The sequence below is a fragment of the Salarias fasciatus genome (assembly GCF_902148845.1).
Source record: "Salarias fasciatus chromosome 23 unlocalized genomic scaffold, fSalaFa1.1 super_scaffold_20, whole genome shotgun sequence".
Lineage (NCBI taxonomy): Eukaryota > Metazoa > Chordata > Actinopteri > Blenniiformes > Blenniidae > Salarias > Salarias fasciatus.
In genome coordinates this window covers 17584443-17656531 of record NW_021941230.1, presented here as the reverse complement: position 1 = coordinate 17656531, position 72089 = coordinate 17584443, and the positions used below count along the sequence as shown (strand labels likewise).

At 47.0% G+C, this 72089-nt stretch overlaps 3 long non-coding RNA genes across 3 annotated transcripts; all 3 read left to right on the top strand.

The window, feature by feature from the left end:
• The first annotated feature begins 33243 nt into the window (after window positions 1-33243).
• Window positions 33244-34956, top strand: LOC115383742 (uncharacterized). Its single transcript, XR_003930735.1, has 3 exons — window positions 33244-33307; window positions 34494-34784; window positions 34907-34956. It is a non-coding gene; the product is annotated as an uncharacterized LOC115383742 (long non-coding RNA).
• Window positions 34957-35075: 119 nt separating this feature from the next.
• LOC115383740 (uncharacterized) lies at window positions 35076-36704 on the top strand. The gene is made up of 3 exons (XR_003930733.1): window positions 35076-35242; window positions 35565-35647; window positions 35733-36704. It is a non-coding gene; the product is annotated as an uncharacterized LOC115383740 (long non-coding RNA).
• Window positions 36705-37024: 320 nt separating this feature from the next.
• On the top strand, window positions 37025-38267 carry LOC115383751 (uncharacterized). Its single transcript, XR_003930744.1, has 3 exons — window positions 37025-37353; window positions 37436-37499; window positions 37816-38267. It is a non-coding gene; the product is annotated as an uncharacterized LOC115383751 (long non-coding RNA).
• The last annotated feature ends 33822 nt before the right edge of the window (window positions 38268-72089 follow it).

The following is a 72089-nucleotide window of genomic DNA, read 5'->3' as shown; positions in this document are numbered from 1 at the left end:
AGTTTATTTTTGGCACTAAGGAAGTCATTTTGTGTGAAAATGTTCACCGTGTGACGTGAACATGGGAAACAGAGCGTTTTCACGGTGGGAGGGGCTGCCTCTCTGAGCAGCAGAAACACCAGGAAAGCTCAAACACGCAGGCACGAAGGAAAAAAACGCTTTGGGGTGTTTTTGGTGAGAACAGAACTATATAACAAGGTTAAAACATACGAAAAGTGAATTTTGCGTGATACAGCTCCTTTAAAGCAGACGTACAGGCTGTAATAATGAATGTGTTTTGTGTAAAGTCCTCGCCCTGAGGCACCCCCCCCCCCATATAAGAGAGCGCCCCCGACAGCCGCAGTACAGTCCACACTGCTGCTCGTCCCGGTGAAGTAAGACACTCGTCGTTGGTTCATTTTCAATCAGTGATTCTGTGATCGATGTCGTGGTCTTCTGAAGAACGCCGTGACGCCACTGATCCTGATGCTCCTCACCGGGCTGGACTCACTGCGTCTTTTCATCCTGGCTCGGCAAACGTGACACCGATTAATCCCAGAAAACCCCGACGAGGCTGACTCAAGCCGCACATTTTCATTTATCCTGGATGTTTTTATCCTACTTTTGTGCAATAGCCCCCTGGTTGATGTTCTGTTCTGTGTTCAGCAGGGTTTGAAGGGTTACGTTAAAAATGTAATCCGGTACAGTTACAAGTTACCTGTATAAAATGTAGTCAGTAACTTCCTCTAACTACTGAAACAGTGGAGACAAAGTTATGTAGCAGAGTAGTTTACATCAGTTTCAGACCAGTAAACAGAAATAAAGACAAGGACAAACAGTGTGTCATCCACTCAGTGTTCTGACAACTCTCACTCTCCACAAACACAGAATACTCTGAGTAATGTGATTACCTGCTGAGCTCTGTGCTCAGCCTCAGCTGCTCCCAGCAGCGGTTGTTGCTGTGGTCAGTGTGGACAAGCGTCCAGGAAGCAGTCCCTGAAGGAGGAGCTGTGCTCCATACAGGTGAACTGTCCAGGAGCTGGATCAGCTGGAAGCAGCTGCTCTTCAGACATTCACTGCTGGGCTGCTTTGGTTTCCTGCGCCCCCTGGTGGCCACGAGGAAGAACAGTCAGTTCTAATGCAGTCCGGACCAAGAGTCCACTCTTCATCAGTGTTGGACAAGTTAGGGTTTTTTTTTTCTTTAATATTTTGAACAATCAAGCTCCACATCCTCATCAAACAGTGTGTACATTGTACAACAACACCCCCCCCAAAACAACAACCAGCACATTTTCAACTTGTACACAGAGCACAGCACAGTCCTGCATTGTGAAGTAGGATATCAAATGGGCAAGTTACTTTGAAAAAGTCAGTAGTTATAGTTACTAGTTACTCCTTCAACAAAGTAACTGAGTTATAAGATTTTGAAAATAAATAATTACTTGGTAAAATAACTTTTGCACTACCTTAGAAAACAAATGTTTCATTCAGTGTTGTTCTTGGCAGCCTATTTAGATTTAGTTTTAGTCTCAGTCTTTTGGACGAAATGCTGATTAGTTTTAGTCACATTTTAGTCTTTTCTACACTTCATAGTTTTAGTCCAGTTTTAGTCGACGAAAACCAAACAGGTTTTAGTCCAGTTTTAGTCATAAAAAAGCCTTAAAAGGAAAAAGACAAAGGAAATTGTAAACAAAATAAACATAATCAAATATACTGAAATGGCACAAAACCAGCAGAACACATTGATGCCTTTGAATATCAAATAATAAACTGGACTAGTTTGACACTTTGCAAACTCAATGCAGTGCTTACATGAGCTCTGCAGACAGAATGAGAGGACTAATAGGATTTTGCTGATACTTTCAAGCTATTTTTATAATGTCCGTACTGATATAAAGGCTGAGATCTTTTATTAAAACTGGTCTGTTAAGTTTCTATGTTACTGATTTGAAGTGGTGGAGTAACTGCCTGTTGTTATTTGGAGGAACGATAAAACCAATATTAAGATGGTTATCAGGAAAATACGAGCATTAAAACAACTGAAATAAAGTAAATTAATATCTTGGGTACACTTGATGGTATGAAACACTTGGAAGTCTCCAAAACTGAAATGACAAACATAACTTGAGTTTGATAAACTTTGTAAGAATTCCTTACCTGAATTTTCTCCATACAAATATTAAACAAAAGTCAAAATGCATTTCTTCAAAATAAGACAACACCTGATTTTTTTTTTTTTTAAGAAAAAGTTAAAGGAGTCATATTATGCAAAATTCTCTTTAAAAAGGAGTCTTTACAGTCATGTTGCCTCCCAGAGCCTCTGTATGATCCCCCAGAAGAGAAACATTCAGTCACCTCCCTCAGTTGTGGCTCCACTTTGAAGAAAATATACACTCAAACAGGCGGTTCTGAAATCTTCCTCTTTCTGACGTCAGGAAGAGGAGCGCCACTGCTGAACCGTCTGCTGAACATCCACCATAAACAGCTCAACGTGTAGAATGCTGCGGGACTCAGAGGCTCTGATTTTCACCCGACAGATAACTCGCGTGCACAATTAAAGGGGCGTGGCTTGGTCGCTCATGAAAGCAGAGGGAGGGCGGAGCCTCCAGACGTTGGATTAAAAAAAAAACTCTCTCGTTCAAAACTCCAGACACGAGCTTTAATAATGAACAGGAGACACATGAATACTGTCAGTGAAGCAAAACTGACCAACAAAGTACACTGAGGAAAGCTTATGCTCATTGGGATTTTCAGTCAATATAGGTCAAATGAACAGGGAGATAATGAGCTCAAATACTGCATTTCTCTTTTTGTTTTTTACAATATTTAAAGCTAAAACAAAGATGTGTCTGAAAGAGACACGAGAGTAATGTGATTCACAAGAGATTTGAAGTTAATAGGTCCAATAACCTGGGAGCTATTGGGTAAAAACTCCCTATTTATCAGAAAAATATTAATAAAATTTATTAATTATTTTTTTTGAGCAAACAAAGAGCTGTGTCTGAACCGCACAATACAGTAATGTGATTCACAGGTGATTTGGGGTCAATAGGTCCAATAACCTGGGAGCTATTGACAAAAAAACTCTTCTTTTCATAAAAATATTAATAAAATGTATTAATAACTTTCCCCAAGAAAACAAAGAGCTGTGTCTGAACCAGAATCTACAGTAATGGGATTCACAGGTGATTTTGAGTCAATAGGCAAAATAACCTGGGAGCTATTGAGGAAAAACTTCTTTTTCATAAAACTATTAATAAAATTTATTAATTACTTTTTTTGAGCAAACAAAGAGCTGTGTCTGAACCAGAATCTACAGTAATGTGATTCACAGATGACTTGGGGCCAATAGAGCCAATAACCTGGGATCTATTGAGGAAAAACTCACTTTTTTTCATAAAAATATTAATACAAATTATTAATCACATTCCCTGAGAAAACAAGGAGCTGTGCCTGAACCACACACTACAGTAGTGTGATTCACAAGTGAGTTGGTGTCAGTAGGTCAAATAACCTGGGAGCTACTGAGAAAAAACTCATTTTTTCATTAAAATGTTAATAAAAAATTATTAATAACATTCAACAAGAAAACAAAGAGCTGTGTCGGAACAACACACTGTAGTAATGTAATTCACAAGTGATTTGGAGTCGATAGGTCCAATAACCTGGGAGCTATTGAGCTAAAATATCATATTTTCTTAAAAATATTAATAAAAATTATTTAAGATATTAAAAGCTGAAACAAAGACATGTCTGAAAGAGACAGTGTAGTGCGGTGATTCACAAGTGATTTGGTGTCAATAGGTCAAATAACCTGGGAGCTATTGAGAAAAAAACTGTCTCTTTTTCATAAAAATATTAATAAAAATTATTAATCACATTCCCCAAGAAAACAAGGAGCAGTGCCTGAACCACACACTACAGTAGTGTGATTCACAAGTAAACACATTCACAAGAAAAATGGTCTATTTTTAATAGAAATATGATTAAAAATTACTGAAAATATTAAAAGCTGAAACAAAGAGGTGTGTCTGAACCAGACTAGGTCTGAAACGATTCATCGAATAAATCGAATAATTCAATTATAAAAAAGCTTCAAAATAAACTCTGCTGCTTCGAGGATTCCTTTATTAATTGTGTACAGTGAAACTACCGTGAAACCGCCAGCGTGTAGCGCCCGGAACTAAAGCGCAGCATGTTTCCGCAGGAGAGTGTGAGCCTAGGGTTGCCAACTCCCAGAGATTGAAATAAGGAACGCCTCTCGCGGGCAGCTGAAAAAAAACAAGGTTTTTTGGGGGTGAAAAACGCACATATAACAGCATTTTGCCACAGTTATACCTATTACAGACTATAAAAACACATTAGGCTACTGCATTACACCTACAGTGGCAAGACTGCAATAACTCATGATCAGCTTGATCTGTTTGTATTTGAGGCCTACAGTGAGACAGTTATCATTCAAGTGTCATTATCATGATGGACAGCAGCTCTCAGCCACTGACCGGACGGTAGAGCAGCTCAGCAGCTCCTTCAGAGGAGACTGAGACCCTCAGAGCAGGAAGGAGCTGCCAGGCCTCTCATCCCCACCGCTGTCAGGCTGTACAGTTCTACTGTGCAGAATATAACCTAATCCTGGACATTATAATATCCTGCACCCGCCCTTTCAGAAATTCAGCGACACTTTATCATCCATTCACTCTGTTAAAACATATTGTATGTATTATATCATACTGCATCATATATTGCATATTGTATTGTATAGGGCTATATTGTGTGTGTGTGTGTGTGTATATATATATATATATATATATATATATATATATATATATATATATATATATATATATATATATCCTGTTACATTTTTAAGGTTCAGGTTGTACATACAGTTAAATCTTCATTGTCTTTAGCTTCTATTGTCCATCCTAGTATGATTTGCACTATAACTTGTTAATTATTGCACCGTGCATTACTTTTGCACCCTGCTGTGGGTTCTATGAGCCTATACATCTGTACATTTCTCCACTGTGAGATTAATAAAGTCTTCTATTCCTATTCTATTCTATATTTGTTGCTAAATGTGCAAAATAACAAACAGCTGCTGTCTCTTCTGGATTTTAACATGTTCTTTTTTTTATTTTTATGTTTTATTTTCAACTAAAAAAGTGCAAAATCAAAACTGAAAAACCTTCTAAACAAAAAAACCAACCGGTTCCGTTTCTAAACTGAAAACACTCCACAGTCTGCAGCAGCAGACACAAATCAATGAACTAAACATGATATATGGAAACGGCACAAACTTACGTGTCTCTGGAAGCCATGCTGCGCTGCTTTAATGTTTTGATTTCCTTCCTCCCATGCGCTCTGTGACCAAACTGACTACTGGCCAATGAGCTGCCGTAGCCTCCGAGGAACGGTCTTTTTTTGACCAATGAGATAAGAGTGATTCTGTGTTGTCGAGCCATCTCTGTCAGCTCATTGGTCACAGAACGTCAGAGAGCCGGTGAACAATTTACCGTAAGTTTTCAAAAAAAAGCGCAAGTTCCATTGCTCACGTTTTGACTCTCACAAAAATACGGAACAAAGTGCGTTCCTTTTCAGCTCATTACGGAACGCACATTTTTACATCCAAATACGGAACGATTCCGTTTTTCAAGGAACGGTTGGCAACTCTATGTGAGCCGCACGGACATGTTGGAGCGAGCAGGTGGAGCACAGCGGTGGAACGACGCAAGGAATGGAGCTGCGTCAAGATACAACTGAAAACAAATGGGAACGCGCGTTCCACCAGCGACGAGACGCGGCGCGTTGTCGCGACACGTCAGATATGGAAAGCCAAAGGAGTCACAATTCGCCACTAATCCAACGCGTCTGATCCTTAAGACGCCATAAAAAACGCCCGATTTTAAATAAAACGCTGTCAAATACGCGTTTTAAACAAGCAGAACGCACGTTTTTTACGGCGTTTTATAAGATGTTAATGAGCTCCGCCCTCTGAAAAACAGCCAATAAGTTTAATCTTTCTGAAGCCAATCAGCAGAAATATATGTATGTATGTATGTATATGTATATACACATATATATATCCGATTAATTGACCAAATGAATCGATAGATGAATCGATTACTAAAATAATCGGTAGCTGCAGCCCTAAACCAGACACTGTAGTAATGTGATTCACAAGTGATGTGAGATCAATAGGTCAAATAATATGGGAGCTATTGAGCCCAAATACTGTATTTTTCATAAAAATATTAAAAATGACGATGTTGAACGCTATCAAAGATATAATATTTTAACTCCACAGCTGCCCGGTTATTCAACCTATTAACTCCAAATCAGTTGTGAATCACATTACGACACTGATTTACACTGGTTCACACACACCTCTTTGTTGGCTCTGTTAATGGCTCGAATATTTTTTTGTTAATATTCTTTGGAAAAATAGTTTTTTTCTTAATAGCTGCCAGGTTATTTGACCTATTGATCTCAAATAGCTTGTGAATGGCATTACTACACTGACTGGTTCAGACACACCTCTTTGTTTACTCTGTTATTGTTCCTAATCATTTTTATCAATATTTTTGTGAAAAATACAATATTTAAGCTCAATAGCTCCCAGATTATTTGACCTATTGACTCCAAATTTCTTAAGAATCACATTGCTGTAGTTTCTCTTTCAGACACACCTCTTTGTTTTAGCTTTTAACATCGCCAAAAATCTTTATGAGTATTTTTATGAAAAACAGTTTTTTTCTCAATAGCTCCCAGGTTATTGGACCTATCGACTCCAGATCACTTGTGAATTACATTACTACAGTGTGTTGTTCCGACACAGCTCTTTGTTTTCTTGTTGAATGTTATTAATAATTTTTTATTAATATTTTAATGAAAAAATGAGTTTTTTCTCAGTAGCTCCCAGGTTATTTGACCTACTGACACCAACTCACTTGTGAATCACACTACTGTAGTGTGTGGTTCAGGCACAGCTCCTTGTTTTCTCAGGGAATGTGATTAATAATTTGTATTAATTTTTTTATGAAAAAAAGAGTTTTTCCTCAATAGCTCCCAGGTTATTTTGCCTATTGACTCAAAATCACCTGTGAATCCCATTACTGTAGATTCTGGTTCAGACACAGCTCTTTGTTTGCTCAAAGAAAGTTATTATTTCATTTTATTAATATTTTTCTGATAAATAGGGAGTTTTTACCCAATAGCTCCCAGGTTATTGGACCTATTAACTTCAAATCTCTTGTGAATCACATTACTCTAGTGTCTCTTTCAGACACATCTTTGTTTTAGCTTTAAATATTGTAAAAAAAAAAAAAAAAGAGAGAGAAATGCAGTATTTGAGCTCATTATCTCCCTGTTCATTTGACCTATATTGACTGAAAATCCCAATCAGCATAAGCTTTCCTCAGTGTACTTTGTTGGTCAGTTTTGCTTCACTGACAGTATTCATGTGTCTCCTGTTCATTGTTAAGGTGAGTTGTGCTTTTACCGTAATGCAGAGAATATGTGCGCACCGCTTACTGACGTGTCGGCTCACTTGACTGTGTTTGTCAGAGCGCCGGCTCACTTGACCACAGTCTCATTTCGGCTGTATTTTCTCCTCCATCGTCAGTGTTTTCATAAAGTCAGCTCCTCCTCCGTCTTCAGGTGGGTCAGCTGACCAGCTGACAGTTTTTGCTAACTTAGCCACAGTTAGCTCGATGGGAGCGTAGCGGAGCTCCTCTCCCCAGCAGAGAGGCACTTTGAGTCGGCCGCGGCTGTGACGGCGCCCGGGCGTCTGACTTCCAGGAGCCGAGTTGGGGCCGATTGGGTAAACGGCTCCACGGAAGCTGGTCCCGAAGCCGGCAGAGACGCACGGCTCGCGGGCGGCCGCTGGGCCGCTCCTCTCCTCGCCGGGACGCTGCGAAGCTCCGGAGCCCAGCGGAGGCGACCTGCGCCCGGGGAGCAAAGTCAACACACACCGGCAGCGCCGTCCGGTGAAGAGGGCTGCTCCTCGGAGAGGCTCTCTGCTCTCGATATCACACCAACAACACATGATATAAACAGAAAAAAAAAAAACACACCTCATTTCGCTTCTGAAAGGCCGCTCTGCTCGTCCAGCCACACTGATCTGTGATTTATAGACTTCCAGCAAGGATGAGTTCATGGTTTATGTTTTGATCTCAAATGAGAGCTTTTCTTTATCCAGTAGTTCCTTTTGTTTGGGTTTGTTAATAAAATGTTAAGCTATTCTATAGTTCTAGTTTTCAGTGCAGATGCTTTAAAACTGGTTTAAAAATAATATAACATATCGTGATTATAATCGAGATTGAATGATATGGAAAAAAAAATCGTGATAATTTTTTTTGCCATATCGCCCAGCCCTGCTCCCCGGTGTCCCAGAAAACCTCTCATCCCCCCTGCTGAGCTTCCTGGTCCACGGCTGCAGCCCCGATCGAAGTGGACCTGGGTCCAGGTCTCATCTCTCTCCCACAGATCACAGCCTCCCGCTGGAGCACAAGCCCAAATTATTATGAAAAAATAAGAGAAAAAAGGAAAAGTAAAACTGCACCCCCCCCCCCGAAAAAAAAAAAAAAACCCGAGTGTGCACAGTCACGCGACATTTCGACTTTAAAAGGTTTTCCTCAGGCACAATGCAGCTACAACGAAATATAAAACCTAGTTTTTAACTTCCCAGCACTGATTGGTTCTCTGACAAGGATCCTGTCGTCTCAGTCCAGCACGGAGCAGAATGAAGGACCAGTGAGGATCTCCCATCAGCACGAGGACGAATAATGACGGACAATGCTCGGGTCATACTCGGATTCGAAAAAAATGCATTATCCGTAACGAGTACTCGTTTAAAACGAGTATTCGGCTCACCCCTAGGAATAACAGCATATAGGAAAAAGTTTATGTCCGTGAGGTCGTGTATTGTGTTTTATTTGGAAACTTCCGGTGTAACTTCCTGTAAGGTGCGTTCTTAACTTACGAGGTGGGCGTGGCCAGATGCGTTCAAGTTCATCACGGAAAATAGGCTGTCAAAAACAGGCTGTTCTGAAGAAGGCTCCTCAGAGCCACTTTTTAGACCCTCAAACTCTGAACAGAGGACGAATTTGGGGCAAACAAACTTATATACTATGTTTTTGGGCGTCCGTGACCTGTATGAAGTGACTGAAAAATAGCATAATATGACTCCTTTAAGATTTATTTGGTACTTGGGAGGGAAAAAAAAAATCTTCACTAATCAATGGTGGACTCCTATTGCAGTTTAAGAACAAGCAGTCAAACAGTTGGAGTAGATCCTCCGTCTCCCACTAACAATCATTCTGTTTTATTTTCTGCTGGATTCTGATACAGGTACATCCATATCACTGCATCTTTTCCTCCCGCCAAGCCCTGGCGAATGAGTTGCTGCCATGCTCTAGAGTGCGCCGTGCACGCAGTGCAGGCGTGGCAAAACAGGAAGCAGCTCATGAATTGCTGATATTTTCAGAGTAAAGCAGCTGATCTGCGTGAACAAGCTGGGAGAATTGCATTTGTTTTAATTTATTTTGAAAGTGAAAATACTGACATTTCCGTCTAGTCTCATCTCGTTAATGAAAACAACAGATACGTCTCGTCACATTTCCGTCTTTTAAAGAGATATTTTTAGCTCGTCACGTCTCGTTTTAGTCATGGAAAAAAGGGGCGTTGACGAAATATTTTCGTTGTCGTCATCGTTAACGAAAACAACACTGGTTTCATTTCATTTCATTGATTTATTTCAACAGGAAAAGATTAAAACAAAATCTGGCCTGACTCAGCAAATGCTGGTTTTCAGCAGGTTCCTGCTCTGCAGCAACACAAAATACAAACAGACAGACACACAACAGCACAGCAAACAGTCAGACATACAGATGGGGGAGTCACACTGGAGAGGGCCTGTGGCCCCCGTCACTAGTGGTCACAGCGATGACCGTCTGCCAAGTGCTTTATTAGAGTTTTTTTAAATAGTCCAGGTGTTTGAATGGTTCTTATATTCAGCGGAATCCCATTCCAGGCCCTGGTGAGCTCAGACGAAAAGGATCTTTGCCCATAATTGTTCCTGTAACATGGTGTAGGCAGGAGGTTGTTCGCAGCAGATCTCGTCGAACGCCCGGATCCTGGGGTTAGTCAGTAGGTAAGTTTAAAGATGCATTAAGGAGTTTGCATGTTTCACGCAAAACAGCGGCCCCTTCAGGCCTTGGGTGTAACTGCAGCTTAGTGAAACGCTGGTGCCTGTGGCGTGCGTCCATGTACGTGCACGGAAGAGGGGAATAAAACTGCATTAGCAGCCTTGGCACACAGAAGAGGTGATCGATTTGCAACAATGGCTTCAACTGAAGTGAGTAAAGTTATATTTGTAACTGTTGGTCAGCCTCCTTCCTCGCTCTGTTAGCAGCGCTGCAGTAACCTTTAAGGTTCTTCTGCCTGGTGGGTCTGGTGGAGCTGTGGCAGTGCGAGAAGCTGGTCTTCTCTTACTTTCTGGAAGCTCCATCCTCATCCTGCTCAGTTGTTGCTGCTAAGCATCTGGTGGAGGAATGGCGGACAAAACGAAAGCTAAGGAGGTCAGGCCAGCGGGAGGCGCATTACGTCACATCCTCTTAAATTCTCCCCAAGAAATACTGGAGCCGGACCGGCACTGCAACTATTCAAGTGACAAGTTAGCGCTGTTAGCGGTACTTAAAATGAATATATCAGGGACATTCTGCACATCATTGAATATTTGTTACACATTCATGGTGGAAAATAAGTACTTTTAATATTTTAAACTCCTTAATGCACGTTTAAATGTGTCAAAGAATGTGGACCCCCTCTTACTGGAACTTTAAGGTGCATGTTCAGTGATTTACTGCAAAACTAAATATATGACCAGAAAGTCTGGCAAGACTGGGATTTTAGGTTATTCCTTGATGGCCTGAAGAGGGATCATATAGTCCCTGCTTAGGAATGCAGTCGCCGATTGTAAATGCGCCACTCAACAGCCACCTTTAGCACTTCTTTTCACTTGTAAATACAGCCGATACTGACCAGCTTGTTGGTTCATGCATAGCGCTCATGGGGAGGGGGACGCTTGAATAGAGCCAGGACGTACTTAGGGCTTCCCTCCTGAGTATAGCAGAGAAGATTATTTTATAAACACAATGACTTCGTTAGTCATCACAAATTGGGATGTAACTCCAAGGGATTGACGGGGACCCAGTTGAGACTGAGGTTTGCCACAAACTCCAATGTTTGGAGTTCCTTTGTTGCAAACTGCATTTCGGCGTACAAGCCAAGCAGACACAGCAACATAGAAGAACAGCATGTGACCTGAAGACTAAATGTTTGCTAAGTCTTGGACGAGGTTTGGGTTTCATTCTTGTTGAACCCTATACTGCTGAAGGAGAGTCAACACATGAAGCAAGACAAAGAATCAAAAACTCGCCTTCAAAGCTTCCTCTGCTTCATCAGTATCCAGATTTTTCTTGCCATTCAAGCGTGCACAGTTGAGCACGCAAAGGAAACAGAGGAGAATTGGTTCATGGGTATCCCCAAACTAAAGGCTTTCATTGCAATCGCCATCTGGCGAGGGGTGAGAAAAGTTCCATCATTGTCTGACAACTGGTCACAGCTGTATGGAAACAAATGGATCATGGCAACAATGTCAGGAGACCGCTTCAAAAACATCATGCGTCACCTATGCTTTGACAGCAAGAGCACCCGGGCTGAGCAACTGCAGACAGACAAGTTTCAAAAATTTCTGAATTGTGGGAATCATTTTGAAAGAACTGCGTCACATTCTTCAGACCTGGTCGTCACATCACAATCGATGAACAGCTCTACCCATCAAAGACACGTTGCCCTTTTCTGCAATACATTGCAACAAAACTGGATAAGTTTGGCATCAAGTTTTGGGTGGCTTGTGACCTGAAATCAAATTACATCTGCAACGTCTTTCCTTATGTGGGCAAAGAACCCGGTCATCTCAAAGAAGAGAGACTTTCTGAGAGTGTGGTGATGAAGTTGATGGAACCATTTCTGGACCAGGGCAGAACTGTCACAACGGACAATTTTTTTTTACAACACTCTCACTTGCAAAAAGGTTGCGCAGCCGGAAAATAACCATTCTTGGGACACTCAATAAGATTTGCAGAGAAATTCCCCCTTCTGCTCGAGTGATAAACAGCAATGACTTCTGCACCCAGGTGTTTTCCACAACTGACGCCACCCTGATAGTGTATGCAGCCAGCCTGAAGAAGACGGTCCACGTGTTGAGCAGTATGCACAGTGTGATTCATACTGAGAACAGCCGCAAAAGAAAGCCAAGCACCATCACCCAGTACAATGCCACCAAATGCGGTGTCGATGCCATGGAACAAATGGTGCGGGCAGACAGTGCACTGGCAGGAATACGGAGATGGCCAGTCACTGTGTTCTATAACATGGTTGACATGGCAGCCCTGAACGAGCGACTGGTCAGTGTAAATGGTTTAGCTGCACGCAGGGGCTACGAATATACAACACAATGGGGTTATTTGTAAAACAATGAAGGCAGCTAGCAGGCTGAGAGGAGTGGGAGGCTAGCACAAAATGATCACAACGAGCGACTGGTCAGACCATATTCCATGGTGTGGAGATCGGATGAGCCTTCAGCTCAGATCAAATCATACACCGTCAGCCTTTCTGGTGGAATAAATGAACACTTGACCGAAAAAGTTACAAACAGGAAGAACTCCATTAATCTGGTGGTGTGCTGAACTGTCAGACTGTTTTGCCAAATGATCTTAGAGGTTTGAAAAGGTCATTTCTGTTTGTAGAAATGAACCAAACCAGAGGAGACTAACAGTTACTCCCATCACTGCTCGCTATATAGCTATAGTGTCTTCCAGTGTGCGAACTGTACCGTGGCTGTCGGGGGCTGACTTCTGTGTGTGTGTGTGTGTGTGTGTGTGTGTGTGTGTGTGTGTGTGTATGTGTGTGTGTGTGTGTGTGTGTGTGTGTGTGTGGGGGGGGGGGGGGGGGGGGGTAGTTGGTGGTGGTGCATGTGCCTCGGAGCAAGAGCGTCTGCTTAAAGTGACGCTTAAGGCATAGCGCCCCCAAGCTTCAATGGTAAGGGCAAGTACTGCATGCAGGTCAGCATTTTTGTTGGAGTGAAATAGTGATGAGCAAATCATACATTAAAAATGGCCTAATTCTGCATATGATCTATGATTATGATCATACAAAAATAATAAGAAAATAAGGGAAATATACAGAGAAAACAGCATTTTGCCAATATTTATGGGCCCCCCCAAAATTTAAAAAATCATGTTTTCAGGGGGGCTCATGTCTCATCAAGGGGGGGCTGAGACCCCCCCGAAGTTCACACCCTGGTGTCTTCTCTTCATATCTCTATGGTAGTGTCATGGTTTGTGCTGTAAAGTCTGGACAGCTCATATGTCTGGAATATTCACTCTGATTTTCAAATGTAATCCTGATCAGTAATCCATGTTTTGATCAGATATACCTGTAATTTCATTAATAAATGTAGATCTCAAAATAATCAGCAAAGCCCTATCCAGAAGAATAGAAAAGGTAACCCCGCTCATAATACATCCTGACCAAACAGGGTTCATTAAAGGTAGACACTCATCCAATAACATGCGCAGATTAATTAATATAATAGATTACGCTACAATACACAATCTGGAATCCATAATTATCTCTTTAGATGCTGAAAAAGCTTTTGATCGAGTAAATTGGAAATTTCTATTTGGAATATTAACCAAATTTGGGTTTGGAACGTCTTTCATAGATTGGATTAAAATCTTATATAACAACCCAGCTGCATGTGTGAAGACTAACGAGCAGACTTCTCCAAGCTTCTGTCTGCAGCGAGGAACCAGACAGGGCTGTCCACTCTCTCCCTCACTGTTTGCCATCTTTATCGAGCCTCTGGCAGCTGCTATAAGACAAAATAAAGACATCAGAGGGATCCTGGCTAACAATAAGATAGAACATAAAATAAGTCTTTATGCAGATGATGTATTGCTTTTCCTGCAGAACTCTCCATCTTCTATCTCCCAGACAATCACACTTATTGACAAATTTTCACTAATATCTGACTATTCTATCAACTGGTCTAAGACTACAGCCATGCCTATAAACTGTGATTTACAAAGTATACCCAATGCTACAATCCAGTCTGGAAACATTAGATATTTAGGCATAAACATTTCTCCAAGGATATCAGAACTTTTAAAACTAAATTACGTTCCGTTACTGAAATCAACAGAGGATGACCTCTTACGGTGGAGACGCTTACCTATATCTCTTATGGGGAGGGTTGCCACCATTAAAATGATGACTTTACCTAAGGTTAACTATTTATTTTCAATGATACCAACCAAACCATCGTCTGGCTGGTTCAAATCACTGGACTCATACATATCTAAATTTCTCTGGAAAAATAAACCATCACGTATCAGTTTAAAGACGCTACAACAGACTAAAGACAGAGGTGGACGAGACTTGCCTAACTTCAGTAATTACTTTATAGCCAGCAAGCTGCAATATATCTCCAAATGGCTTAAACTGAACAATTTAGATGAGCCATGGCTGGATGTAGAGCAAGCATTATGTGAGGATCTAGTTATCTCTGACCTGCCATTCATCAGTCCCACCATCAAATCCCATCGGTGTTTTAAAAGTGTCAACATCAGCTCCTCTTTAATGGCTTGGTGGGACTTTCTAAAGCTAACCAAATCTTCTCTGATCCCGTGTAAACTCACACCCATCTGGAACAACCCGGACATCGTGCAAAACAAAAAGATGATCAACTTCACTCAGTGGAGAAATAAAGGAATCAGCCAGCTTGAACATATCATTGAAAATGGCAACTTTCTATCATTCAATACTCTCATCTCACAATATGGAATCAGCAGCACAGCATTTTTAGAATATCATCAACTTAAATCTATCATAGGCAAAAAGTATACCTTTAATCAACTGCAGGGACAGCTACCTCTCGGGGTCGAAGAATTCTTAAACCTCAGTTCCCCAAAGTTGCTATCAAAGATATATAAAATATTATCAAAGGTAGAAGACGAAATCTTCCTTCCGACCTTAAAATGGGAGGCTGACTTATCTAACAACTTTGACCAAAATGCGTGGTCACAAATATGTTTAAATACTTTCAAAATGACAAAGAATTCAAATATACAACTAATACAATTCAAAATTCTGCATAGAATTCATTACACAGGACGAAGGATGTTCCAGATGGGTCTATCACAATCTGATATCTGTTCACATTGCAATGATAACATGACTGACAGCTACCTCCATGCCTTGTGGTCCTGCACACCAGTGCAGAGGTTCTGGCTTCAGGTGTGTGAAGACCTGTCAACATGGTTCACATGCAATATCCCTGCAACTCCCACACTGTGCCTTTTAGGGGATCTGGGTGAAATTAACATGTCGATAAACTCTGTCTACATGGTTCTCACCATCTTGTGCATCGCAAAGAAAACTATCCTTGTAAATTGGAAATCCAGAAATAATCTGAGTAACGGGCAGTTTAAGAATCTTCTATTAGATCATATCAGCTTGGTGACGATGTCTGTCTGTTCAGAGGATCAATCAGCTGAATCTGGTTCCCTCTGGTCCCCTGTGATCAGCTCCATCACTTAATGTAAGGGGAAGATGAGGGCCTCTCCTCTCTGGGGGTTGGTTGTTGGTGGGGGGGCCTGATGGCTGCAGGTGGTTGGCACTGTCTTGGGGTCGGGATCTGGGCAGCTTCGCTGGGGGCTGTCTTCGTGTTTGGTTTGGATTGGGGGTGGGGGGGCCGCCGGTTGTTGGGGCTGTCTGGCGGCGGTGGGGCGGGGGCCCCGGGGGGCCGGGGTCGGCGGGTGCCGGTTCATGTCCGGGCGGCCGGGGTGTCCTGGGGCAGGTGTGGCTGGGGGCCCTGGGCCCTGGTGCCTGGGGGCTCTCTCCTTCCGTGAGGGTAGGGGGGTCGACCTGGCTGGGGGGGCCGGTCGGCTCGGGCGTGCTGCCGCGGCCTGGGTCGGTGCACGCCCTAGTGTCTGGTTGCTGCCCCGGAATCCAGGGCATCGGGGTGGGTGGTTGTGGTGGTGGGGGACAGGGGGGTGGGGTGGATGGGTGGGGGGTGGCGGGGGAGGTGGGTGGGTGGTGGGGGACAGGGTGGGGTGGATGGGGGTGTAGATAGGGGGGTGGTGGGCTGTGGGGGTTAGGGGGTTGGGGAAGGTGCGTGTACGTGTATGTGTATATGTGTGTGGGTGTGTATGTGTGAGTATGTATATATGTTTTTGTATGTGTGGGTATTTATGTAGGTGTATGTGAGTGTGTGGGTGTGTATCTGGATATGTTTGTGTATGACTATGTATGTATGTGTGTGTGGGTATGTATATGTGAGCGGGGTATGTATGTGTGTGAGGGTGTGTATCTGTAAGTATGTATGTATGTCTGTACGTGTGTGTATATGTGTGGGCGACTGGAGCTATGTATGAGAGAGTGCGGTGTCCTGTGGGGGGTGGCCCCGGTGGGCCTGGGGTCGGTGGGCCCTGGGTCTGGGTCCTTCTGCTGCCCCCTGTCTGTCCTCACCTTCACTCCTCCTGATGCATGATGGGTGTGTGCTTCTTGGGTCGGTGGCTCTCTGGCCATGGACGCTGTCCGCCCTGGTCCTGGGGGGGGGGGGAGTGGCACTCCTGGCCCTGTCCTTCATCGGGGGGCTCCTGGGTGACGGGGGTGCTGCGGCATCCCCGGACCCCCCTCTCCCCCCGCTCTCATGCACACACACGTAGGGCTTTGGGAGGCGGGCTTATCAAGTTGGGTGTGGTGGAGGGGGCCATCTAAGTGGCCCCAATCACTGCACCCTTCAGTGGCTCGCCTCTCAGTCTTAATTGCACTTAGTCATCTAACACGACCAAATACATACAAACACACACATCGGGGGGTCTTGGCGCGCTGTGTCGGGGGTGGGGCTGTTCAGGTGGATGAGACTGCTCGTTTGGCCTCACTCGCGGCACGGTGTGGTTACTGACCCTCAAATTTTAATCGCAAACAACATATACTCCATCAACACTCAAGAGACGGAGGGGGGGGAGGGAGGGCAATGGGGTCTTCTGCGCCCCCGTTTCCAGATTCCTTCTGGTGGGGGGTGGGGCGGGGGGGCTGTTGTTTTCCCCACAGGCCGGGGGTTTGGAGCGGCTGTGGTTTGGGGGGCTGCTGGCTCAGGGGGGTGCATACCTGTCTGCGGCGGGGGGGTGGGGGGGTGGGGGCGGCAGTTGTGGGTGGCGGGGGGTCCTGGATGTGGGGTTCGGTGTTCCCTTGCCTTCCGGGGGTGTCTCCCACAGGATGTGACAGTTGGATGACACGGGAATGTGAGTGTGTTTGGGGTAGGATGGACTGTGTGTGTGTGTGTGTGTGTGTGTGTGTGTGTGTGTGTGTGTGTGTGTGTGTATGTGTGTGTGTGTGTGTGCGTGTGTGTGTGTATGTGCGTGTGCCTGCGCGTGCTTGTTAGCGTGTGCGTGAGAGGGTGTGAGTGTGTTGGAATGTGAGTGTGTGTGTGTGTGCGTTTGGTTTAGGGATGAGTGGTTGTGTGTGTGCGTGTGTGCATGTGTTTGTGTCAGTATGAGTGAGTGGGTATGAGTGTTGGGTTGGGGCGGGGGGGGGTGAGGCGGGAGAGGACAGGGGGTGGGAGGGGTGGGCCGGGCGGGGGACGGGCGGGGGGGTGGGTTCCGGGTGGAGGTCGTGGGGTGGGGGGTGGGGTGGGGTGGGGTGGGGTGGGGTGGGGGGGGGGGGGGGGGGGGGGTGGGGGGGGGGTGATGCCCTGGATCTCGGGGTGCGTGGCCGGAGCGCTGGGGGGTGTACTGGCCCGGGGTGGGTAGCCGCCCGTGTGGGCTGGTTCTCCCGGGTGGGTCATAGCCCTTCGCCTGGGTGGGGGGTTGGCTCCTGGGCTCTTGGGCCTTGGGCTCTCGGCCCTGCCCGCCCCGGGCGCCCGGGGTGGACCGGCTCCTGCCGGTCGTGGCTCCGCGGGGCCCGGGCCCCGGGACTGCCGGGGTCCCCGGCCGGGGCTTTCCTCTGCCCCATTTCTGGACTGGAGCGGGGGCGTCTGCCTGGGGGGGCGGCTTGGATCCGGGCTCTGTGATGTCCGCCGGCTGTCTGGGCTCTGAGGGCCTCTCTGGCCTGCTTCTGGCCTTCTCAGAGGTCAGAGGTCATATATGCATGATCACTATCACCATCACTGTCACCATCATATTCACATGATCACGTTGATCTTTAATCACTCTTCACATACTGGGTTACCTTGTCTTCTTGTGGTGGTTAGACTAATGGTGATCTGTAGCAGACCTCTCTTGATGCACGCCCCGAGTTTACTGCTAGTTACGACTAGCTATAATCAAAAAAAAAAAAAAAAAAAAAAAATACGGTTTGTGGTGTCCTTGCATTTCCCTCCTCCCCTACACCTCCTTTTATTTTTGTGGCCTGGTCTGTTCACTAATATGGTTTGGAAAAAAATGGGGGGGAAAAAAAAAAAAAAAAAAAAATGTATGTATGGTTCTGTAATTTTCTGTGTTGGTTGTCGGCTCTGTTTTGGTGTTGTCTAGATTGGGGGTTTGGGATTGTTCTAGGTTGCGTGTGGTGCGTCGACAACACTGTTTTGTATTGTGACTTTGTACATAGGTTGTGCCCCCCCTCCCCCCCCTTCCGTTCTCCCTCTCTTTATCTTTCTCTCTTTCTGTCCCTGCTCTCTGAGCGTTTCCGTCCCGGTCCTGTCCGGTAGCCATGCCGGATGCCAGCTTTAAATAAAGGCAGCAGCAGGAGGAGACTCAGTCTCATCCTGCTGCTAATATTAAAATCTGTTCGGATAGTAAAAGGCTACAATCATACAATATTGCACGCCCCAGCTACCGAACAGGACAAGGGCAAAAAAAAAAAAAAAAAAAAAAAAAAAAAAAAAAAGATATACCTGTAATGAGATTACAAATGTTTTATGTACAGTAAAGGATTACAGTTAAACTGCTTTTGTATCCTATTAACATAACTGTGTCACATGTACTGCGTTCCTCCCCAACCCTGGTGTCCAGACTCGGTGCGGCTGCTGAATGGATCCAGTCGCTGTTCAGGCAGACTGCAGGTGAAGACTAACCCGTCTGACCAGACCTGGTCCTCAGTGTGTGAAGCAGACCTGGACCTGCAGGATGCACAGGTGGTGTGTCGGGAGCTGGGCTGCGGGGCTCCTTCAGTCCTGCAGGGGGCGCTCTATGGAGACGTGCAGACTCCCAGGTGGAGCCCAGAGTTCCAGTGTGGAGGCCATGAGTCTGCTCTGCTGGACTGTAGAAGCTCAGGCTCAGCTAGAAGCAGCTGCTCACCTGGTAAAGCTGCTGGACTCACCTGCTCAGGTAGAAGAGGAGCTGCAGCTTCCACTGCTCTTCTCTTCACTCTCACTCCATTCTCTCTCTCTTCTCTCTCTGCTCTGGGTTCAGGGGGTGATGAGTTCAGGTTGGTGGGAGGAGCCAGTCGCTGTACAGGAAGTCTGGAGCTGAAACATCTTGGTGAACAGAGACCTGTGATGGACGATGACTTCACCAACCTGAAGACAGCAGCTCTCATCTGTGAACATCTGAACTGTGGCTCTGTTGTTTCTAGACAACCAACTGATGTGTCACTTCAGTCTATGTGGAGAATCAACTCAAGATGTTTTCAATCTGGATCTGATCTGTGGAACTGTGTGTCATCATGGAGATCCTCTTACACCCTGAATCTCACCTGCTCAGGTATGTTTTGCTGACTTTAAAAAATGAATCTTTCCTTCCTGGTTTAACAGCAGATTAATTTCCTGCTGCTTCTCTGCTGCTTCAGTTTGTTCCTCAAACCAGAGATCAGCTGATTGGTCTCCAACAAAATCATGTTGTCAGAAAAAAACCTCAAATCCACAAAGATCTGAGGATGAAAATACCTCGACTGCTGTAGCTGCACTGAGTTCTACGGTTTGCTCCGAGGTTCTATCATGTTGTCTTGAGTTTCTACTCTTTCCTCTGTGTTTTAACTCGGGATGCACATTTTATATCTTTTCTATGACCGATAACCGACGCCCTTTAACCAGTTAATAATCGTTAACCCATCAGATTTAAGGCCCGTCCATGCTTCACATGTCTGCGTGGGTGTGCGTTGCGCATTCGTCTGCATGGACCGATCTGCGGACGTCCGCGAAGCCAGAATTTGTGACCGCGTTGCGCGCAGGTCGCGCATCGCCAGAGCGCCACGGCAAACAAAACATGACGGTAAGAATGACGGCAGCCGGAGCTCCAGCATGATCGCTCCACACACCGGAGTGAAAATCTCGTGGAAGAAGACAGCAGACTGCCTGGAGGGAGGAGAAGGTCTGCCAACAGAATCGCTCTGGCGCCGCCCCGCGATTCAGAAAAAAAGAAAAAAAAAAGGTTAAATAAACTTTAATATTAAATAACATACTGACAATGTATGTGCTTAATTTTCTCTAAATAATCTGTAATAAAGGAGCAGATAAACAGTCTGTAGAGCCGGAAAAGCTTCTCAAGGATGTGTGGAACAGTGTGCCTGCGGAACGCGCACAGAAAGAGCGTGGCATCGGTGGAGCGTCGAGGTTCCAAAGCGACTCGAAGCATGGACGACCTTTAAACGCCCTGTTGAGTGGTTCCATGCTGCCATTCCGACATTCCGACACACCACCATTTAGACAGATCACCATTCCGAAATACCGCTATTCCGACACGCAAACGTCCCTCCATTCCGACACGGAAATGTGCGCTCCGAGTGACCCCTCATGCACACTGGATGCGGTCCGGCTACGGAACGGCTCCGGTCCGGCCCCGGCCCGGTACACCGGAGCACTGTGATTCACACCGCCTGCGGTGTCTCCGCAGTCAAGCCAGAGGAGGTTGCCAGATCTGTCGTTATCCCCCGTAGACAATTTGAAACCCGTTTTACTCAATAGAAAGCAGCCAAACCGCCGTCTCGGATGAAAATGCACGTTAAAACCGTATTTGTATGATAAAAAACACGTCATAAACACATAATCATTTCATCAACCTGTCCAACGTGTTCAAAAAAGACACTTGATTTGGAACAAACCCGCCCAATCTGGCAACACGGAGCTGCTCCGGTCACAGAGCTGTTTTGAGTCATTTTGGAGTCATTTGGCTTCTCAGCAGTGACGAAATGCAAAACCGTTCATTCTTCTAATGCATATAATGACTACATGATGTTGTTTGTTCTGTATTCTACCAGAAGAAGTAAAAAAATAGAATATAAAGGCAAAAACACGACACAGATTCTATTTTGAAGTGACTTATTTTGGAACACGTATCGCGTTTCCTTCCGGGCACCCGACTTGCTTCCGTCTGAATTGATGCGGTAGGGCTCCGGCATGCGGAGAAATAGAATCTTTGCGGAAAGAGACTAGAGCTCCGCAGAGGCTCTGCAGCTGGACCGGAGCCGGACTGCAGCCGGACCGTGGCCGGTGTGCATCACAGCATTGATTTTAATAACTACGGATTAGCTGCGGTGTCCGGATCGGAGCCGTTCCGCAGCCGGACTGCATCCAGTATGCATCGGGGGAGAGTGACTGACTCGGCGCTGTGGGGTGCTTAACTGCAGATTTACAATAACAGCAAATTCTCATCTAAAATGTAAAAAAAATAGCTACAAGATTTAGATATAATTAACAGTACTTTAGGCTTCAATCATCTCCTCTTGCTTTTTCAATTATGTCGAGAGTGAGCGTGCTGGTGATTTTTTTGTGTGTTCTGATTAATTTCCAAAATAAAGTTTTAGCTTCTGAAATCCGATTTTCAAACAGTTCTGGTGGAGCTTAATATTTATCTGGATGATGATTCATACCGAACCATTTCACTGTGAATCTGGACGACCCGCGGCGTCTGGAGATAAAAAATAATATTCAATGTAACGCCGGTTTTGTGCCACATGCGTCAATGCACACAAAAATACACACCCTCCCCGACTGTACAACATGAAGGCACCTGGAATTAATCAGTGAATTAAGGAGTCATCTGCAGCGCCGTCATTGATATCTGTAATATAACGCCAGCTGCATGAAGATGCACGGCTCTGTGGAGAGCTCCACTGCAGCTGGGGCTTAAAAAATAATAACCGATAGTATTAACCGGTCAAAGTTCCTGTTATCGGTTAACGGTTAACCATGTGCATCCCTAGTTTTAACTGTTTCCTTCGAGCTTCTACTGTTTCTTTGAGGTTCAACTGTTTCTTCTGAGGCTTTACTGATTCTTCTGAACCCCATTGTTTCCCTGGGCTTCTGCTGTTTTGGATGAGGTTCGACCGTTTCTCCTGATGTTCTGATATGTGTTCAGCAGGGTTTGGAGGGTTACGTTAAAAATGTAATCCGGTACAGTTACAAGTTACCTGTATAAAATGTAGTCAGTAACTTCCTCTAACTACTGAAACAGTGAAGACAAAGTTATGTAGCAGAGTAGTTTACATTAGTTTTAGACCAGTAACCAGAAATAAAGACAAGGACAAACACAGTGTGTCATCCACTCAGTGTTCTGACAACTCTCACTCTCCACAAACACAGAATACTCTGAGTAATGTGATTACCTGCTGAGCTCTGTGCTCAGCCTCAGCTGCTCCCAGCAGCGGTTGTTGCTGTGGTCAGTGTGGACAAGCGTCCAGGAAGCAGTCCCTGAAGGAGGAGCTGTGCTCCATACAGGTGAACTGTCCAGGAGCTGGATCAGCTGGAAGCAGCTGCTCTTCAGACATTCACTGCTGGGCTGCTTTGGTTTCCTGCGCCCCCTGGTGGCCACGAGGAAGAACAGTCAGTTCTAATGCAGTCCGGACCAAGAGTCCACTCTTCATCAGTGTTGGACGGGTTACTTTTTAAAAGTACTTATAGTTACTCGGGCTGTCAAATGATTAACATTTTTAATCAGATTAATCACAGTTTACAAATTAATTAATCATGATTAATCACAAATAATCGCAATTTCCAACTATGTCTGAAATACACCCTTTTCTCCTGTATTGTATTAACAAAAAAACGACAGGACATGATTATATATATTTAACACGTGATGTGTTTCATATTCAAGGCTCCAAATAAAATAAATATTCAAAAAACTAAAACATGCACACCATAACATGATGTCTCTGTGTGTGCAATGCTCCCTCTGCAGTCCCTCTACAGTTGGCTTTTGGCAGGAGCTACATTTTCAGGTCTGTAACAAATATAGTACCACAAGAAAAGTAAAACTAAGAAATACTACACTTTTTTCTTGCACAATTAAACAGGACATTCTTAGCCAGGGTTCCTTTTTGTGTGGAAAACAGAAAACTGCTTCAATATTTTTTTAATCAAACAAGTAGCATCCATGGGGCCAGCCAGCTTATCTCTCTCTATATTGCTTTCTTCTTCTGTTTTGACAAATTAATTGACGCCAGGCCTCCTTTGCCTCCTGTCTGCTGCCCGTCCAGGCTTCACATGTCTGCGTGGGTGTGGGCTGCGCGTTGGTCCTTATGACGTAAAAATCATCTTGAATTCCTGTCCGCTAGCCAGGGTCCGCGCGGACCATTCCGCGGACGTCCGCACAGCAGCCAGGTTGTAGTAAAGCGCGAGCTCATCGGTGGTGCGCGGACACTCCAAAGCAGACGCAGAAACGCGTACATGTGAAGCATGGGCGAGCTGCAGGCTGAGGTGAGGCTTCTTCTTCTTCTTCGGTTGCTGGCAGCTTGCAGGCAGCTTGCATTCCATGTGGGTGCACTACCGCCACCCGCTGGTAGAGGTGAGGCTTGTCATGATGCGCATGCGTTAAACTGCGTTAAAAATTTTAATCAGATTATTTACATAAATTAATTAACGCAATTAACGCGTTATTTTTGACAGCCCTAATAGTTACTAGTAACTCCTTCAAGAAAGTAACTAAGTTATAATATTTTTAATTACAAGGCAAAATCACTCTTGTGTTACTTTTGCAAGATAAAATCGTTGAAATACTTCAAAGAATCTGGATCCCTCTGAAAGGAACTTTAAGATGCATGTTCAGTTATTTATTATAAATCTCAACATCTGGTTCATGAAATAAATGGACACTTGACAGACTAAACTACAAGCAGGAAGAACTCCATTAATCTAAATGATTTAAATGTTATTTTGAAATGTTGAAAATGTTTGAAATGTTTTTTTTGTTGTTGTTGTTGTGGAGGCAAAAACTTGGGTCTGGGAGGAGTTCGGGGAGGCATGGAGGAGGACTATCGGTTGGCCTCGAAGAAATTCTGGCAAACCGTCCGGCGCCTCAGGAGGGGAAAGCAGGTCTCCGCCAACACTGTTTACAGTGGAGGAGGAGCTGCTGACCTCAGCTGGAGACATTGTTGGACGGTGGAAGGAATACTTGGAGGACCTCCTCAATCCCGTCGTCACGTCTTCCGTGGAGGAAGCAGAGGCTGAGGTCCCAGAGGTGGACTGAGGTCCCAGAGGTGGACTCGTCCATCACCCAAGCTGAAGTCACTGAGGTGGTCGGTAAGCTCCTCGGTGGCAAGGCACCGGGGGTGGACGAGATTCGCCCTGAATATCTTAAGTCTCTGGATGTGCAGGGACTGTCTTGGTTGACACGTCTCTGCAACATCGCGTGGCGGTCGGGGACGGTGCCTCTGGATTGGCAGACCGGGGTGGTGGTCCCCCTGTTTAACACTAGGTTTACCAAGCAGGGGCCGGTTTGGCCCAACCCATCCCAGAACCCAGAGAGGGGCCACAGTGGCTCAGTGCTTTTGAATACACAAGTCGTTGTCCTCCAGCCAGCCACCTTTCATTTGTAAATGTAGCCGCTACGCAATGCATCATGCAGGAATGAGGCCCAAACAGAGGGAGAAGTGTAGCACACACACCAATCTTCAGCTGATGCTTCTAAAACTCTCTTCATGTGATAGTTTATATCACTTTGACACAAATGACCATTTTCAGAAGAGAAAACTTTGTTGTGGATGTAAGGTATCATTTTGCACGAGAATTGGGGAGTTTACACATTTTATTAGTGTGTGTATTTCATAGTTAAAAAAATAAGATATATTTTACAGTGCATCTGTGGGTGCTGTGTATGAAAACAATATTTGTCATAACATAGTATGTACAGTGCCTTGAAAAAGTCTTCACCTCTTTTGAATTCTTTGCCCTTTTTCTTAAATTTCATACTTTGAACATTAAGTTATAAAATTGGCATATTTTGTGAGGAACCAACATCAAATGGGACAGAACTGTGCAGTGAAATGAAATTTGTACAACATTTAAACTTGTTTTTAGAAATAAAAACCTGAAAAGTAGGATGTGCGATATTATTCACCCCCTTTTCTCATAGTGGCTTCAGAAGTTGTCTGATTGTTTCCTCAATGATCAAATGTTGAGCTAATGACTAAACAGAGTCTGAGTGCAATAGACCTTTTTCACAAAAACCGGAAATACGCATCCTGTGGGTGACTTTTCTTCCGGTCCAGCGCCAAGTCCATTCATTTTCTCCGAGATGGGTCGCGTTTTCAGTGCTTGTCTCAAACATTTCCCCAGTATTTCCTTCGCTGATGTGGAAAGGATGGTGGAAGAGAAATCGGTGACAAAAAAAGTCAAAGATGAAGAAAGGATACAAGTTTTTCCACGAAAACTTCATAGAAAAACACGAAGGTAAGTAGAGAGTTAGCATGTTAGCCCAAGTGCTACTGAACCCTGGCGACTGTATTTAGGCATACTTTTTCATGTGTAGATCCTGATAACCGTATCCGAACATTTAAGTTTCATTTGCAGCATGATGACAACCGTTGGTTCTTTCTGGCTGTTTCAGTGAACGTCTTTCAGATGTGATATTAGACGAATGCTATCGTTGATTAGCCCAACAGCTAACAGCGTTAGCTCTCTGCTAACGTGTTTTTGTGCGTGTCTTATCATCATCGTAGTATCAAATGCATTAAAAAGCCAGCTGACAGTGAGGGCAAGGTGCTGCCGGTCGTAGAGGAAAAGCCAGGGGCCTCATGAACCAGAGGTTTGACCACAGAGAGCAGAACTTCCTGCCGCTGCAGCTTCTGCTGCAGCTCTCTGCTGACGGGCCGTCCATCCCAGCCTTATCTTATACAGCAGCCTCGACTCCGCTCTTTTTCTTTGTCATTTTATTTCAATTCATTCCATAGGTTATAAGTCTCTACTGCTGTTATCTGCTTTTATAATAGATCTGTGGCCAGAAGAGAGCATCCCCACTCAACCAAACCAGCTGTGTGTGGTGTGTTTCTATTGTACTGAATAAAGTCGTGTCTGTGTGTGTGAAAATATATTGTAAAAGTTAGTTATTTTGGGGGATAAAAAAGGGTGGTGGTGGTGCACTACAGAGCCCCCTTGCCATCAGCTGTTACCATCTCTGACCACTGACAGTGACGTATTTCCGTGATGTCTTGTTCATCATTCTTCTCCATTTCTGTACAGATGACGCTTGCTGTTGACAGTGGGCGTCTGATGGCGTTTTCCTGTAGCTGTGCAGCAGGAAGAGGGTTTTTCAACCACACTGTGGCCCTGCTTCATCAGACAGCGCATTACACACAGTCTGGCCTGCAGACTGTCCTCCATCTCTGGCCTGCATGAGCTGCAGCAGTGGCACAGAGCGAGGACTCAGGTGGTGTTTAATAAGGTCGTTTATTTACTCTGTTTTCATGAAGTGCTTGTGTTTACCGTATGTTGTCTTTTTTGTTTGTGTCCTGAAATTATTAAAAAAAAAACACACACAGACTGTGTATTACTACAATTCTTTGCAAAAATGAACATATTTCACCATTGGTTTCAGGGAATTCATCCAGAACCTGTGAGTGATGTGGTGTGAAAGCCAACAGCAGCTGGTGAGAGCGGTCTTCAGTCCACACCGTACCAGGCATATGCAGGTAATAATATTCAACATTTCACTTTTGTGACAGCTAAATGCTAATGCCTTTGTGTAATGATGGCCAGATGCAACTACTGTAACTACATTTTCCCAAAATATAAGCACAAATAAGTAGTGGCTTTATGTATTTTTTTTAAGACCGTTTCCCGACCCTGACTTGATGGCGGATGGACCTAAGCTGCATGAGGAACAACCCCAGCCCCTCAGTGCTCCTGTGTTGGATGGCTTGTCTGAAATAGAGCAGGTTCCATGGCCCTGTCCCACGTGGATGCCCCATGTCTTACCTTTGTCCACCTGAAACATCCACTGATCTTGTCCAGCACCACTTGGCTCTTGCATTCCCAGTTCTTCCTCCTCCTCGGTCTCAGGATTCCCTCTCTAACTTATACTTCTGTTGTCTGTTATAAATATTTGCTGCACTGCTGTAACATGATTTTGATATTTATTATTTTACAGTTTAGCATAGTGATCCAACATTGTACATTCTTGTAAATGCACACATGGTGATTAATTACACAGCTCATTTGATATTTCATTCGTTAAATAAATTGTTCAGAACATAGCCTTGGCCTGTATTGTACTGTATGTGTTTAAATCAAATGAATGCTTATTGATAAAATATCTTAAGCCTCAGTTGAATTAATTGTGCTTCTTGCAGTGTGTATGATTTCACTTTTTCAGATGTGGTTGCACGGCTAAATTCAAATCCTCTCCCCACAAAGGAACAGTAACAAAACAATGTGTTACATTGAAATCAATCAAACTTTATTTATACATCAATTCGACTGAAGACGGCAGGGAAACACTCTGCAGTTTGGCTTCCAGGTCTCTGATGTAATCTGCCACCTCATCCGGAACACCTGTGGTGATTCAGAAGAAAGATTAACTCTGGTCTTTATACAATTTATTAAAATAATAGACCCTGTTGACACACACACACACACACACACACACACAGAGACACACACAGACAGACACAAACACACACTTTATTAAAATAATAGACCCTGTTGACAGACACACAAACACTTATATAAGAAAAATAAAATGTGTATGTAATCCGTTGTTTACAACAGACGGAGTTTTTTACCTGCAGGAGGCGGGTCGCAGAGTCATGGTCCAGTTTAGCCTCCATCGCTGCAGTTTCTCTCTGTTTGCTCTCCGGTTCCTGGACAGACGCTCCACAAACTGCCGTGTGGAGCAGCGGCCGACACGGACTCCTGGTAGGAAGCGGTGTGAACTCATTCCAGCTGAAGAGACTTGGAACAGCATCAGTTTTACGGCGGCTAACACTGAGCTCCTGGACGTAGCCGCCGGAGTGACATGTCAGCTGCAGAAGTGCTGCTCCCCTCGATAAGAACAAATCTGGGCCCCTCCCCGCCTAATCGCCTGAATCCACTTCTGTCTGACCTCTCCGTTCTTTGGAAACGAGTAAAAATGAAGATAAGGCTGCTTCAGCCCATTAGAAAAGCAACCAGGTACTCGACAGCATCCTTTGTTTTTAACTTGTGGCAGGGCTACCGGAAGCAAAGTCACCCACAGATTTTCACTCTGATTTTCAAATGTAATCCTGATCAGTAATCCATGATTTATCAGATATCCCTGTAATGAGATTACAAATGTTTTATGTACGGTAAAGGATTACAGTTAAACTGCTTTTGTATCCTATTAACATAACTGTGTCACATGTTCTGCGTTCCTCCCCAACCCTGGTGTTCAGACGGGGTGCGGCTGCTGAATGGATCCAGTCGCTGTTCAGGCAGACTGCAGGTGAAGACTAACCCGTCTGACCAGACCTGGTCCTCAGTGTGTGAAGCAGACCTGGACCTGCAGGATGCACAGGTGGTGTGTCGGGAGCTGGGCTGCGGGGCTCCTTCAGTCCTGCAGGGGGCGCTCTATGGAGACGTGCAGACTCCCAGGTGGAGCCCAGAGTTCCAGTGTGGAGGCCATGAGTCTGCTCTGCTGGACTGTAGAAGCTCAGGCTCAGCTAGAAGCAGCTGCTCACCTGGTAAAGCTGCTGGACTCACCTGCTCAGGTAGAAGAGGAGCTGCAGCTTCCACTGCTCTTCTCTTCACTCTCACTCCATCTTCTCTCTCTTCTCTCTCTGCTCTGGGTTCAGAGGTCGATGAGTTCAGGTTGGTGGGAGGAGCCAGTCGCTGTGCAGGAAGTCTGGAGCTGAAAGTTCTTGGTGAACAGAGACCGGTGGGGAACGATGACTTCACCAGAAAGGCAGCACCTCTCATCTGTGAACATCTGAACTGTGGCTCTGTTGTTTCTGTACAAACAACTTTTGTGTCACTTCAATCTATGTGGGGAATCAACTCAGGATGTTTTCAATCTGGATCTGATCTGTGGAACTGTGTGGAATCATTGGTCACCAGTCTCTCCCTGAATCTCACCTGCTCAGGTATGTTTTGCTGACTTTAAAAAATGAATCTTTCCTTCCTGGTTTAACAGCAGATTCATTTCCTGCTGCTTCTCTACTGCTTCAGTTTGTTCCTCAAACCAGAGATCAGCTGATTGGTCTCCAACAAAATCATGTTTTCAGAAAAAAACCTCAAATCCACAAAGATCTGAGGATGAAAATACCTCGACTGCTGGAGCTGAGCTGAGTTCTACTGTTTCTATCGTCTTCTATGAGTTTCTACTCTTTCCTCTGTGTTTTGAATGTTTACATTGAGCTGCTACTGTTTCCCCTGAGGTTTTCCTGATTCATCTGAGGTTCTACTGTTTCCCCTGATTGATGTTCTGTTCTGTGTTCAGCAGGGTTTGGAGGGTTATGTTAAAAATGTAATCCGGTACAGTTGCAAGTTACCTGTATAAAATGTAGTCAGTAACTTCCTCTAACTACTGAAACAGTGAAGACAAAGTTATGTAGCAGAGTAGTTTACATTAGTTTTAGACCAGTAAACGGAAGTAAGACAAGGACAAACACAGTGTGTCATCCACTCAGTGTTCTGACAACTCTCACTTTCCACAAACATAGAATACTCTGAGTAATGTGATTACCTGCTGAGCTCTGTGCTCAGCCTCAGTTGCTCCCAGCAGCGGTTGTTGCTGTGGTCAGTGTGGACAAGCGTCCAGGAAGCAGTCCCTGAAGGAGAAGCTGTGCTCCATCCAGGTGAACTGTCCAGGAGCTGGATCAGCTGGAAGCAGCTGCTCTTCATACATTCACTGCTGGGCTGCTTTGGTTTCCTACGCCCCCTGGTGGCCACGAGGAAGAACAGTCAGTTCTAATGCAGTCCGGACCAAGAGTCCACTCTTCATCAGTGTTGGAAAAGTTAGGGTTTTTTTTTTTCTATAATATTTTGAACAATCAAGCTCCACATCCTCATCAAACAGTGTGTACATTGTACAACGAAACACCACACCAAAACAACAACCAGCACATTTTCAACTTGTACACAGAGCACAGCACAGTCCTGCATTGTAAAGTAGGATATCAAATGGTTAAGTTGCTTTTAAAAAGTCAGCAGTTATTGTTACTACTTACTCCTGCAAAGTATCTGAGTTATAATATTTTAAAAATAACTAATTACTTGGTAAAATAACTTTTGCATTACTTCAGAAAACAAATGTGTTTAAAGGTGCATTCAGGAGTTTGCACGTTTCATGTGAAACAGCGGCCCCTTCAGGCCTTGGGCGAAACTGCAGCTTCATGAAACGCTGGTGCCTGTGGCTTGCGTCCATGCACGTGCACAGAAGAGGGGAATAAAACTGCATTAGCAGCCTTGGCACACAGAAGAGGTGATCGATTCACAACACTGGCTTCAACTGAAGTGAGTAAAGTTATATTTGTAACTGTTGGTCAGCCTCCTTCCTCGCTCTGTTAGCAGCGCTGCAGTAACCTTTAAGGTTCTTCTGCCTGGTGGGTCTGGTGGAGCTGTGGCAGTGCGAGAAGCTGGTCTTCTCTTACTTTCTGGAAGCTCCATCCTCATCCTGCTCAGTTGTTGCTCGCTAAGCATCTGGCGGAGGAATGGCGGACAAAACGAAAGCTAAGGAGGTCAGGCCAGCGGGAGGCGCATTACGTCGTTCCTCTCAAATTCTCCCCAAGAAATACTGGAGCCGGACCGGCACTGCAACTATTCAAGTGACAAGTTAGCGCTGTTAGCGGTACTTAAAATGAATATGTCAGGGACATTCTGCACATCATTGAATATTTGTAACATATTTATGGTGGAAAATAAGTACTTTTAATGTTTTAAACTCCTTAATGCACCTTTAAATGTGTCAAAGAATGTGGATCCCCTCTTACTGGAACTTTAAGGTGCATGTTCAGTGATTTATTACAAAACTAAATACATGATTAATGAAATAAATGAACACTTGACCGAAAAAGTTACAAACAGGAAGAACTCCATTAATCTGGTGTTGTGCTGAACTGTCAGACTTTTTTGCCAAATGATCTTAGAGGTATGAAAAGGTCATTTCTGTTTGAAGAAATGAACCAAACCAGTGGAGACAAAATAACAGTTACTCTCATCACTGCTCACTGTATGAGGGCGTACCCAAATTAAACCGGAAGTTGGTTGTAACTTTTTATTTCTTACATTTCAAAATAAAACACCACCGTCGCCTTCGAAATAATCTCCATCTGTATTAATGCAGCGCTCCAGCCATGTTTCCCACTTCATGAATGCGTAGTCAGACCTGTGTGTAATTGTGTCTTTAATGACCTGCTGCATTTTTTTCTGTCACCTCCTCCACATCTGCAAACCGCTGTCCCTTCAGCTCCTTCTTCAACTTGGGGAACAAGAAAAAGTCACTGGAGGCTACATCTGGTGAATCAGGCAGATGGGAGAGGAGATTCATCCCATTCTTCGCCAGAAACTGCGTGAGGCGCAGCGCCGTGTCCGCTGGCGCTCTGTGGTGGTGGATCAACCTGCTCCACTCCGCCACGACGCTCTGCTTCCTTCTCACATCCTCACGGAGCGTCTGAGGACTTCGATGTAGTAGTCCTGATTTACAGTCTGACCTGGAGGGACAGACTCGCTGTGGACGATACCCTGGACAGCCAAGAAGCAGATCAGCATGGTTTTCACTGCTGAGCGGACCTGACGCGCTTTCTTCGGCCGAGGGGATCCATGGTGTTTCCACTGGCTGGACTGCTATTTGGTCTCTGGATCAGACCGCAGTACCACGTCTCGTCCCCGGTGATGACCTTGGACAGCAGTCTGGCGTCGTCCTCCAGCTGCCGTGTGATCTGCCGGCACACATCCACCGAGTCTCCTTCTGCTCCGGTGTGAGCAGGCGCAGCCCCAAATCCTGGCTGATGATCCTCTGGCAGGGACTCCAGGAGACCCCCGTCAGATCAGCCACCTCTCCAACGCCCCGGTGTCGATCTGCCATCACAGTCACTTCAATTTCCCCGACAATGTTGGCTGAGCGGGAGGTGGAGGGTCGTCCTGATGTGGGCTGATCCTAAATGGACATCTGGCCCTTCTTGAACCGCCCGGACCACTCATGGACCTGAGTCTTCCCCAGAGCATCATCCTTGTAGGCTTGCTGCAACAAGCTGAGTGTTTCTGCTGCTGTTTTTGCAGCAAAAAGCAGAATTTAATGTTCGCGCGCTGCTCTAGCTTTCCAGTCAATGTCGCCATTGTGGAGAAATCGCAGAGGGGCGCGGCACTCTGTTACTATAAATAGCACATGACAGACGTCAGTGTCACTCTGGGAGCTCAGATTTCTCACAGAGGCTAACCTGGAGCACATCTGACGGCCAGAAGTCCAAACTCATTATTATTAGCATTTTAGGACCAAATTCCAGTTTCATTTGGGTACGCCCTCGTATGGCTATAGTGTCTTTTCTTTATATATCTATGACCTCTACTCTTTATATATCTATGAACTGTACTCTTTATATATCTATGGTAGTGTCATGGTTTGTGCTGTAAAGTCTGGACAGCTCATATGTCTGGAATATTCACTCTGATTTTCAAGTGTAATCCTGATGAGTAATCCATGTTTTTATCAGATATAACTGTAATGAGATTACAAATGTTTTATGTGCAGTAAAGGATTACAGTTCCACTTCTTTTGTATCCTATTAACGTAACTGTGTCACATGTACTGCGTTCCTCCCCAACCCTGGTGTTCAGATGGGGTGCGGCTGCTGAATGGATCCAGTCGCTGTTCAGGCAGACTGCAGGTGAAGACTAACCCGTCTGACCAGACCTGGTCCTCAGTGTGTGAAGCAGACCTGGACCTGCAGGATGCACAGGTGGTGTGTCGGGAGCTGGGCTGCGGGGCTCCTTCAGTCCTGCAGGGGGCGCTCTATGGAGACGTGCAGACTCCCAGGCGGAGCCCAGAGTTCCAGTGTGGAGGCCATGAGTCTGCTCTGCTGGACTGTAGAAGCTCAGGCTCAGCTAGAAGCAGCTGCTCACCTGGTAAAGCTGCTGGACTCACCTGCTCAGGTAGAAGAGGAGCTGCAGCTTCCACTGCTCTTCTCTTCACTCTCACTCCATCCTCTCACTCTTCTCTTTGTTCAGAGTTTCCTGAAACCAGGCTGGTGGGAGAAAACAGTCGCTGTGCAGGTTCTCTGCAGATCAGGAGGTCTGGAGTTTGGAAACCAGCATTAATCTTCCCGTGGACTTTGGAGAAAGCAGCTTTATTTTGTTCACATCTTCACTGCGGCTCTGCCGTGTCTGCAGATATGACACGTTCAGTAAACTCCACATTTACAGTGATAATCAGTGACAACTGCTTTCAGTCTGGATCTGATTTCATGAAGTGTTCATATTTCAATGAACATAACGCCAGCATTACTCTCACCTGCTCAGGTAAGTTCATCAGTGGGGTGTTCCTCACTCACCACAGTCAGAGTTACAGTTCTGTTAATGACCTGTGTGTGTGTGTGTGTGTGTGTGTGTGTGTGTGTGTGTGTGTGTGTGTGTGTGTGTGTGTGTGTGTGCACGCGCACACTTATACACATGCACAGAAAATAATGTTTCCATCTCAGTTTTCTTCAGTTTCACTGTCAGGAAAAAACTGTTGTGAAAACATGTTCTGTGTTCTGATCCTGTCTTCTGTCCTGTGAGAGTGTAGCGACAGTGTTTCTGGTTGTAGGAACAATGTTTTTTGAGGCTGTAGCTGGAGTGCGTGTGAGGCTGTAGCTGCAGTGTGTGTGTGTGTGTGTGTGTGTGTGTGTGTGTGTGTGTGTGTGTGTGTGTGTGAGGCTGTAGTTGCAGTGACCTCCTGTCCTGTGTTCAGACTCGGTGCGGCTGCTGAATGGATCCAGTCGCTGTTCAGGCAGACTGCAGGTGAAGACTAACCCGTCTGACCAGACCTGGTCCTCAGTGTGTGAAGCAGACATGGACCTGCAGGATGCACAGGTGGTGTGTCGGGAGCTGGGCTGCGGGGCTCCTTCAGTCCTGCAGGGGGCGCTCTATGGAGACGTGCAGACTCCCAGGTGGAGCCCAGAGTTCCAGTGTGGAGGCCATGAGTCTGCTCTGCTGGACTGTAGAAGCTCAGGCTCAGCTAGAAGCAGCTGCTCACCTGGTAAAGCTGCTGGACTCACCTGCTCAGGTAGAAGAGGAGCTGCAGCTTCCACTGCTCTTCTCTTCACTCTCACTCCATCCTCTCTCTCTTCTCTTCGTTCAGGGTTTCCTGAAATCAGGCTGGTCGGAGAAAACAGTCGCTGTGCAGGTTCTCTGCAGATCAGGAGGTCTGGAGTTTGGAGACCAACATTTATCCAATGGTGGTCTTTGGAGAAAGCAGCTGTTTTTTGTTCACATCTTCGCTGCGGCTCTGCCGTGTCTGCAGATCGGACACGTTCAGTCAACTCCACACTGACAGTGGGGATCACGGACGACTGCTTTAACTCTGGATCTGATTTCATGAAGTGTTCATTTTTCGATGAACATGACTCCAGCAGTAATCTCACCTGCTCAGGTAAGTTCATCAGTGGTGTGTTCCTCACTCACCACAGTCAGAGTTACAGTTCTGTGTGTTTGTGTGTGTGTGTGTGTGTGTGTGTGTGTGTGTGTGTGTGTGTGTGTGTGTGTGTGTTCCAGACCTGCTGCTCCATCCAGTCCTCTCCGTGTCCTCCTCCTCCTCCATCCTCGGGGTCTCTGAGGCCCAGCAGCAGGGGCTCCAGGTGGTCTGGGGCTCCACCTTCACCATCAGCTGCTCCATACAGCCACAGTACCCAGGAGGCTCCTTCCAGCTCACCTTCACCTCCTCCAACACCTCCTACAACTCCACCCAGCCGGCCGTCAATCACTCTGCACACTTCCTGTTTCCTGACGCAGAGCCCGCCCACCGTGGAAACTACAGCTGTGTTTATCACCTCCATGTTTTTGGACATGACTTCTGGTCAGAGAGCCACCTGCTGTCTCTGTCTGTGTCCGGTAAGAAGAAGCTGACTCCTCCTTTACTCCACCCTTCAGAGAACATGTGTGAGTTTTCCCCCCTTTAGAGGTCCAGCAGGCAGGTCCCACTGGGAGGAGGCCCCGGGGGGGTCCAGGACTCTCTGCTTTGGTCTGGGAGAGACTTGGAATCCAGCCAGCAGAGCTGGAGGAAGATGGAAGGGACAGACATGTTTGGAGGGGTTTGGTCTCTGTAGCGCCACCCAGACCTGATCCAGACCAAGAGGGAGCCCAGATGGAGGACTCTGATGGTCTCACTCCCAGCAGTCCTCAGACAGACGCTGATTGTTCTCTGTGTGTTCAGATCCAACAGCTGTGGTGGTCAGATGGGTGGTGGTGCCGCTGTCTCTGCTGCTGGTGCAGGGGGCGTTGTGGCTGTACTTTAAGGTACTGTTCTCCTCTCTGCTGATGCTCTGGAGCTCTGGGTGGAGCCAGACTCTCCTCACTCCTGTGTGTCGTCATGTCTCTGCAGGCCAGCAGGGGGCAGATCGGCAGACCGGGCGGACGCTGAGCGGAGTGCAGTGGAGGGATGAAGTCGGTCCTCTGAACCTTCCTGCTGTGGAGACCAGATGGTTTTTATGAGCTTCTTACAGCAATGATGAATCTCATCAGGTTCCCACAGACAGTGGAACAAGGTTCCTTTTCCTTTTGTGGACCCTGGTGGAAAAACGAGCCTTGTTTTGCCGTATACTGGACCACGGTGGATGTCCTTTTTTATCTCCTTTTTACTCCTTTTTCATTGATACGATTTCAGTCGTATCATGGATGCTCATTTCATCATATATTATCATCTGCTGCCCTCAGGCTGACTGTGTTTAACTGACCAGATATTTTTGTGACTGTAATCCAACTGATTAGCTTGTTCTGCACCGAGGTGAGGCAGGATGTGGTTTGCAGCAGGTGTGGAACCGTATGGAACCGGACCAGTTTGTATTTGGTCCTGAGTGGTTCCATCTGGGCCTGAAGAACTCGTGTGGATCTCACTGCCTGCATGTCTTGTTTTTCTCCTCTCTTCCTTATTATTATTATGATAATTTTTTTTTTTTTTTTAGAATTGAGGCTGCAGCTGGTTTCCTTGGTAACGAAACAGCATCAGAGGACATGTCCATGTCACTGGAGCGTATAAGTAGACCCTGTTTCCCAGTGGGTGGCGCTCTCACTCTCACTCAGAGCTCTTTGAATGATACGCTGTCAGTTTTCCTTTTCTGAATTATCAGAGAAAAGATGGAACCCTGACCTGAAATCTGGAGAGAGGTGACCTCCGAGGTTGATGTTACCCAGATACCAAATTTAGACTAAAAACAGATTAATATGAGCAGCAGAATCTAAAAACTGCTCACCTGAAGTGACCATATTAAAATAATACATGCCTGAAATTTGAGACGTAACAGAACCAACGCAAAATCAGTTCTCTTTGATTTCTTCATTTTTTGGTATTTTACTTTTTTTTTTTTTTTTTTTTTTTTAATCAGTTTTGAATTATAACCTTGAGTGAATAAAAATCTGGTGAACATTTCAAATCTCTGGTGGAGTGGAGTTATTTCTCTGAGCGAGACCAAAGAAGGAACTTGGAATCAGGTTGAGAGACGTTTCTTGGCCCCTGAGAGGGAAGCCTCCAGGAGAAGCTGCAGTCCGGCACAGCACCAGACCCGGCTCACCCAGCCAGTCCGGAACGCTCACTCTGGTTTTCTACCAGCTGGGAGGTTCCAGACTTCAAGCAGGACTTTGTGAAATCATCTGGTTTCTGTCTGCAAAGTCAAATAATGTGAGCATCCAAAACCAACAATGAAAAAAATCTTAAATTTCACAGGATTCTGACCTCAACCTCATCATTCTTCACATAGATCTTTGTTCCAGAACCACTTGGGAGCGTTTTGTGTGTGTAACCCAGGTTAAAAATCATGGAAACAGTTATTTTCCATCCGTCCTGAGTGCACCTGAATGCACCTTTACGCTGCGTGTTGACTACCTCGCACAACTCCGGTCACGTGACAGAGCGAGCCAATCGCGTCTCAGAGTGACCTGCTTTTCATGCTTCGGCTGCTTTCCCCACTCAGACGTGTGGGGGGAAGCCAGCCGACAGCTGCGAGCAGGTTTGTTTCAAGCTTTTACAATCGTTCATCTGTGCTTTTGTTTCAAACTCTGTGTGCTGAGTATTGCATTATACACTTGTAGAAGTCACTGCCGGGCCTGCAGGGAGTCCCTAGCTGCCATCATGTGCCGTTAATGTGAGGAACTGGTGGGTTGAATGAATGCTTCAATACTATGCTGGGCTAATGCAGCTCTGTAGCATTAGCGGTAGCATCAGCCCTGACACACATGATTGATTGCTTATGTGAAGCTTTTGTTGGCAAGCTGATGTGTTTATCTGTTAATTTGAGTGTGTGTTGGTCTGTTGAGTGCACATGAACTGTGAGATGCTTCTCAATTGTACGTGTAAAAAATGTAGCACCTTATGGATTTACTTTATTGATTATTTCTTTTGTGTACACATGAACTGAGCTCAGGGTAGTTAACATCTCGCCAAACATTTACTGGTCCTGTTGTTGAAACAGGCCGGGTTTCCATCCTGGACTGGAGTGGAGCTGATGGCAGCCAAGAAACCATAGCTTGGACTCAGCTACAACCAACAGGCCTTTGTCCTACTGGTCTGGTAGGAAGGCTCGCAGCCTGTCCTCCCCTCCATACACCTCACGACACTGATTGCCCAACCTGCTCGCACTCCCCTTTCCCATGGATAATACAACTGGACATTTTCAATTGAACTTTCACTAAACCCTCCTGGGTTGTTGGCATCGGTTTTTGACTGTGTATGTAATCACCAGGGGTTAATTTATTTACCCGGACGGCTTATTTTGAGGGCTTTGTGTTGTTGTCAATGAACAACCCTGAACAGTGATCAAGCGCTTTATTCAAACTTCAACCGGTCAACTGCTGCAGTATTGTAAATATTTTCTTTTTGTTAATTATTTTGTGTTTTTGGGATATTTCTTTTGTATAATTTGTTCACTTGTGTTATATCAATACACGGTGTGGATTCCACCAACCTTGAATTACAGTCTCTGCTTTTAATTACACACCACCAGCTCATGTAGACGTGCCCAGTCTTCTGAACTGCCCAAATTTATTTTCTCTTATTCTTTCTAATGGCGTGCATTAACAACGCACCCATTACATGTGTCTGCAGGTGGAGTTAAACTTTGGGGAAAAAAAAAAGTGTTTTAATCCTGTTTTTAAGCCTCTCTGATTGAAAGACAGTGCACTCTGTCTCCATCTTGTGGCAGAGTTGTGTCACTGCACTTATTGACCGTTACCCAGATTTCTTTCTTCTCTTTTGAAGTAATGAACTGAAACGTTTCAGTCCACATTTCCAGATGGATTTATTCACTGAGATCAATGTTTTCAGTGGCAAAGTTATTCTTCACCTTTCAAATCCAACTTTTGTTTGAATGTAAGAAAAATATGTAAATGGTAAACAAACTATTTGATGAGAAACAACAGTAATCTGTACCACCGCTTTGACATCTTGATCAATTGAAGTGGAAATAAAGCAACAAAGAAATGTAGATTTTCATCAGTGAAGACAAAAACATCCTGATGGTCAAAATGTTCTGATCGTTTCTTTTCTTTCCTCCAGAGCAGCAGGTGGAAGAGGAGGAGGAGTGGAGACAGGAGACGGTCCAGACACTCTCTTCACTCTCAAACACAAATACATAGATTAGTCATAGTGCTGCCGACTGTGCTGAAACGCTCATGAAAAGTCTTTAAAAAAACGACAAGGTCTTTTTTACACATTGCGTGAAACAGACACACACACACAAACAATGACATTTACAGAAATATGGAATTAGAGGCATTGCATTAGATTGGGTCGCAAGTTACTTAAAAAATAGACATCAATATGTTGAATTTGGAGGTTATCAATCTAAATTGCAAACAATTCAGCGTGGAGTTCCACAAGGCTTGGTATTAGGCCCCAAACTTTTTACTTTATATATTAATGACCTCTGTGAATTTTCAGAAGTGTTGCACTTTGTCCTTTTTGCAGATGACACACATTTTTTTATGTCTGGAAATAATTTAAAAACATTAATAAAAACGATTGAGGAAGAAATGGTCCTGCTTCAGAAATGGTTTAATAAAAATAAATTATCGTTAAATTGAAGTACAATGAAGTTTGTTTTTTATGTTTTCAAATCAAAAAAGTTCAGAAATTGTAAACTTGAATTTAAATGGAAATTGTATAGAAAGAGTGTCTGAATTTAAGTTTTTAGGAGTATTCATTGATGACCAGTTGAAATGGAAGTCACATATTGGACACGGAAAGAAGAAAATATGTAGAAATATAGGTGTGATAAGCAAAGTTAAGTATTTGTTAAATTATAATGCATTGAGAATATTATACTGTTCTTTAATTTGACCGTATTTGATATATTGTTTGGAGGTTTGGGGTAATGTATATCCTACTCATCTATTACCTTTAGTTGTTTTACAAACGAGGGCTCTTAGAATAATTAATAAAGCTGCTTCAAAAGAGCATCAACAAAACTATTTCTGAAGTCAGGACTATTAAAGTTAAAGGATTTAATTGATTTACAAACATTAACAGTCATGTATAAAGTAAAGACGCCTGCTGCCTCGTGGTTTGCAAACACTTCTAGTTTGAACAGTGAGACCAGTAGAAGAAATCTTGATTTTAAACATAATTCTGAAAGGAATGTGTGTTTCTGTCACGGGTGTAAAAAATGGAATTCTTTGGAAAAAGTTGTGAAACAATGTTCAAACATTTTGCAGTTTAAATGTAAGTTTAAAGAAAAAATATTTAACATTTGTGCAAAGGAGCAATAATACTGATGTGATTGATTTATAGACTGATTGTGGCCATCGGAGGTTTTTTGTTTTTTTGTTTGAGTTTGGAAAAAAGACTGGGGTGGGAGTGAAAAAGACTTATCTTCATCCTACTCCTGTTCTTGGACATGGGATGTGTGTATTTTGTGTTCTTATAAATTGTATCCATTTGTTGATTTTTTCTTCTTCTTGCATTCCCATGGAAAAGAATAAAAGAACTGAAATGAACTGAAATGAAATGACAATGACATGGAGGAGTCATGTCGCTGTCCGTGGTGCTGAAGTCAACTTAAAACAGTTGCTACATTGCGTGAAAGACACACACACACACACACACACACACACACACACACACACACACACACAAAATCTAAACCAGGGATGGGCAACTGGTGGGCCGCATACGCACCCTCCCTCCGTACTTCCCCCCAATTAATTTTTCAAAAAGAAAAAAATGTGTGTTTTGCTGCACACATTCAGTTGCAATGACATACTTTGGCCACCAGATGGCACGTCCTCCTCGTCTCAGCCACCCCCTCCTTGATCGACAAATCTCGCCGCCGCCGCGCCCCCCCTGGCTGGACAATTTCCCGGAAGCATGGCCCGCCACCGGGGGCATCAAGAAAAATGTGGCATCCTGCATCATTTCAGTTCCCCATCCCTGATCTAAACAAACCAAACACCCAGAGCAGCCTGGTTCCCAAAATTAGGACATCAGCGTCCTGACTGACAATAAACCAGTGTCATCTCTATTCCTGTGTTTGTAGGAGTGCTGACACAGCATCCAGACTGTGAAATCATGAAATCAACGTTCACCAACCATTGAGGACATAATTGAATAAAAATTTAAATAAATATTTTATGAAGTCACAAAATGCGAAAAACATCTAATATATTTGCAATATCCTTTTATCGTCTGTCTCTGATCCAGGTCCCTCATGTCCACAGAGAACCAGCAGTACACCCCTCCAGGGTCTGGGTAATGGACTGCTCCGTGTGACGTCAGACAGGTGAAACATGGCCGCTCTGGCCCCGCCCCCGCCCAAAGGAGCAGACCGGAAGCAGGACGTGTGTGAGGTGAGTTGATCCAGTTTCAGCAGAAGATGAAACATGAAGCGTGAATGAGACAGGGAGCAGTGGTGTAATCACTGGTGATGGCCAGACGAAGCTTCATGAACCACTGAGGCTTCCGTCCAGTTGGTTCCCTCATGGCTCGAAGCTTCATGGTGCTTCATTTGCTCTACTGCGCCATCAAGTGGACGAATAAAGGTAAAACAGGCAGAGTGCCGATGGCACACTGGCTTTGCTGTGTGAAGCTTTGAATTGTTTGAATGATCCTGCCAATAAACAAGTAAAATACTGTAATGAAGTGGAAACAAGCTGAGGAGAGATTTGACATGTGGAGCTGACTGCTTGATCGGGGTCAGGTTCTGGTTTTCAGTAAAGTGCTTCAGTATTTTGTTAATTATAAAACGGGCTTGATAAATGAGACTTTATGTGCTTGTGTTACTAGTGGCAACATGAAAAACAAAGTAGGGACATTTTATTCATTTCTATTCAAAAAAGTCAATTTCTCCACTGTGCTGGGACTCAGGCGGTTTCTTTTTTTGGACAGTATTTCTGCAGCTTTTGAAAAGACCCTTTCACAAGGAACAGATGAGGCCGGGGTCCAGAGGGTTTCTGTAGCAAGTGTGAACAAACTGGGATCGGTCTTCTGTTGTCTGTTCCAGTGATCCAGAGGGCTCTGCAGAATGTTTGTTTGGTTCGCCAAGGTCCATCTGAGCTTCAGCAGTGACATTCAGGGTTTTTGTCTGCTGAACTGTGTTGTTGAATCGCTGCCAGAGTCTCTACCTGAGAAAGACAGAAAAGCAGGATGTCATTTGTGACTTCATTCAATAACATAACTACAGTATATCCCTCACATGTCGAGGCAGACGAGGAAGCTTCTGATGTGTGTGGCTGTGATGAGGAGGATGCTGATGAGGAGGAGGAGGAGGAGGAGGAGGAGGAGGGTGGCGATGTTGATGATGACAACATGGCATTGCTTCTCATGACACCAGCACACTCACTTGTGAGCCTCTTCTCAGCCTCTGCTGCTTTATTGGGGCTAAAGAACCCGATCTGTTTGAATCTGGGATCCAGGAGTGTGGCCAGGGCCGTGATGCTCGTTGACTGGAGTGCGCAGAGCTTCTCCCTTAATCGGTGTTGGAGGGCTTCAGCCAGCGCTCTGCTCTCTGGAGCTGGAAGATTTACTGTGTCTTCCTCCTCCAGTGCTCGGTGAACCTCAGGGACGAGCGGACAGAGAGGCCACCTGCTGGATCCTGCCAGCAGCATCTGCTTGTCTCAAAGATGAAGCCATGCAGGTCTCCGTCCACACGGCCGCGACAGTGAAGCTGTGAAGGGGAATGACTTTAGAGCCAGACACTCGCTTCTCCTCCGACAGTTCGACTGTTGCATCGTTGAAAGGCGCCAACCCTTCGAGACAGTCTGCTATAATACTGTACACTTCGGAGGTCAGAGGTGAAAGGTCGGTGCCAGGCCTGCCAGAGCTGCTCCTGCAGGTTCTCTGAGGTCCTGAAGGCGTTGGAGCATGTGCTCGGTGCTCTTCCACCTTGTATCCACCTCCTGAATTCATGTCAGTGCCTGCTGGCCTATTTGTTTTTGCACTCTTGTCAGCCTCTCCTGAAAAAAGGAAATAAAAAATCCATGAATTCCAGTGTCAGAGCAGCAGCAGTTCAAACAAACCAGTGTCATTTAGAGAAAAACAAGCACTTGCAATAAAAACTAAACAATACTCACCTCTGCAGAGGTGCTGCTCTTGAAGTAGCCCACTACCTTTCTGGACTTTGCACGGATGTCAGACAGTGCAGGGTTTTGGTCCAGAGCCTTTTCCACCATCAGATTCACCGTATGTGCCACAAACTGTGTGATGCAAACGAAGCTCCCTGGAACCAGCCCCCATCTTTTGAGCACCATCAGTCACCAGGCAGGTGACTTTATTGAGGATCCCCATTCAGACACCACTTCAGATGGAACACTGGCCAGAGTTTCAGCGGTATGGGCCTGGGGGAAATGCAGCCCCCCGAAAGCAACGGACTGCAAAGCAGTACTTCCATCAATGAAACGGCACGTCACCGCCAGATATGCATCTGTTTTTATGGACGTCCGCATATCGGCTGTCAGACTGACAGAGGCCGCCGTGGAGACCACGGCTTTGGCTTTCTCCTTGGACTCTGTGTGTTTTTTCTCCACCATCGCTTCTAAAGCCTAAAGAGGCAAAAGAGAAGAGCACTGTTAGAATGGGCATGATGGGGAAATGGTGAAAAATGCTTCATGTGCTCACATACCTTCCTGTCTTGTGGGGAGAACATAGTTAGGGTTTAAAGCTTGAACCAGCTTCCTGAACCCGCCGTCCTCCAGTAGAGAAGGGCTGGGTATCCTCAGTGACCACGCCCACCAAGGCTTCATCCACATCATTCCTTCCTGATGACAACATGAATGCACTATTGGGTTACATATATTGACAAACAAGTAATGTGCAGAATCTAAACTGTTGTTGTTGTATCCAAGCTCCTTGGAACACAACAGACATTTCACCTAAAATACCAAAACAAAAAAAAAGAATGTAGAACAAGCGATGCGCAGTGTTGTCACAGTTCCACTTCACTTGTGCTCTGTGCCGACCTTATGAGGTGAAATCAAGTCAAAATGCTCCCACACAGGGAGAACCGTCTCTTCCTGGCTCCATGGAACAAAGAGAGTCAAACCGATCCCAGTGCAACATGCAGAAGTCCCGAATCCACAAGATGTGAACGAGGGAATCCATCGCTTGAGCTGCCCGGTACATTTTGAATCACGTCATACCCACAAACCACTGCCTGAAGCAGGCAGGCGGTTCGACCGGCTCACGAGGCTTCGGCCGTCATCGTTTTGGCTCCTCCCATAAATGGAGCCAGCCTCGATACGCGCTTCGTGGAAACGCCCCCTCCATTACTCGACACGCTTCGAAGCCTCCACACATCTCCTAACATCACTAGTAATCACTACATGCCCCGGATGTTGGGTTCAATGAAGCGGTGACCTTTGACCTGAGGATGTTATCAGGGGGAGCAGCTCGTTCCAGCTCCACCCACGTTCACGCAGGAAACCAGCTGTCTGCACCAACTCACAACATCCCAGCTGGACTTCAGACTAGTTTAAGGTTTTATTCTGAACTCGTCCCAGTTTGGCTTCAGACTGCTGTCCTTTGTGATTTTAAACTGGTTTCAGACCAGATTTGTTGTCACAGCAGCTTGGTTTTGTCTCTTGGCTCCAGACTGACCCAGGATCAGTTTAGTCTCCCAACCAGCTGCTGATTAATCAGACTGATGCTGTCCAGGTGGGCAAACAGAGTCCATCAAGAGAAAGTGGTGTCTTTAAAAACGTGTGTGGAGACGGAGCAGAACCAGAAGCCCTTCAGAGGATTTAATCCAGAGAAAAGTTGCTCTTCGGTCAGATTTGAGCATTTGGGACTAGTTAGGAGGAGGCTGTGGTGATTTATCTGATCTTTGTTGCATGTGGCCCAGGAACATCGTTTGGCCGTTTATCCATCCATCCATCCATTTTCTACCGCTTATCCGGGGCCGGGTCGTGGGGGCAGCAGTCTCAGCAGGGATGCCCAGACTTCCCTGTCCCCAGACACTTCCTCCAGCTCCTCTGGGGGGATCCCAAGGCGTTCCCAGGCCAGCCGAGAGACATAGTCTCTCCAGCGTGTCCTGGGTCTTCCTCGGGGTCTCCTCCCAGTGGGACATGCCCGGAACACCTCCCCAGGGAGGCGTCCAGGAGGCATCCGAAACAGATGTCCGAGCCTCCTCAGCTGGTTCCTCTCGATGTGGAGGAGTAGCGGCTCTACTCCGAGCTCCTCCCTGGTGACTGAGCTCCTCACCCTATCTCTAAGGGAGCGCCCAGCCACCCTACGGAGGAAGCTCATTTCGGCCGCTTGTATCCGGGATCTTGTCCTTTCGGTCATGACCCAAAGCTCATGACCATAGGTGAGGGTGGGAACGTAGATTGACTGGTAAATCGAGAGCTTCGCCTTTCGGCTCAGCTCCTTCTTCACCACGACGGACCGATACAACGACCGCATCACTGCAGCCGCTGCACCGATCCGCCTGTCAATCTCACGCTCCATCCGTCCCCCACTCGTGAACAAGACCCCAAGATACTTGAACTCCTCCACTTGGGCTAGGGTCTCTCCACCAACCTGGAGGGGGCAAGCCACCTTCCTCCGGTCGAGGACCATGGCCTCGGATTTGGAGGTGCTGATCCTCATCCCTGCCGCTTCACACTCGGCTGCGAACCGCCCCAGTGCATGCTGTAGGTCCGGGTTCGATGAAGCCAACAGGACAACATCATCTGCAAAAAGCAGAGATGAAATCCTGTGGTTCCCGAACCGGACCCCCTCCGGCCCCTGGCTGCACCTAGAAATTCTGTCCATGAAGATTATGAACAGAACCGGTGACAAAGGGCAGCCCTGCCGGAGTCCAACATGCACCGGGAACAGGTCCGACTTACTGCCGGCAATGCGGACCAGACTCCTACTCCGGTCATACAAAGACCGGACGGCCCTTAACAAGGGGCCCCGGACTCCGTATTCCCGGAGCACCCCCCACAAGACACCACGAGGGACACGGTCGAATGCCTTCTCCAAATCCACAAAACACATGTGGACTGGTTGGGCAAACTCCCATGAACCCTCGAGCACCCTATGGAGGGTATAGAGCTGGTCCACTGTTCCACGGCCAGGACGAAAACCGCATTGTTCCTCCTGGATCCGAGGTTCGACTATCGGTCGGATCCTCCTCTCCAGTACCCTGGAATAGACTTTCCCGGGGAGGCTGAGGAGTGTAATCCCCCTATAGTTGGAGCACACCCTCCGGTCCCCCTTTTTAAACAGGGGGACCACCACCCCGGTCTGCCAATCCAGAGGCACCGTCCCCGACAGCCACGCGATGTTGCAGAGACGTGTCAACCAAGACAGTCCCTGCACATCCAGAGACTTAAGGTACCCAGGCCGAATCTCGTCCACCCCCGGTGCCTTGCCACCGAGGAGCTTGCCAACCACCTCAGTGACTTCAGCTTGGGTGATGGACGAGTCCACCTCTGAGACCTCAGCCTCTGCTTCCTCCACGGAAGACGTGGCGACGGGATTGAGGAGGTCCTCGAAGTATTCCTTCCACCGTCCAACAATATCCCCAGTTGAGGTCAGCAGCTCCTCCTCCACTGTAAACAGTGTTGGCGGAGACCTGCTTTCCCCTCCTGAGGCGCTGGACGGTTTGCCAGAATTTCTTCGAGGCTGACCGATAGTCCTCCTCCATGGCCTCCCCGAACTCCTCCCAGACCCGAGTTTTTGCCTCCACAACTGCTCGGGCTGCAGTTCGCTTGGCCTGCCGGTACCCGTCAGCTGCTTCTGGAGTCCCATGAGCCAGCAAGACTCGATAGGACTCCTTCTTCAGCTTGACGGCAGCCCTTACTTCCGGTGTCCACCACCGGGTTCGGGGGTTGCCGCCACGACAGGCACCGGAGACCTTACGACCACAGCTCCGAGCAGCTGCTTCGACAATGGAGGTGGAGAACATAGTCCGTCATGTTCAACATCGTTTGGCCGTTTATTTCATGTGAAATGACTGAAATATCCCTGAAAACAACCTGAGGATGAGTCAAGCAGTGGGGGGGGGGGGGCGGGGGCGGGGGAAATTCTTACAGCGTGAGGGTTTTAGAAATGAAGACAGTCTGGAAGACTCGTTCAGTTGTCCAGCTGTAGCGATCACTGCTTTAGAGGATGTGCTTTTCTCTGTGATGAATCCATGGAGGAAGCATGTATCCATGGAACGGTCATGTTGTAAGTGTTGGTGTTTCTGCTGAATGTTGCACTGAAGCTCGATTTAAACAGATATCACAAATCAAGTTGAAATGGCAACATCTGCCAAGAGAAGAGATGGCAGTTCAATGTTTTCCTCCAGTGGTTCAGCCCCAGATGAGCTCCAGGCTTGGTTTGCTCCCGCTGTCGGCCTGGCGACAGCCCGGCGACAGCCCGGCGACAGCCCGGCGACAGCCCGGCGACAGCCCGGCGACAGCCCGGCGACAGCCCGACGACAGTCCGACGACAGTCCGGCGACAGTCCGACGACAGCCTGGCGACAGCCTGGCGACAGTCTGACTCCCTGTGTCTCCAGGACTCCTCCTGGCTGGTCTGCTGGCGTTGTGGATGTGGGGCCTGCCTCCCACAAGAGCCTGAATGAAGACGAGGCGGTGGAGGAAGCCGCTTCCCAGAGAGCCAGTCCACAGGTGAGTTCAGGTCAGCTGCAGCCTGAGGCCTGATGAAGCAGTGAGGCGGCGTGGCGTCTTCCTCCGTCTCTGACGGGACGGTGAGAGTTCCTGTTCAGACTGCAGTGTGGACTGCAGCTCCTCGTCCTGACAGCACTGTGTGGCTGAGCGGTGGTGACCACCGTCATGGACGCCTGCTGGTCTCATCACGCTGGACATTAGAACCACAGCGCTGGGAGAAAGTTTGGGCTCCCCGGAGAATTTCTCTGAGTTCATGGATCAGTCCTGAGGTGTTTGGATCAGCAGCTTCATGTTGGTCAGTCAGAAGGACGCAGGAAGGTCTCAGTGGTGGAATGAGGTTTATTGGATTCACAGAAAATCTGCATCAAAACAAAACTGGACAGGTGTAAAGATCTGGGCTCCCAACGGAAAAATCCCATCAGCCTTCAGCCGAGCCTCCTTCATCAGCAGGAACAGCCTCCAGACGCTTCCTGGTTCTTCCAGGGAGGGTCTGGATCCTGGATGAAGGCAGTCTGGACCCTCCTCCTGTCAAACCAGCTCCAGGTCAGTGAGGTTTGCTGGTCGGAGAGCACGGCCACCCCCTTCAAACCGTCCCACACATTTCCACTGTCCTCAGGCGTGGGGACGGGGACGGGGACGGGGACGGCCTCTCAAGCTCATGCGCCTGCTCCAGGGGGACGTTATCTCCAGGGAGCGACAGAAAGTCTCTGTTCTTTGATTGCTGCCTGGAGTCTAGAATCCTGCACTTGGTTTTCCTCACGTCTGATCTCAGGGGAGTGTTTGACCTGGATCCAGCTGCAGTGGAGGGTTGTTACTGTCTTCATGATCACTGAGTCCAACTTGATGATTCTGCTCATTTGTCCACAAACTGAACTGTCTGTCCTCTTGGTCTGGTGTCTTCCTGACAGACGGGGTTCAGACCGTGGTTCCCCTGGGAGTGAGGTGCAGTGTGACTCCTTGGTGAGTCGGACAGCGTCTCTCATATGAACATCTTCTTGATGGCCGAGTTGGAGCCTCGCAGTTCTGCCTCTCTGGCAGTTTGCACTGTTTTCTGGCAGAATCAGCCTCAATCTGTTCTGACCTGACGAGGAAAATCCTGAAAACAACTTCTACCAAGGTTTCTGATGCTCATCTTTCCAAAACAGGATCAAAACCTGCTGATTTTAATGTTCTCAGTTCTCATCATTGATTTCTGGTGATCAGGACCCTCTCTACACAACGGCTGATCAGCCCTCCTGTGAGGCTGGTCCGTCCTCGTCCTCAGGGTCTCTGTCCGTCCTCGTCCTCAGGGTCTCTGTCCGTCCTCGTCCTCAGGGTCTCTGTCCGTCCTCGTCCTCAGGGTCTCTGTCCGTCCTCGTCCTCAGGGTCTCTGTCCAGGCTGTCCTCAGGGTCTCTGTCCGTCCTCGTCCTCAGGGTCTCTGTCCGTCCTCGTCCTCAGGGTCTCTGTCCGTCCTCGTCCTCAGGGTCTCTGTCCGTCCTCGTCCTCAGGGTCTCTGTCCGTCCTCGTCCTCAGGGTCTCTGTCCAGGCTGTCCTCAGGGTCTCTGTCCGTCCTCGTCCTCAGGGTCTCTGTCCGTCCTCGTCCTCAGGGTCTCTGTCTGTCCTTGTCCTCAGGGTCTCTGTCCAGGCTGTCCTCAGGGTCTCTGTCCGTCCTCGTCCTCAGGGTCTCTGTCCAGGCTGTCCTCAGGGTCTCTGTCCGTCCTCGTCCTCAGGGTCTCTGTCCGTCCTCGTCCTCAGGGTCTCTGTCCGTCCTCGTCCTCAGGGTCTCTGTCTGTCCTCGTCCTCAGGGTCTCTGTCCAGGCTGTCCTCAGGGTCTCTGTCCAGGCTGTCCTCAGGGTCTCTGTCCAGGCTGTCCTCAGGGTCTCTGTCCGTCCTCGTCCTCAGGGTCTCTGTCAGGGTCTCTGTCCGTCCTCGTCCTCAGGGTCTCTGTCCGTCCTCGTCCTCAGGGTCTCTGTCTGTCCTCGTCCTCAGGGTCTCTGTCCAGACTGTCCTCAGGGTCTCTGTCCAGGCTGTCCTCAGGGTCTCTGTCCGTCCTCGTCCTCAGGGTCTCTGTCAGGGTCTCTGTCCGTCCTCGTCCTCAGGGTCTCTGTCCGTCCTCGTCCTCAGGGTCTCTGTCCGTCCTCGTCCTCAGGGTCTCTGTCTGTCCTCGTCCTCAGGGTCTCTGTCCAGACTGTCCTCAGGGTCTCTGTCCAGGCTGTCCTCAGGGTCTCTGTCCGTCCTCGTCCTCAGGGTCTCTGTCAGGGTCTCTGTCCGTCCTCGTCCTCAGGGTCTCTGTCAGGGTCTCTGTCCGTCCTCGTCCTCAGGGTCTCTGTCTGTCCTCGTCCTCAGGGTCTCTGTCTGTCCTCGTCCTCAGGGTCTCTGTCCAGGCTGTCCTCAGGGTCTCTGTCCAGGCTGTCCTCAGGGTCTCTGTCCGTCCTCGTCCTCAGGGTCTCTGTCAGGGTCTCTGTCCGTCCTCGTCCTCAGGGTCTCTGTCCGTCCTCGTCCTCAGGGTCTCTGTCCGTCCTCGTCCTCAGGGTCTCTGTCCGTCCTCGTCCTCAGGGTCTCTGTCCGTCCTCGTCCTCAGGGTCTCTGTCCAGCTCTTTCAGGTGTTGCCTGGCGTCAGTCAGTCGGGGGGTCGGTGAAGACACTCAGTCTTGTGCCATCAGTCGCTCTGTGATCGTCTAGTCAGACTGATCAGTCTCCTGGGTCTCATGGTTTGTTGCAGCCCCTGTTGTTTCCTTGGGACCCGTCCCCCACTGTCCCTGGTGGGGGCCGGATTTGGTCCGGGACCTCCTGGTCCTGTGAAAGCAGCCTTTCCACAGTTTTGGTTAGTTAGCATGTCGTCACTGATGTCTTCAGCCTGGTCTTCTGGTGGTATTTTAAACTGAGCTCTGGTTGATTCCGTCTCATCGTCGTCACATGGTGACATATATATTTTTGACTATATATATTTTCAGTGCAGCAGGCGTCAGCGCTCACCAGGAAGTAGAAGTCAGTTATTCAGTATAATTTACATTCTGTCAGAATCGGTTTATACTTGTATCCTGTTTGAGACGTTGATGGAATGTAGCTTTTATAACTCTGAGGTCTACAACCACAGAAAGCCGCAGCGGAACGCGTTTCCAGGGAACAGTGTTTTCTGACGGACTCTTTAGAATGAGGGAGTTTAATGAAATAGAACTGAAACGTTGCTGATCGATGATTGTGTCAAATGTGTTTATCAGCAACGGTACAAATATTACAAATCAATAATACTGCTCTTCAGGCAGAAACAGTCAGAACGTTCTGTCTGCGCTCTGCTGTCAGTCGTTCAGGTCCGTCAGTAAATATCGTCCCCGCTCAGGAACCAAAGCCCAAAACCGAATGTAATGAATCCTGAGTAAATTGAATTGAATTCAATATAAAAACAAAATATTGTCGCTGCTCCAAACAGAATAAAGGAGGAACTGTTACATTTAACAATGAGAAATGAAAGAATTGCTCAGGAGCAACGTTCTTCACTTTACATCTGAACCAAGTTAATTCAGCTTCATCACTTCCACTGATCCAAACAGGACTCCAGTTTTATCATTATACACCCCGATTCTGTTCAGCTCTAAAAGGACAATTCACTGTGGAAACGAAGCGCTCACAGTGACGGAGCTTTGCTGATGTACAGTTCCTCCCAGATCTGAGCCACTGACGATGACTCTGAGGAAGAGATGAAAAACACACACCTCTGCCCAACTCACAGAAACACAACCTGGTTGTTGCTTCTGTTGTGGCTTCTTGTGGTTGTGTTGTGGCTTTTGCTCCCATAAAGTGTTGAGCTTGGAGCTGAAGTTGCTGATGTCCTTTGATAGTGTCCGTGGTCCAGAATATGTGGCGCTGCTCAGTGTATTGTGAAGTGTGTGTGATGTACCCATCGCTGTACATCATTGTTATTTCAGTCTGTAGAATACTATGACTGATGCCTCAGTGTGGTGGAAGTCAGCTCAGCCTCACGGTTTGTGTCCCTGTGGAAGCCTCGTCCTCTGGACAGAGTCAGCTTTAACTCAGGAGAAAGACTTCAGCAGGACGGCAACAAGATGAAAACCAGATAGTTTTTTTAAACTGAACTCAGACGTCTGGTGTTGATGTTCAGCACAGGCGGTGCTGGACGCTCCGTTCCTCAGTCTTTATTTCATGATCAACACTGAGTGTTCTGTCAGCTGAGGTCCTGAAACCAGGAGACGCAGCAGACATTAGTAAAATCAGCCGTCCTGCAGAAATATGAGGACGATCCGTCTGAGTGATGGAGACAAGCCGACAGCTCTGAAGTTCAGCCTCTTCCTCCTCTCAGATATCAGCTCCATAGAAACTCTCTCTGGTCTGTTCAGCTCATTGAGAGTCATGTGACCTCTGCTGCATCATGGGGGCAGCAGCCTCTGAGCTCCACCAGCCTCCTTTTCTCTTCACCTTTCATTGACTTCTGTTGACTGGAAAGTGTTTTCTTTCTTTCAGAGCGCCGCCGGACCACACTCACCACTCTGGCTGCTGCCAGCGCCCCCCAGACCTGCAGGCCTTCCTCTGCTTGTTCATGGAGAAGCAGCTGGAGCTGCTTTGGGGGGAGGGGGGGCAGCACCAGCAGGCCAGGTGGGGGGAGGACTGGCCCACCGCTCGCCGTCTCCCTGAGTCTGAACCCAGAGACATGAAGCCTCCGTCTGTCTGTCTGCAGCCTTTCTTCAGAGACCTCCACCTCCACGCCCCCCCGGCTGCTTCTCCACAGCTGCTGGCCCCCCTCCATCACCTGACCCCCCAGCGCCAAGACCCTGTGCCAGCGGCTGAGAGGACGCACACAGGATTGTGTTCGTTCCCAAACCAGGACCAAAGCAGGCTTCAGATGAGTTACGGGGTTTTTTAGTTTTCTGATTTTTGTTCAATAAACACATCATAGGAAATCAGATTGTGTTTTATGAAAAGACTGAAACTAGATTAAAGTCCAGCCTTAAACGAGCCTGAAATCAGTCCTGAAATGATCATGAAACCAAGAGCAGGACTCCATACACTGAATTTGACCTCCCATTGATAAATTAATTATTCTCCCTTTTCTGTGGTCTTTCTTTCTCATGATGATGAGAACTTTTCCTCAGATAGTTTTTCTTTTCCCGGTGCTTTAAATTTTAAAGCCTGAATCCAAACTGAGAGGAGTTTCAGTTCAAACCAGGCTGGTTTATGTTGGAGGTTCATCCAGCTGCTGGAAGTCTGCACTGTGGTTGTAATGCCTGCATCTGTCCACAAGAGGGCGACCTCTCTCTCTCTCTCTCTCTCTCTCTCTCTCTCTCTCTCTCTCTCTCTCTCTCCCCCTCTCTCGACCCCGCCCGCTCCTGCAGCACAGAGAGAGAGAAACAAACGCCACATCATCAGTGATTGACATTGAGAAGGAGGGAATCAAACCTGAAACCCTGAAATATAAACTACAACATCAAAACTCCACATTTAACCTTTTCAGTGTTTTTCAATCCGTTTTTATTCCTCTCAGACTGAAAGACAGAGGACTCTGCATCTGCTGTCAGAATCATATGACTGAATGAAAACCTGTGATGATTGAAAATAAGAAAACTCATGGATTGAAGAGATTTCTCTGCTCCACATGCTGGTTAATGAGGACTTGAAGTCATTCAGAGTCAAAATCAGACACTTGGAGGTGAATCTTTCCACACTGTTAGAGTGTAAATCCAACTAAACACTCAGTGGAGCTGGTCTGAAGAAAGTGAAGGTTTCAAACTGCTGTACTGGACAGTAAAGAATGGTAAAGACAACTGACTATGAATGATTTATTTCTGTTCTTTTGTTTCACTGCAGGAACTGAAACATCTCCTGCTGGAAAACCTCGGACTCTTCATCAGCGCTGAGCTGGCAAAGTCAGTCAGAGTCTGATTGTGAGACCTGGAGCTGAATCTTTACACACTGTTAGGAGTGGAAATCTACTGAGAACCCAAGTCTGGAACTAGTGTGGAATCCAACATGAAACTGTGAAAATGTGTCCTCTTTTTGAAAACTTCCACATGAATCCTCCTGATCTGATCTTTCAAAGTGTTTTCATCCTGGTTTTAATCCTGCGACTGACAGACAGCGGCCTCTGTCTCCATCTGGAGGCAGGATTGTGTCGCTGCGTTTCTTGAGCCTTTTCCAGAACCTCCTGATGAGAGAACCGTTCTCATAGCTTCCTTTGTTTCCTCCAGAGCAGCAGGTGGAAGAGGCGGAGCAGCGGAGACAGAAGACGACGGTCCAGAGACGCTTTTCCCTCCACGTTTCTCAACTTGCTCTTTCTCAGCAGCAGCTGGTCTCAACATCTGCTTCATCATTTCCACTTCAGATGCTGCAGCCAGAGGAAGTCCAGGCTGAGAGACCAGGAGTGAGAAGAGTCTCTGACCACTGAAATAAAGACTTATATTCAAACTTTATGTCATTTTTTGGATCAAGTTTCAATAGAAGCGGCCGGACTGCTCCTAACCTCCCACTTTCCTCCCCCTGGCGCCTTGACACCACCTGCTCCACCTGGAGGACTGTTGGACTCAGCCTGCTGTGACTCCGCCTCCACTTATTGACCTGTCCCTCCAGGTGGAGCTGTTGGCCCTGACTGGACCATCTAAAGGGGACCCCCCCTCCTGTCAGCTCAGTCGCCTGGTTTTCATCATCACACAGTGGATGATGAAGTCAGCTGATGTCAAGGCTCCTTTTCCCCACCGGGAATCGAACCCACGTCTCCGCCATGGCTCACCGACTGGTTTACCATGTGAGCTGTCCGGCCGCTCAGCTTTCTGCTGTCATCCTCACCTTCATGCTCACGGCTTTCCACACAAACACAGAATTTTCTGCTGTAAATGAAGAGTCAGGGTTTGAACCCTGGACCACAGCTTCATCCACAGCAGCACTTTCCACTGAGCCACCTCTCTGTGTCATTAGCTGATGAGCTGCTGCAGCTTTATACTCACACTGGGATGAGAAACAAGTCAATAAAGACACACTCAGTCCAGTCTGAACTTTCCCTCTGAGCTCACTCACCGTCTCTCCAGCCAATCAGCAGCTCTGACTTTATTCACTCATTCATCAATCTTTCTTAAAAGAGACGCTGAATTCATCCAGCTGGACGTCTGAGAGGAAGCAGCTGGTCCAGGACTTGAACCCAAGTCCCCTGCTCCGGGAGCGGTGCTGCTCCTCACTGAGCTAACCAACATGGAGGTCTGGACCTGGACCATCCAGCCTGTGGGCTGATGTTAGAGCTGTGATCCTGATCTAGAACATCTAGCTCTAGATCTATGTCCGTATTCTAGATCTATTATTCATATATCTATAGAAATAGAAGAGTAGATCTTAAAAAGCCAGGATTTACCTAGAGCTATGTCAATAGACCGCTGGCTCATGAAATCTATGTTTATAGCTCTGTGTTAAAAGAGCAATTTGGGATCTACTCTTCTATTTCCAGAAGAATTCTTGATATTTTTCTCTTTATTTTGGAGATAAGACCAACGATGGGTGAAATTGAAAAAAATGTGGGTTTTTTTTTTGATAATTTTAGATAATTTTCTCTTTATTTTGGAGGTAAAGTGGGACTCTGTTGATCTATTATATCCAGATCTATAGAAAGGGGGGGGCGGCCCTTTAGATGGTCCAGTCAGGGCCAACAGCTCCACCTGGAGGGACAGGTCAATAAGTGGAGGCGGAGTCACAGCAGGCTGAGTCCAACAGTCCTCCAGGTGGAGCAGGTGGTGTCAAGGCGCCAGGGGGAGGAAAGTGGGAGGTTAGGAGCAGTCCGGCCGCTTCTATTGAAACTTGATCCAAAAAATGACATAAAGTTTGAATAAAGTCTTTATTTCAGTGGTCAGAGACTCTTCTCACTCCTGGTCTCTCAGCCTGGACTTCCTCTGGCTGCAGCATCTGAAGTGGAAATGATGAAGCAGATGTTGAGACCAGCTGCTGCTGAGAAAGAGCAAGTTGAGAGACGTGGAGGGAAAAGCGTCTCTGGACCGTCGTCTTCTGTCTCCGCTGCTCCGCCTCTTCCACCTGCTGCTCTGGAGGAAACAAAGGAAGCTATGAGAACGGTTCTCTCATCAGGAGGTTCTGGAAAAGGCTCAAGAAACGCAGCGACACAATCCTGCCTCCAGATGGAGACAGAGGCCGCTGTCTGTCAGTCGCAGATTAAAACCAGGATGAAAACACTTTGAAAGATCAGATCAGGAGGATTCATGTGGAAGTTTTCAAAAAGAGGACACATTTTCACAGACAGCCTTTAACATGAGATCTTTCCTCTCATCTTTCCCTCCATTCTTCACCTCCAGTCACTTTCTTCTCCTGCTCGGCCTCAACGCTGTTTGGTAGATTTTCCACTGGATTCACACTTGATATTAAACTGGTTTCAGGCTGGATTTGACACTGGATTCAGGTTGGGTTTTAAACTGGTCTCATTCTGGATATTAGACAGGTTGGAACCTGGAATTTAAACTGGTTTGAAGCTGGATTTGAGAGTAGTTTCATGTTGGATTCCACACTAGTTCCAGACTTGGGTTCTCAGTAGATTTCCACTCCTAACAGTGTGTAAAGATTCAGCTCCAGGTCTCACAATCAGACTCTGACTGACTTTGCCAGCTCAGCGCTGATGAAGAGTCCGAGGTTTTCCAGCAGGAGATGTTTCAGTTCCTGCAGTGAAACAAAAGAACAGAAATAAATCATTCAGAGTCAGTTGTCTTTACCATTCTTTACTGTCCAGTACAGCAGTTTGAAACCTTCACTTTCTTCAGACCAGCTCCACTGAGTGTTTAGTTGGATTTACACTCTAACAGTGTGGAAAGATTCACCTCCAAGTGTCTGATTTTGACTCTGAATGACTTCAAGTCCTCATTAACCAGCATGTGGAGCAGAGAAATCTCTTCAATCCATGAGTTTTCTTATTTTCAATCATCACAGGTTTTCATTCAGTCATATGATTCTGACAGCAGATGCAGAGTCCTCTGTCTTTCAGTGTGAGAGGAATAAAAACGGATTGAAAAACACTGAAAAGGTTAAATGTGGAGTTTTGATGTTGTAGTTTATATTTCAGGGTTTCAGGTTTGATTCCCTCCTTCTCAATGTCAATCACTGATGATGTGGCGTTTGTTTCTCTCTCTCTGTGCTGCAGGAGCGGGCGGGGTCGAGAGAGAGAGAGAGAGAGAGAGAGGTCGCCCTCTTGTGGACAGATGCAGGCATTACAACCACAGTGCAGACTTCCAGCAGCTGGATGAACCTCCAACATAAACCAGCCTGGTTTGAACTGAAACTCCTCTCAGTTTGGATTCAGGCTTTAAAATTTAAAGCACCGGGAAATGAAAAACTATCTGAGGAAAAGTTCTCATCATCATGAGAAAGAAAGACCACAGAAAAGGGAGAATAATTAATTTATCAATGGGAGGTAAAATTCATTGTCTGGAGTCCTGCTCTTGGTTTCATGATCATTTCAGGACTGATTTCAGGCTCGTTTAAGGCTGGACTTTAATCTAGTTTCAGTCTTTTCATAAAACACAATCTGATTTCCTATGATGTGTTTATTGAACAAAAATCAGAAAACTAAAAAACCCCGTAACTCATCTGAAGCCTGCTTTGGTCCTGGTTTGGGAACGAACACAATCCTGTGTGTGTCCTCTCAGCCGCTGGCACAGGGTCTTGGCGCTGGGGGGTCAGGTGATGGAGGGGGGCCAGCAGCTGTGGAGAAGCAGCCGGGGGGGCGTGGAGGTGGAGGTCTCTGAAGAAAGGCTGCAGACAGACAGACGGAGGCTTCATGTCTCTGGGTTCAGACTCAGGGAGACGGCGAGCGGTGGGCCAGTCCTCCCCCCACCTGGCCTGCTGGTGCTGCCCCCCCTCCCCCCAAAGCAGCTCCAGCTGCTTCTCCATGAACAAGCAGAGGAAGGCCTGCAGGTCTGGGGGGCGCTGGCAGCAGCCAGAGTGGTGAGTGTGGTCCGGCGGCGCTCTGAAAGAAAGAAAAACACTTTCCAGTCAACAGAAGTCAATGAAAGGTGAAGAGAAAAGGAGGCTGGTGGAGCTCAGAGGCTGCTGCCCCCATGATGCAGCAGAGGTCACATGACTCTCAATGAGCTGAACAGACCAGAGAGAGTTTCTATGGAGCTGATATCTGAGAGGAGGAAGAGGCTGAACTTCAGAGCTGTCGGCTTGTCTCCATCACTCAGACGGATCGTCCTCATATTTCTGCAGGACGGCTGATTTTACTAATGTCTGCTGCGTCTCCTGGTTTCAGGACCTCAGCTGACAGAACACTCAGTGTTGATCATGAAATAAAGACTGAGGAACGGAGCGTCCAGCACCGCCTGTGCTGAACATCAACACCAGACGTCTGAGTTCAGTTTAAAAAAACCATCTGGTTTTCATCTTGTTGCCGTCCTGCTGAAGTCTTTCTCCTGAGTTAAAGCTGACTCTGTCCAGAGGACGAGGCTTCCACAGGGACACAAACCGTGAGGCTGAGCTGACTTCCACCACACTGAGGCATCAGTCATAGTATTCTACAGACTGAAATAACAATGATGTACAGCGATGGGTACATCACACACACTTCACAATACACTGAGCAGCGCCACATATTCTGGACCACGGACACTATCAAAGGACATCAGCAACTTCAGCTCCAAGCTCAACACTTTATGGGAGCAAAAGCCACAACACAACCACAAGAAGCCACAACACAACCACAAGAAGCCACAACAGAAGCAACAACCAGGTTGTGTTTCTGTGAGTTGGGCAGAGGTGTGTGTTTTTCATCTCTTCCTCAGAGTCATCTTCAGTGGCTCAGATCTGGGAGGAACTGTACATCAGCAAAGCTCCGTCACTGTGAGCGCTTCGTTTCCACAGTGAATTGTCCTTTTAGAGCTGAACAGAATCGGGGTGTATAATGATAAAACTGGAGTCCTGTTTGGGATCAGTGGAAGTGATGAAGCTGAATTAACTTGGTTCAGATGTAAAGTGAAGTTCCGCTGCGGCTTTCTGTGGTTGTAGACCTCAGAGTTATAAAAGCTACATTCCATCAACGTCTCAAACAGGATACAAGTATAAACCGATTCTGACAGAATGTAAATTATACTGAATAACTGACTTCTACTTCCTGGGGAGCGCTGACGCCCGCTGCACTGAAAATATAAAACCACCACCGGTCCAGACCAGGACACATCAGCTCCACTCATTGAAACCGTTTGAAGAAATCAGGTTTCTCTGACGGCCGTCAGTCAGACTGACCTGAAAACTCTGAACTCCATGAAGAAAACCTCTCAGTCTGAGTTCTGCCTGTTCCTTCTGTCTGAGTGGAAACGTCACTGTGGCGCTGCTGGAAAGGTAAGTTTCCAACAACACTGAACAGAGAACATAGAGTGGAAGTTAAATCAGGGTTGAAAACACCAAGTCAGGCTTTCTTTTTAAGAATAACTTCAAAAAAGCTGAAGGTCAAGATGTGAATTATTTCATTCGTCACAACCACTTCTTGTCAGTTCAGCAGCGACATCATTTAAAGGCTGGTGTGAACCAGGATCAGAGACCTTCAGGCCCTGCAGACCCCCCAGCTGCCCTGGACCCCCTCAGTGAAGGAACTGAGGCTCAGTCCAGTCACTGTGCTTTTATTTTCAAACGATTACAATGAACTTCAGTTCAACTCAGCTTTATTTATACATCTCCAGGTACAACAAGGCCCTGGATCTGAATCTGACCAATCAGACGCCACCGTTTCCTTCAGAGCCACAACATAAAACCTCATTCCTCCTTAGAATGACTGACATGTCTCACACAGGACAGCATCACCTGAGCAACATGGTCCATTTGTAGAGAGAGAGAGAGAGAGAGAGAGAGAGAGAGAGAGAGAGACAGCAATTCTTCCTGTAATATCCATGAAGCGGTCTGGACAGGAAACGTCTGAGACAACCACGTCATGCTGCAACAAACCCAGAGACACCAGGAAGCACCCGGTCCAGCACCGAGCATCAGACCTTGCAGTGGACCTTCTCCTGAGGGACACAGTCTGGAAGCACCGAGGAACAAGCTGGACAACAGAGAAGGTCCCAGTGGATCTACAGCGACGGATCCAAACAAAGAACCCTGGGAAAACCTCCCACGATTCATTTTACTCATGTCGTTACAGAGAGGTGAAGGAACAAACCAAGCTGTTCAGTTTCCAGGACTGACCAGTGTCATCTCATCCTTTCATTTCCCACACAGGAGTGTAGAAGAAGAAACACTGTTTAGATCCCAGACTGCAGGAAAACATCATTCAGCCCTGTTAAAACCTGAGGGAAAGCTTCCTGACAGACCAGAGTCTCTCCTGTCCTGTCCTCTCCACGCTGCTCTCATTCAACATGTGGTTCAGGGTCCTCCTTCAGGGTCCTCCGTCCGTCCTCACTGTCCATGTCTGAGTCCACTGCCGTCTCTCGGCTCCCTGGACAAGCTGCCAGCCTCCGTCTGTCCTCAACCCTGAGAACAGAGAGAATACGACCAGCATCTGGCCGAAACAGCAGATCCACAAAACATCCAACTGACTCATAGTTCCACGTTTCAGTCTCCGACCACACCGAGTCCCACCAAGGACCACAGTCCTGAACCCAGTCCTGACCCAGAACACCCTCCAAGACCAACCAGAGGAAACCAGACCAGCAGAGAACTCTGATCTTCCAGAACATTCCTCACTGCTTCTTCAGTCCTACAGAGAGACATCTGGACCTGGTCTGGTCTGCAGGACTCACAGCTCCACCCCGTCCAGACAGCCTCCACCCGGTCCAGACAGCCTCCACCCGGTCCAGACAGCCTCCAGACAGTCCAGACAGCCTCCAGACAGTCCAGACAGCCTCCAGACAGTCCAGACAGCCTCCACCCTCCACCTGGTCCAGACAGCCTCCACCCAGTCCAGACAGCCTCCGCCCGGTCCAGACAGCCTCCACCCTCCACCCAGTCCACACAGCCTCCACCCGGTCCAGACAGCCTCCAGACAGCCTCCACCCGGTCCAGACAGCCTCCACCCGGTCCACACAGCCTCCAGACAGTCCAGACAGCCTCCACCCAGTCCAGACAGCCTCCACCCGGTCCAGACAGCCTCCACCCAGTCCAGACAGCCTCCAGACAGCCTCCACCCGGTCCAGACAGCCTCCACCCGGTCCAGACAGCCTCCACCCGGTCCAGACAGCCTCCAGACAGTCCAGACAGCCTCCACCCAGTCCAGACAGCCTCCACCCGGTCCAGACAGCCTCCAGACAGTCCAGACAGCCTCCACCCAGTCCAGACAGCCTCCACCCGGTCCACACAGCCTCCACCCAGTCCAGACAGCCTCCACCCGGTCCAGACAGCCTCCAGACAGTCCAGACAGCCTCCACCCGGTCCAGACAGCCTCCACCCGGTCCAGACAGCCTCCGCCCGGTCCAGACAGCCTCCACCCGGTCCAGACAGCCTCCAGACAGTCCAGACAGCCTCCACCCGGTCCAGACAGCCTCCAGACAGTCCAGACAGCCTCCACCCGGTCCAGACAGCCTCCACCCTCCACCCGGTCCAGACAGCCTCCACCAGCCCAGACAGCCTCCACCTGGTCCAGACAGCCTCCGCCCGGTCCAGACAGCCTCCACCCTCCACCCGGTCCAGACAGCCTCCACCAGTCCAGACAGCCTCCACCCGGTCCACACAGCCTCCAGACATTCCAGACAGCCTCCACCCAGTCCAGACAGCCTCCACCCGGTCCAGACAGCCTCCACCCAGTCCAGACAGCCTCCAGACAGCCTCCACCCGGTCCAGACAGCCTCCACCCGGTCCAGACAGCCTCCACCCGGTCCAGACAGCCTCCACCCTCCACCCGGTCCAGACAGCCTCCACCAGTCCAGACAGCCTCCACCCGGTCCAGACAGCCTCCAGACAGTCCAGACAGCCTCCACCCGGTCCAGACAGCCTCCAGACAGTCCAGACAGCCTCCACCCGGTCCAGACAGCCTCCACCCGGTCCAGACAGCCTCCACCCTCCACCCAGTCCAGACAGCCTCCACCAGCCCAGACAGCCTCCACCTGGTCCAGACAGCCTCCGCCCGGTCCAGACAGCCTCCACCCTCCACCCAGTCCAGACAGCCTCCACCAGCCCAGACAGCCTCCACCTGGTCCAGACAGCCTCCACCCGGTCCAGACAGCCTCCACCAGTCCAGACAGCCTCCACCCGGTCCACACAGCCTCCACCCGGTCCAGACAGCCTCCAGACATTCCAGACAGCCTCCACCCAGTCCAGACAGCCTCCACCCGGTCCAGACAGCCTCCAGACAGCCTCCACCCAGTCCAGACAGCCTCCACCCGGTCCAGACAGCCTCCACCCAGTCCAGACAGCCTCCAGACAGCCTCCACCCGGTCCAGACAGCCTCCACCCGGTCCAGACAGCCTCCAGACAGTCCAGACAGCCTCCACCTGGTCCAGACAGCCTCCACCCAGTCCAGACAGCCTCCACCCTCCACCCGGTCCAGACAGCCTCCACCAGTCCAGACAGCCTCCACCCTCCACCCAGTCCAGACAGCCTCCACCTGGTCCAGACAGCCTCCGCCCGGTCCAGACAGCCTCCACCCTCCACCCAGTCCAGACAGCCTCCACCCGGTCCAGACAGCCTCCAGACAGTCCAGACAGCCTCCACCCGGTCCAGACAGCCTCCAGACAGTCCAGACAGCCTCCACCCAGTCCAGACAGCCTCCACCCGGTCCAGACAGCCTCCACCCTCCCCCTGGTCCAGACAGCCTCCACCCAGTCCAGACAGCCTCCGCCCGGTCCAGACAGCCTCCACCCTCCACCCAGTCTAGACAGCCTCCACCCTGTCCAGACAGCCTCCACCCGGTCCACACAGCCTCCACCCGGTCCAGACAGCCTCCACCCGGTCCACACAGCCTCCACCCTGTCCAGACAGCCTCCACCCGGTCCAGACAGCCTCCAGACATTCCAGACAGCCTCCACCCAGTCCAGACAGCCTCCACCCGGTCCAGACAGCCTCCACCCAGTCCAGACAGCCTCCAGACAGCCTCCACCCGGTCCAGACAGCCTCCACCCGGTCCAGACAGCCTCCACCCGGTCCAGACAGCCTCCAGACAGTCCAGACAGCCTCCACCCTCCACCCAGTCCAGACAGCCTCCACCCGGTCCAGACAGCCTCCACCCGGTCCAGACAGCCTCCACCCAGTCCAGACAGCCTCCAGACAGTCCAGACAGCCTCCACCCAGTCCAGACAGTCTCCACCCGGTCCAGACAGCCTCCACCCGGTCCAGACAGCCTCCACCCGGTCCAGACAGCCTCCAGACAGTCCAGACAGCCTCCACCCTCCACCCAGTCCAGACAGCCTCCACCCGGTCCAGACAGCCTCCACCCGGTCCAGACAGCCTCCACCCGGTCCAGACAGCCTCCAGACAGTCCAGACAGCCTCCACCAGTCCAGACAGCCTCCACCCGGTCCAGACAGCCTCCAGACAGTCCAGACAGCCTCCACCCGGTCCAGACAGCCTCCACCCGGTCCAGACAGCCTCCACCCGGTCCAGACAGCCTCCACCCGGTCCAGACAGCCTCCACCCGGTCCAGACAGCCTCCACCCTCCACCCGGTCCAGACAGCCTCCACCAGCCCAGACAGCCTCCACCTGGTCCAGAAAGCCTCCAGACAGTCCAGAAAGCCTCCACCCGGTCCAGACAGCCTCCACCCGGTCCAGACAACCTCCACCCTCCACCTGGTCCAGACAGCCTCCACCCAGTCCAGACAGCCTTCACCCGGTCCAGACAGCCTCCACCCGGTTTTTTCTTCATTTAACCGTATAAATACATATATATAGCCTATATGTGTGTGTGTGTGTGTGTGTGTGTGTGTGTGTGTGTGTATTAGTGCTGTCATGCGATCAAAAAACAAACAAAAAAAATCTAATTACAGGATTTGAATTCAGGGACGTTACAGAATTGTGGTCATGACTCTTCACATGAAAACACTGAGGAGAGGAGATTTGAAATGCACACTTTTGCTGATGATGACTGAAGCTCAGTCAGGACGTCTCGTCCAAAATAAATTCTGAGCCCAATCAGGCAACTCAAATAACACTTTCAGTGTGTTTCATTAATGAAATTCAAAAGGAGAAAAAGTTTAAGTTCATCCCAGCAAACCAGTTCGGTCTGGCGCTCTGTTCAAAAATGCAGTACAAACATTGATAAAAAAAAATTCTGAAATAAAATAAGGCTGAGTCTCAAATATCCACTGAAGCAAAGGAGATTCAGAATGAGTACTACAAGTATAATGTGCCTCAAAATAAGACAACAATTCATTCACAGTGTGTTGCCACTCAAGTGTGCTATAATTAATCTTAGAATAATCTTTTTAATGTGGTAATTTGTGGTGTAGTTAATCTAATTAATGCATTAAAGTGACTGCCCTACATATGTATGTATTACATACACATGTATGAAAGAAAAAAAATAACACATTTTCTTCTGAAAACATGTATATTTCAATATTTGACGGTCCCTGAATCAACCAGAGGTCGTGCGTCAACCTGTGCACAGAGGGTCAAAGAAGTGAGACCAAACTCTGGTGCGGGTCCTGCTGTGGCCCCCTGCAGGCAGGAGAGAATGCTGCATGGACTGCTGCACTAAACTCAGGTAGTGTTGAAGACACACACACACACACCCACACACACAATCTGTAAATAGATAATCATTTGTGTGTTATGTTGTAAATCTGTGAATAAATGTAGTTATTTTGTCATCGAAGTCTTTTTCCTATATAGTTGTGGTGGTTTCATGGAAGTAAACTGCTGTTCAGATGTTTGAGGTTCACTAAAAGTAAAAATAAGGACGTCAGTCGCTGTTGTCAAGGATGGTGTTATAAGTGTGTGAAATGTCATTCAAAATCCAATAGGTGGCGGTGTTGCACTGTGTAGGATTTTATACTGTGTTTATTTGTATGTTGTATTTATAAAGAGGCACGGTAAATATGGTTTGTTTTGTATATTAAAGCTCGGGTCGACGATCTTGGAAAACTAGCATGTAGCATGAATGTAGCGTCTCCCCAAGGCTCCGCCCAGCTCCCGCCCCATTGGAGGAGCTCCCGTTGGGAGCGAACGCACTGGACGCGGAAGCGCCACGTGCACGGAGTTTGTGATGGCCTCCAGTGTTATGAACCTTTCTGACTGCTGCACACAACGCTCATAGCAGCGCAGTGCGCCGCTCCCTTCCTTCTTTTTTTCACGCGAGCCGAGAGCGCCTTGGCAACGCGCTCTGAACCAGGGCCAGTGCACGCCACTGAAATGTACGCGCAGGGGGCTGGTAGAACGGCGAAGGGATTTGATTGGTTCCTGAAGAGCGGTCCGCGCCTTTTGATTGGTCGGAGTTTTTACACTCCTGTGGCCGCGACAGTGGTCAGATTTTCTCCGCACCTTTTTCCGTCCACATGATGTCTTGAATTCTCCCAGGGGGAGGAGCGTTTCACTCAGGATGACAAGAAGGGCTTTTGGACAACATCGTCTGCCCTAACTAGGGGTGGGCGATATGGCAAAAATGTCATATCACGATTTTTTTTTAATTAATATCACGATCACGATTTTATCACGATTCTTTTTTATATTGATTTTTCTAGACTAATTTGCAAGTTTGACCATTTTTCCCCCAATGTTAAACATATAAAACGTATAAAATGTATTTAAACATATAAAACCCTAAAAGAAAAAAAAGACAATTTAAGCTAAAGAAACTGGCTTTAACTTAAATAGTACAGTTTTTTTTCTAATCAAAATGTTTAATGAACACAAACATAAAAAGTAATGAACAGCAATAGAGTGCACTTTTGTAACGCAAAACTAAACACACCAAATATATTATTAAAAAGGGTCAATAAAAATACAAACTCAGCTGGTTACCTCTTAAAGGGCAACAATTTAGAACAAAAACAATTTAACTTTAATATCTATAACCTGAGTGAATAATACAGCTGCTTGAGAACTATTTTTTGTTCAGAGATCTGAGCTTTGATCTCCTTTTAAAAATAAGGTAAAAGATAATGAACAATAAAGTACACTTTTGTTACACAAAAAACTAAACATCAAATAGCTTTTTAGCAGTTTTAATGGAATATAGTTTTAATAGTTGCGCTGTATGACCACTAGAGGGCTCTGCCTCCATTGAAACACAGCCCCTCATCATCCCATTAAACCAAAGACGTTCCACTAGTGATCAGACTAAAGGTTCATTTCAGCTGTTAAAGCTGCTGTAGGCAGGATTCTGCTCGTCGATGCTAATTGTTCTGTGTTTTCTTTGGATTAAATGTCAGAGTATCATTGATAATCCTTTAGGAGTGGAACATAACTGCATGACCGCGAGGGCGCAGCGTTTCCATCTGTCTGTTCTGAGCTGAAAAGGAATCTCCACAGCTCCAGGTATCTTTGACCAATCAGAAGAGCCCCTGAGGCTCTAACCGTGATTGGTCGAGGGGCATTCGTCACACGTTCTTGTGGGAGGGGCTTAACTTGAGTAAGGGTGTGATTTCAGAGAAAACAGGACAGGATTGGCTGTGCTGGGTTTCAAATCGCCATCTTGCTTAGCCCTAAGCAAGATGGCGGAGATGCTGAATCCTGCCTACAGCACCTTTAACTTGATGGTGTGTTCACTCAGTGTCTTTTCACATTTCTGTGATTTGTTGTACATAAAATCCCTCATGCTAGCTTGTGAACTGCTAGCGGTAGCTCGCTAGCTAGCGTTAGCCTCGGTGCTAGCTTCAGCGTCTCTCCCTCCAGCTTGTCGGGGTGTTTCTATGGCGGCTGATCTCTTGTAGATCCCGTCCTGCTGCTGTAAACCAGCTCTGCCTGACCCAGCCTCCACCCAGCCTCCACCCAGCCTCCCCCCAGCCTCCCCCCAGCCTCCAGCCTCCACCCAGCCTCCACCCAGCCTCCACCCAGCAGCAGCTCCAGTCAGAAGAGCTCCACAGCGCTCCGCTCCTTGTTAGCTTTGTGTCCCTGAACGCAGCACTGGCTGTGGCTGCAGGTTTTTTTTTTGTTTTTTTTAAATCATCGTTAATGTTGCTCCGCATGTATCTAGTATGTATGTGGAGAACTGCACTAGAGGGAATGTTTAGTTGATATTATCTTAAGCTTTCAGGAAACATCATCACTTCAAAAAATATTATAAATAGGTGAAAAAAGGACGAGAACGTGCCCTATAGACGGTTTAACGATCTTTCTGATTTATGAGATCGTCCCGACGTTATAATCCTTAACGATCTGATATCGTCATATCGCACACCCCTAACCCTAACTTTAACTTAAGTACTTTGATAAGAATTAAAATCATACGTGTATTTATTTATTTATATGAAAGGGGGGAAATTGTTCCGATGGAGTTCCGCTTCCGGGCGATGCGATGTCAGCGGCATATGATCAGCAGAATGTTTACCTGTCGGAACAGCTGATGGCAGAAGATGGCCTGACTGTGTGAAGGTCGGCGTGTTCAGTCCAGATGTGAAAGACTCCAGCCTGAGCCGTAAGCACGCCAAAGCGGAATGTTCATTTTCCTCTGTAATTTTATGTGTATATATTAGTGCTGTCAATTGATTAAAAAAATTTAACTAATTAATCTCTGACCATAGTTAATCGCAATTAATCATACAATTTGTGAATTTGTAACCAACACAGAAAAGCATCACAACATAAATGACCACAAGACGATATCTGTAACATTTTCGACCTTCAAATGAATCTAATCCTCATAATGCAAAAACAATGTCCCATAATGCACCTGTGCTGTACAGCAATGGAAAAAACTTTGTCCCACAATGCACCTGTACCGTACAGCAATGAAAAAACAATGTTCCTGCACAGGAATGGAAAAATGTCCCATAATGCACTTGTACAAAAACAATGTCCCATAATGCACCTGTGCTGCACAGGGATGAAACAATGTCTCAATGACAGTAAAACGTTTTGTCTCCGAGCCAACTGCTAACCTGAATTCTGTGATTAACTGTGATTAAAAAAAAAATCTTTGACAGCCCTCCATGAATTAATCGCGATTAATGCGATTAAAACCAACAGCACTATATTGGTATTGGGGTTAATCACTTTGTTTGCAGGGTTCCTACATATTTGACATTTCAAAATTCCATACTTTTTCCATACCCAAATTTCCAGACTTCTCAGCAAAAACACCAAATAATTTGTGACATTTGCGTATATAGTGAATCGTGTAAAAAAAAATTTCTGGATTTTAATTGTGTTAAAGCTGGGGTTGGCAATCTGAATGAGATACATTTTTTTTAAATACTGGTTAAAATTATCTTTTTGACTCGATGGGAAGCAATTCATAGTGTGTTTTTAAAGCAGTTTGGAAAATATCCGCTATCTTCAGCAGGAGTAAAATGGGAAAAATAGCAAACAACCAATCAAACCAATTAAACCAATCAAATCCCTTTGCCGTTCGACCTGCCCCCCTGCGCGTACATGTCAATAGCGTGCCGTGCACTGACCCTGGTTTAGTGCATGCGTAGAAGGACGGAGCGTTGTTGCAGAACGGCGGAGACGAATGTTTGGGGTTTTACTTAATGTTGAGTGCGCCATACCTTGGCGTAGTGCAAATAAAGAAAAATGACGAAACAAAGCGCTGAGGACAGGTTATGCCAGGAACGCACTGAACGCAGAAGCGCCGCCTGCGCCACAAACGTCTCTGCGTCTCCGCTCCCAAAGGGAGCTCCTCCAATGGAGTGGGAGCTGGGCGGAGCTAGGCAGAGCCTTGGGGACATTCGTGCTACATGCTAGTTTTTGAAGATGGCCAACCCTAGCTTTAATTCTGAATATGTCACTGAATAATTTCCAGAAGATAATAGCTAGGTAATGTTGCTCATACAAATAAAGGCGAAACCCAGATGACTTCAGTGCACAGCTTTTTTATTTTAAGTCGCACGTGAACAGCTGAACTACTATACTGTAGTGCATCTCTCAAACCCCTGGAGTAACACAAGGGAAGTAACAAAACCCCCTGGATTAACGCAAAGGAGGTTTACAAAGACTTGGCCTCACTGGAATTCTTATACTTTAGGTTACAAAGATTTGGTCTCACTGGCATTCTTAAACATCAAATAAACATTTAACAAGTAACTATGAATTAAGTCAATTAATACGGAAATTAATTCAGACAAATCACAAATTAAACATAAACCAGAATTTGGCACTCAGAGAGCGCAGACCTCCGCCACAGCTCAAATCAGTCACCAACAATAATAAGAACACCATATATAATAAAGAACATTTTATTTCTCCCCAACACAAACAATGTATGGGAGAAAACAACAAACAATGTGTGGGAGAAAGTTGTTTGTTGCATGTTCATATCTCAATGAGTTTCTTCACAGTGACTGACACTCCAGAATCCCCCTATTTTTGTCTGTTCTAGATCCTGGTATCCGGAATACTTCCGTGATCGGGATCAGCAGCTGTTATTTCTTAGAGTCCTTGAAGAATTTATAATGTAATGTATAATGTAATCTTTTGCTAAGCCCCCTTGTCATTACCTCCACCAAGGAGGTTATGTAATCACGTGGGTTTGTTGGTTGGTTGTTTTGTTAGCAACATTACGGAAAAAGTTATGGACGAATTGCAATGAAACTTTGTGGAAAGGTGGGTCTTGGGCTAACTTAGAATCCATTAAATTTTGGTGATGATCCGGATCACTGTCTGGATCCAGTACTCTTTTAAAGGATTCTTTATCATTGAGAGATAGGGAGTCTTTATTTTTAGCTGCGCTGCCAACAGATCGATGCATTTCTCTTTGTTTTATATTCTTTTTCTTTCTTTCTTTCTTTTTAGGAAATAGAACAATGATAGAAGTCTTGGAAACATGAATATTTTCCATACAATAGTTTCAATTTTTCATACTTTTCCAGATCTGGAAAATTATAAAATCAAATTCCATACTTTTCCATACTTTCCATACTGCGTAGGAACCCTGTGTTTGGTGCTTTAGGTTTTGTTATTAGTTCTACGGTGTTCGGTCCTGGTGACTCTAATAACCATCTGTAAAAAGGAAGATCAGGTCTTCGCTCTGAGGTTGAGGCCGGCAGAGAAACGTTCAGCTTGAATTTTCTTCTCTGCAGAAAAAACCTCCGTTTCTCTGTTGTTTTTGCTGAATCCACACTGTGCTCTACTGCTGATTTCTGAAGATCTAAAAAGACAAACTCTTTTTTCTGATGAAAGAACAGAGTCTAAATTGTCTTTCGATGGGTTCAGTGTTTATGTCGTCCTAAAGCTCAATGTTCTGTGGCTCTTCAAAGTTCAGAACTCGGACAGCATGGAGCCGTCTGCTCTGAACATGGCTGGCAGGGGTGTCCAACCTCCGGCTCCACCAATATTTCACAATATGAAGCATGAATGGACACGGAACTTACTTTACTTACTGACCTTTATCATAGCTACACACCACCGTACTGTTCAAAATGATTGGTCACTGTGGGTTCAGAGGGGATTTAAAGAAAGGGACAAGTAAAATCAGGAAAATAGCTAAAACCACAAGAAGTGGGGAAAAAAAAGACAGAAAACTTGTCAGCAAAAAGTACTTGAACTGGAGCAAAACTGTTAAAAACAGATACAAAAACAGGTTAAATTGAATAAAATGCTCACTACTCTGAACCCTGACTTCATAAATGCATCAGAAGATGTATTTTTTGTTTGTGAATCAGAACTAGACCTGCAGCTTCCTGAGCCGCATTCGCCTCATTTTAAAGATTAAATGTTCTTTCAAGCGTGACTTGGCTGAAAGTCACTGAAATGGCTCATTTGGTCATAAAGGCTGCAGAACCCTGGATTAAAGGCTGCAGAACTCTGGATTAAAGGCTGCAGAACCCTGGATTAAAGGCTGCAGAACCCTGGATTAAAGGCTGCAGAACCCTGGATTAAAGGCTGCAGAACCCTGGATTAAAGGCTGCAGAACCCTGGATTAAAGGCTGCAGAACCCTGGAGTAAAGGCTGCAGAACCCTGGATTAAAGGCTGCAGAACCCTGGATTAAAGGCTGCAGAACCCTGGATTAAAGGGTGCAGAACCCTGGATTAAAGGGTGCAGAACCCTGGAGTAAAGGCTGCAGAACCCTGGATTAAAGGCTGCAGAACCCTGGAGTAAAGGCTGCAGAACCCTGGATTAAAGGCTGCAGAACCCTGGATTAAAGGCTGCAGAACCCTGGATTAAAGGGTCCAGAATGGCTTCAAACACTGGGGAACCGAGGTTACTCGTCCTCGCTCGTCGACCTGTCAGAAAGCCTTCCTGGCAGTCTGTAACAAATGCAGCAGGATATGTTTGCTCTTCACCACTGTCAGCAGCAGGACGTGTTCGCCTTATTAAATGATTATTACCAAAACTCTTACACCTTTTACAAAACATCCCAGGCTTAATATATTAAAAAAATAAATAAATGAAAAGCTCGACTAAAGCGGTGCGTCTTTCTTCTGGCTAAACGAAGCCAGCGCTATGGTCAGACCCAGCTCCGAGGGTCACACTCAGGAGGACTTGCGCTGCTGAATGTTCTGTTCTTGGACAGGCAGCAGCATCCAGAGGCTGACGGCCTGGTCTGGAGACAAAGCGGTGTCCGGCTGCAGCTGGAGCTCTCATCAGGCCGACACCGCCTGGGCAGCCTCGCCCCTTCTGACCTTAACTTCACTTCAATCCTTAGTTTCACGCCATAACAATCTGGGCTCAGTACAGAGACCTTCCTTTCTTTTCACCTGTCAAGTGGAACCACATGTTCACCCCCTCCTGCACTGATCCTGCTTCAGTCTGTGGCTCAACAAGGGGACCAAATCCTTTTGGAACTTGTGTCCAGGAAACATATTTATATCCTCCTTTCAACTCCATCAGACCCACGGCCGACCGAGGAACCTCTTTCTCCACTGCTGACAGCTTCAGAAGACATTTAGCTCGTTTCCAGACCAGTCTATGAAGTCTCACAGTGAATAGAAGCTGGAACTGAAGTCAGACCAGAAAGGACTGATCAGTGATCTGACCCAAATGAGGTCTGATCTTCGTGTAGTGTGCGGTGTGTTCGAGAGATGTTTTCCGGTCGGAGCCTCTTGGGAGGCGTCGGAAGGGGAGATCGGAGATAATGAACATGTTCAATATTTCCGATCGCAAATCCTGTAGTGTGTGGAGCTCCGAGAGGCGCCGATCAGCTCCGAGTAGAGCTGTCCACACCCTCGAAACAGCTCCGTCTCACCAAGGTGCCGCTGCTTAAAAATCATCCACTCACAGCTGTCAGAGCTGGATGATGAATATATGTCTGTGAAATATATTCACTATATGACAGTGAAACAGAAAAGCCAGAGCTCTAAACTCAGCCGTGCAGGAAGTGATGGTTAATCCTGTCGCTCCTGGATGAACCGTATTTCCTCCATTCAGACCCAAACTCCGATCTAATATCTGCATCTCCGCCAGTCCTGCAATAATCCCAATGTTTTAATTAATCTCCGTTATTAACCATCACGGAAGAATGGGGAAGAAAAAAATAATAATAAAAGAAAAAAAAAAACTTTCCACTGATTCCGTGCCCTCAGAGACAGAGCGGACTGTAATGAAACTTTCCTAATCAAAGCTCAACGTGTTTTTACTCTGATTTAAACTATCAAATCTGTGGACATAAAGAAGGATTTAAGATATTTGATGATTTAAAAAAGTAGCTTTTATTTGACACGGTCT